This window comes from Urocitellus parryii, chromosome 12 (genome assembly GCF_045843805.1).
Source record: "Urocitellus parryii isolate mUroPar1 chromosome 12, mUroPar1.hap1, whole genome shotgun sequence".
Taxonomy (NCBI): domain Eukaryota; kingdom Metazoa; phylum Chordata; class Mammalia; order Rodentia; family Sciuridae; genus Urocitellus; species Urocitellus parryii.
The window spans coordinates 37,761,742-37,832,534 of NC_135542.1; the positions used below are offsets into that span (position 1 = coordinate 37,761,742).

Here is a 70,793-nt window from a genome sequence, read left to right on the forward strand (position 1 = left end):
CAGTAGAACTGGGCTACAACCTGGGTCTGTCACTCAATCTGCAAACCATACTGCCCCATTGTCTATGTCTAGTGTCTACCATGGGGTCTCCAGGAAAAGGCAGGTTCAAAATTAGTTCCTTACTCTAAAGCTCATAACTTGGGAAACTACTGTCAAAGATCCTGCCTCTTTAAAAAAAAAAAAAATACTATCCCAAGCCTGATTCAGTGGCACATACCTGTAAGCTGGGGGTATAGCTCGGTGGTAGAGCGTTCCTGGGTTCAATCCACAGTATTACAAACGAGAAAAACACGGCCCTAGCTGGGTGTGGTGTTTTGTGCCTTTAGTCCCAGGTACTGGCAGATGCTGAGGCAGCAGGAATGCTTGATCCTATGAGTTTGGGGCCAGTCTGGGCAACATAGCAAGACCCTGTCTCAAAATGTTAAAATAAAAACCAAAACGCACACACACACACACACACACACAAAGTAACTCTTCCCCATCCTTCAGCTTAAAAAGTTTTGCCAAACAAATCAAAAGATGCTAAATCTCACTGGTAACTTTTAAAAATGCAAATCAAAACAATGAAGTACTATTTATCACCTAGTAGACTAGCAAACCAAACGTTGGTAATGCCCATGGTGGGTGAGGGTGGGCACAGTAGGGGGTCTGACCTTCCCCTGGTAGGAGTCTAAGTAGGCAGATTGTTGGAAAACAGTCTGGAGGGATCTGTATAAGTTGCAATTGTGCATACCTCCCCACCCCCCAACAATTCCAACTCTAGAAACATCCTATGGCTTCACTTAGAAAGTGTACAGAAATGCACTAAGTGGAATGTTCACGGTGACTGTTGGTAAGTGCTCACTAATATAGCCTAATCGTCACACATCCGTACAAAGAAATACTATGCAGCCTTTTCTAAAGTACATATTTCTATGTGTCGATGTGGAAACTGTTTAAAATATAAAAAGTGAAAACAAGCTATGGAGAATTTGCAGTGTGAGTCCCATTTGTGTAAGAAAGGAAATTATATGTGTGCTTCTACATATTTAGAAAATATCTGTAAACACACAAAAACTGTTAATAGTGGTTATCTGGGGAAGAGGGACTAGAGATGGTGAATGGAGGAAACCATATTCTACTCCTCTATATCACTTACATGTCTCTTTTTATCTTTCCTTATATATTTCCTTTGTTTTTTGCTTCTTTTAAACAATGAGCATTCATTTTTTATGATTAAGTAATCATTTATAATTCTTTTTATAATTGAAAATTTTAAAAATGGAGGTATCATCAATAGCTTACAGATTTTAACTTAAGAACCATTAGAAATAAACCAAACAATCCTATATTCAAATTTACACATAAGACCCTTCCTGTTCTTGTTTTTATGGGCTGATATTCCTTCATTCCCCCCCTACTTAGTTGGTGCCTACCATGTACCAATTACTGAGTCTAAGGCACCAGGGTTCTCATCTTCTGAAACAGGGGAGTTATTTAAGTCTACCCAGATGTGGTCCTGAAGGAACCAGATTGAACCCATTCAGTAGATGCCTCCTGGATATTTTCTAGGCCCTGGGAACCGAACAACAAAAGTGGTACAACCCCTGTCCTCTTCAGAAAAGCTCACATTGCAGTGGAGACAGACACAAAGAGAAACTCACACAGGACAGAGCTGAGACCATGCAGAGCCACTGTGGGCCACGTGGGGTGCCTCACAGGGCCTAGGTGTTCAGGAAGGCCACCTGGAGGAATGGGGAGTGCTCCTGGGTGTGGGAGTGGAGCGGAGTTCACCAGGCAGGGAGAGCGGTGCCAGGGAAGTGGGGTGGGCGGGGGGCTGTGTGGACCAGCAGCAGGGGAGCAGCTGGGTTGAGGGCGGCTAGCTGTTCAGAGACATCTCACTAAGACGCTTGGACTTTCCCACGCGTGTGCTAGAATGACATGGAATTTGTGTTTTACAAAGGCCACTTTGGCTACACTATGAGGACAGAGGAGGGAGAAGAAAGGCCAGGTAGAGGGACTTTGTTTTCCTTGTCCATCACATCCACACTACTCTGATGATCTGAACCATGTCTACAGAGCACCTGTCCTACTCTTAATATTTTCTTAAATTAGCTCATATTAAAATTTTTGTTTAAATAGGAAACTATTTATAAGAAAGAAGTGGCTACATGGGTCCAGTGTCGTACCTAGGGCTGCAGGACAGACAGGATGGCCAAGAGAAGTGGGTCTGCGGTTGCTGACCTGGTCCCAGGGGTCTGGAGACCTGGCAACAGACAGTGATATGAGCAGATGAGGCCCAACTGGTATTGGACAAAAACATGTGCTTATGTGCTTGGTCCTTGGCAAGTGACCAGCTGACTTCTCCTTCCTCCTTGTTGCAGCTTCTTCCCCAGGTTTCCATATTTCCATTTCCCTCCTACCTCTGAATCTGCCTTCCTGTTAAAATCAGCTCTTCTCCTTTCTCCAGTGTTGGAGGCTCTGGGATCCAGGCAGGTCCCATCCTCTTTCCTTCCTTATTGCAATTCAGCTCATCGTAAGGACTTACATTCCAACTTTACCCTGTCGACATCCAGAATTTGAGCTTCAGCTCAAACTTCTCCAATGGATTCCAGTCTCATATCCAAGCATCTACCTGACACATCTATTTCAATTGTTAATAAATCCTGACCTTAGCGCATCTCAAACAGGACTCTTTTCCTCTCTCAAACTGTCTATGCCTGCTGCCCTCACATCTCAGCAGAGGCGAATCACTCCTTCCAGTTGCTCAACTGGAAATCCTGCAATCATCTTTGACTCTTTTAAAAGCACATTCTGTAACCAGTTTTGAGTAGGAAATCATGTTTGAATTCAGAATAGAGCTAGAATTCAAAACTCACCATTTTACTCTACCACCCTAGGCCTCTCCACTGTTAGCTTTTGCTTTTACTATCGCAATTGCCTCCTAATACTGGGCAGCCAGATGATTTTAAAACATAGGTGAGATCTGCCTACTCCAACTCTCCAGTGCTTTCCCATCCCAGAGTAAAGCCTAGAGTCTGTACAGAAGGCTATACAGTTTGCTCCCCTCCCCTCTTGTTATTGTCTGACCTCATGTCTCGACTTTCCTCCTCTGCCCCCTTCAGCCACACTCTTGTTCAGCTGTCCACTGAATACACGGAGAGTCCCCACTCCCACGCATGGCTGAGTCTCTGCCTGCACCCATCTTCCCCCAAATACCTTCCTGACTCACAACCTCACCTCCTTCAAGTCTTTGAAACCCCAACTACCTCTACCTGCAGAACTTGCCACTTCTTAACATAGGATATTATTTACCGTGATCCTATCTAGAATGTTCTAGGAAGAGAGGATTTTGTTCTGTTCCCTGTCCCATCCTAGTATCTACGACAGTGCCTGGCATATAGTAGGCCTCTCCTTGAATGTTTGTTGAGGAAGAGCACACCTCTGAAAAACAGGGAATTTCGGCTGGGCAAGGGCAATCTGTGTGTAGTGATGGAAGCGGGAATGTACAGGAGTGCATGTACTGAGCCCGAGGAAGGAGCGCTGAGGAGGGAGCGCTGGGGGAGGTTGAAGCCCAGATGTGTATCTGAGAGGGCCAAGCGAAGTAGAGATGAGAAACTGAAGGCTGGTGGGAACGAGGAGGGGGAGGTTGGGCACTTGGGAAGGAGGCTCAAGTAAGGCTCCCATGACCACTCCACAGGGACCCACGTTGCCACTCACTGGCAGACAATGTGAAACAATGGTTAGGTTAGCTGATTTCCAGTGACTGTCACAGAATGGTCAATCTGAGATGGATGAGTCGGGCACTCTAAAACCGGACCCCTGCGGTGGGCAAAGAGAGGAAGAGAAATTTCGAAGATATTTCTTCTTAAGAAATTCAGGAAGGGCCCGGATGCGAGAACTGGGAGATAAAAAGGGCCCGAGGAAGGCGGCGATGCCCTTGCCAGGCAAGCGCAGTGGCACCGCGGGGCACCGCAGACGGGAAGAGCGGAGGGCGTGGGCGAGTGGGCGAGCAAGGGGGCGGCTCCGGCCGCCAGGCCGATCTCGGAGGGTTGGAAAGGGCTGCGGGGCGGGTGGGCACAGCAGAGCTCTCTGGGTGAGCACGCGGAGGTCTGCCGAGGGCTGCAGGTGCGCGCCGAAGCTGCGGGGAGCCGGCGCCAGCCTGGGCGGGCGCCGTCAGCCGAGAGCGGGTCGCGCCACCCCAAGCCCAGTGCACGGAGCCCCGCCCCCGCCGCTCCGTCCTGTGGGCCCCGCCCCCGCGACCTGCCCATCGGCCAATCAGGCAGCGCGGCTGGCCTCCCGGCCCCCGAGGCCCCACCCCCTACCGGCGCGCCGCCAGCCAATGGGCGGCCGAGCCCCGCGCCCAGTGCGCGCAGCCCGCGCGGAGCCGGCTCAGAGCGAGAAAAGCGAACCCAACCCGTCGGGGCCGCCGCTCCGGACCCGCCAGCCGCCGCTGCCGCCTCCTCCCCCCGGATCGGGTGTACTGTCCCAACCCGAAAGTCCAGTTCTGCGGCCCGGCAGCGGCGAGCGAGCGCGATGACACAGGAGTACGACAAGTGAGTGAGGCGGGAGTCCGGCCGCCGCGGGGCGCCGGGCCGAGGGGCCGCCGCCGCCTGCTCCCTCCGGGCCCGCCGGCCGCACCTGCCGCGAGCGAGCCCGGCGCTGGCGCCGGCCCCGGGAGCCGGCGAGGCGCGGCGCGGCGAGGCCGGCGGGCGGGGGCGGCGGGCCCGGCCCCCGCACCCCTGCGCGCCCCTTTGTTCGGCCGGAGCCTCGGAGAAGACCCCTTCCCAGGGAAACCCGACACCGGCCGCGGCCTCGCTCCCCCGGGAGCGCGCGGGGAGCACCGGCGACCCGCCGGCCCGTGGCGCAGACCCCGCGCGCCCCGGGACCGCTGCCCAGGTGGTCTGTGGATCTCTCCGCGCGGCGGGCCGGGTAGACCCCCGGGGACCGCTGTCCTGTCGTCCGCAGACTCGCTAGAGCTCCCCGAGGGAAATTCAGGGGAAGGTTGAAGGGCCCGGTGGCATTTTCTCTTCCCTGCTGGCCGAGTGAGTGAGAAAACTGCTGTGGGTGTTTACCACTTGCATCATTGATAGTAATTACAGATTTCTGTGTTCTTAATGCCCGGGAATATCAAGAGGGTGAAACTGAAATCAGAGTGATAAGCTGATTGATATGCCGTATAGAGTTTGTGACTTAGGTATGAGGGGTCCTGTAAGATGTGATGATGGGAGACATGAGGGATCTGGGTGAGGGATAGTTCTAAATTTTATTTGCAAAGTTTCTGTAAATATAAACTTGTTACAAAAAAAATCTTTAAACAAATTTTTTAAAGGAAATAATAGCAAGCCAGTCAGTCTATTTCAGATCAGTAAATCCAGGGCAGGTAGTTTTCTAATTACTTGTTAAGGATCGTTTTCGGTGTGCTCTTTTTTTTGGATGAAGAGATTAAGTATCATGTATAAAGCATCTAAAAGAAATTGATCTTATAGAGTGTGTAGTTAAGGGGCTGGGGTTGTAGCTTAGTGGTAGAGTGCTTGCCTATCACGCATGAGGCACTGGTTTCCAAACTCAGCTCTGCATATAAATAAAATAAAGGTCCTTTGACAACTAAGAAAATATTTTTTTTTTAAAAAAGAATATTCAGTTAAGTTATTGCTTGAACTATATTTCAGAAGCCTGAGAGGAAGAGTTTAAGGCTTACCCTGCAAACTAAGGAGTCTTAAGGGCCTAACCACAGCTTGATGGTGGAGAAGAACAGACTAAGAAAGGCAACTGCTTTTGTGTTTATTTCTTGGCTTACAGTTCAGATAAGACAAAATTTCCAAAGCTAACATTGTGGCCTTAGGCACACTTTGGGAATATAAAACACCTTCAGGGTGATAAGAGACATAAAGCCATTTGAAAAATATTTTCTGGTGCTTGTACAAATTTGGGTTGGGGGTGGGAGAAGAGAAGCTGGAAAACTAGCATTACAGGAATTGAATGAGCCAAGTGCTGTCATAGTCTGGAAGTAGCTATTAGGCTATTAATAATAGCTGAGAAGCACACCAGGCGGTCTCCTTAAGGTACCACTGGTTCAGTACCTGCTACACTCTGGATTTGATGGCTTAGGGAGTGCCACTCTCTATACTTCTTTATTTCCTTGAGATTTGTGAGGATAGTCTTCTCCATTTTCAAACAAACTGTCTACTCTGAACAACTCTTGGTGTTTGTTCTGTGTTAGAATAGTACACCACCTCCACACTTAATCTTACACTGCAAACGCCTAGGATTGTATCCCAGGTGTGAGTAATGATGTGGGCTCTGAAATAGCACTTCATTCTGTAAAGTAAGTTGCTGGTTTTTTCTTTCTCCTTCCAATGATGTTCTCCTTTTTCCAAATCTATATGTTTTTAAAGGGCCTGGGTTTCTGCCAAACACTGACCTTTGTTGATTACTTGAAAAGATAATCTTTCTACATTCACTTTTAGAACAGGTAGGTCACCTTAAGCCCTTTACATATTTCATTTGTGTGTTGCAATGAGAACTGATTGTTAATTTACTTGTCAGAATAGTGATAATTCAGAGTTCCAAACATTTACAATTTATTTTTTTTCCTAAAAAAATGTGCTTCATTTGCTAGAGTAATTGATCCATATTCTCTCTTTATTGACTTATTAAATAGTACCAACTGAACTGTTGTTGAGACTGTTTACATTTCAAGTTTTTGGAATCAGTAATGTTTGCTTTAATCTTTTAAATTAAATCTTCTATAAGGCTTCACTAAAATCATGATTGTTTTTTCTGAAATTTTCCCACCACAGTACAGTGTTAACATGAAACAATTCTTTCCCAGAGTGAAAACCAGTAAAGATTTTATTTATTGGGGGTGGGGTTTGAACCCATGCCCTCAAACATGCTAGGCACACATTTTACTGCTGAGCTACACCCCCTTTAGCCTCTAAAAACTAGTAAAGGTTTTGTTGTCATTGTTGCAGAATTGGAATGGAACCCAGCACCTGTACATGCCATGCAAGAGCTACTCCGCTGCCCCAGCCCACTTGGAAAGCCTTTTAGAAATAGATTTCCCCATCTTCTAAAAAAAAAATTTCTTTTTGTTTAGTGGCTTCATTTATTGTAGTTTCTTAAGTGTTTATCTCTAAGATAAACAGTTAACTCCCATGCCAGAAAATGATGCCTCTTTATTGATTTACAGTCCCCTTTGGCCACATTCCATGTTCAGTCTGCTGGTAATCAGTAGAATATTTTAACTTTCTCATATACCCCCAAGGATTACATGAAGTATCCTCCTTTCATTCTCCCCCTCCCTTACCCCTGTTTTTCGGAGATGTTTTTTAAGGCATGGCATCTGCAGGAGAAAGGGAAGCAACATGTAAGAGCATGATGCACACAGACGTGCTTGGGAAGAGGCGCAGTCCTGATGGTGTGTGTTCCCAGAGAGGGGATGTTCTTTTTGCCCGGGTCCTTGTTCTACTTATGTAGAATATTGGTATAGCTTGGTGTTTTGGGAGGGATTTTCCCCCTAACTGCAGGTTCCCTGGCTGCCTCCGTACCCTATATCTTCCTGAGGGACCCACTGGTCTGCATTAAGTGGTTTGCCTTCTGATCTTGTCTTCATTTGACTTAGCGGGTCACAGGTGAAACAATCAGGAATGTCAAGGAATTGGCTGTTTGGTTTTTAAAAGTTAGTTTGTGTGATGCCTTGAGGAGAAGAATATGATTTTTTTTTTTAATTTTTAATTTCTCTGAAGCAAACGGCCAGTGTTGGTTCTTCAGAATGAAGCACTTTATCCCCAGCGGCGCTCCTATACCAGCGAGGATGAAGCCTGGAAGTCTTTCCTGGAAAACCCGCTCACCGCGGCAACCAAAGCCATGATGAGCATCAATGGAGACGAGGACAGTGCCGCGGCGCTGGGCTTGCTCTACGACTACTACAAGGTAGGCTGCTGCGCTTTAAAGCCCTTGCCACAGTCTCAGAGGCACTTGATTCAGCAGCATATAAAACAGCCATTTGCTGGTGGAGTGTGGGGCTGGTTGCTTTTGTAGTGACTGTAAATAGTTTAATGAGTACTTTGACTTACCCTGGTTCAAAGCTGAACATCCACAGTCATAGACTCAAAGGGCTGTTTTTAGAACGTGTGAAGTAGCCAGCTATTCTGCTCTCTTTGTAAGGGGGTGCTCCCATTAAAGCAGATGGCAGATGTGTCTCACTGGGTCGAGCGGTGTACCAAAGAGGGTTCTTAGTGCCACGAGAAGAGGGCAGTGCTAATGCACTGTGCTCTTGCCTCTGTTTCTCTCTGGTCAAGGTGCTTGCCTTTTTCTGTAAATGTTATTATGGAGCCTTTTGATTCAGTTTGATTATAGGATTCATGGCGAGGACACAGTTTTTACTCTGGGAGCCTCTAGTTTTAAGATCAGGACATATTTTGTTGCTTGTTTCTAGAGATTTAAATTAGTGTTAAATAGAATCTATAATTCATATGGACTTCCACATGGTTTTCCTTCTCTGGAAAGGACACCACTGTCTGTCTCCTTATCTTTATTGTTGTCCTACTAATGCAGCTCCCACTCACTGATGACCTGTTAATGCTGGCCATGTTACCAGCGTGCATGTGTTGCTTCTCACTCTCGGGTCCTGCAGGTGGGGCTTCCGCACTGGTCTGGGCCAGTTGAGGAGACAGCCTGCTGTCTGCTAAGGGATTTGATTCTTCTTAGTTCCCCTTGCCATTCTTCTTTCCGACCAAAGCAGATGTTTGGGGATGGCTATTAAGAGTCTAGGACACAGGGCGTGACAGACATCCAGGGAGGCTGGCAATGTTGTAATTCTCTTCTTGACAGTGGTTACATAGATTTGTTCACTCTGTGATAATTCAACAGGCTTTATACTGATAATTTATGTACTGTTGTTCTCTGTAAATACTATATATAAATAAAAATTTACTTAAAATTTAAAAAAAAGAGTTTAGGTCACAGTTTAAAGGGTATACTAAGTCAAAGTACATCTTGCTATGTGAACTTTGTCTCATTGCCACGTGTGTCTTATGTACAATCATTGTGCTGTTACCACTTCTGTGTGTGTGTGTGTGTGTGTGTGTGTGTGTATGCACACGCATGTGGTTCTGGGAATCGAACTCAAAGCCACACATGCAAGGCAAGCACTCCACTGTAGAGCCACATCCTCAGCCCTAAGAAGTGTTCCAATGACAGGGTCTCCTTACAGATATGTGTGGGCATATGTATGTATATATGTGTGTATATTACAGTCTATATTTTACCACCTTTTTGTTGTGGGGACTTTCAGGCCTACAAATAATGAAATCATCAAATCCTGAATACATTTACCTAGGTTCACCAGTCACTTGCTTTTCTGTTATATTCTGACTCTGTGTTCTATTCTGTATATGAGAAAAACAAAGAAGAAAAAAAAAAAAGCAAAGAAGATAATTGGATTACCAAAATTAGGGTGGGAACTGAACAAAATATTTAATTGTTTCCTGGTATAAGGTCATGTGTCCGATTTGTAGTGTTTGGTGAATTGCAGTAAAGATTTTGGTCTTTGAATATGAGCAGGAACTTGTATAATAACTAAAGATGCTAAAAAGTGTAGCCATGAGGGTTCCTTTGAAGTAGAAATTATTATGTATCTGATCCTATGGCTTATTGATTCAATCTGTATAAAAATTTTTCTAAGATATTAATTATGAAACTACATTTTTAACTGAAACGTTTGAGAAAGGGAGAAATTCAATAGTTTAGTGCCAGAAAGACTAATGTAGTAACGTTAGTGCTGATGGTTTAAATCATGAAAGTATTTTACATCTCAGGAGTAAAGAACTTCTCATATCTGTCCTAATATTAATTGTAACAATTTCTTAGTGGTAATTACTCATCAGGGTCTTTGTGATAAAATGTGAAATTCTTTTCTTTTTTTTTTTTCCTTGATGCTGTGGATTGGACCCAGGGCCTCACACAGGCCAGGCAAGATATCTACCACTGAGCCACATCCCCAACCCTAATAATTGCTTTTTACCCATCAAAATGGGGGCCCGTAGTAAACTCCTTGAGGCCAGAAGCTGCCTTGTTTGTTGTGTCCCCAGAGCCTGCTGCCTGATAGGCTGTCAGGGGACAAGTGAATGACTGAGTTTGGTGGAAACTGAAAGGCTCTTTCTTTGGGTGAACCATCTTCACTGGGTGAGGGCTGATTTTTTTCTCATTTGTGTTAATGTTTAAGGTTCCAAGAGAGAGACGATCATCAACAGCCAAGCCAGAAGTTGAGCATGCGGAGCCAGATCACAGCAAAAGGTGATATTTAATATTGAACAGTCCACTCAAAAGATGCCACATTTCTGTAAAAATAAAATGGGAATTTGTCTAAATGAATAAACACTAGAGAAAGAGATGGGTAAATTTACCTGTGTTGCTCTGTGAAGTTTCTTTAGACAGTTGCCTTTTCTAGAAAATGAAAGTGTTAACTTTTTGCTCCTCTAAAGGGATGTTTTCAGCGATAACTTAAAGTGTTTGCTTATTTGCTTTGAGACCCTCTTAAGGAGGGTGTGGCAAGAGGGAGGGGGGGTCTTTAAAAAAAAGACTGTCTATTCACTGTCTGTTGAATAACTGCCTGAGTTAAACTCAATAAAATAAAGTAAATGGTATCCAGACTCCTTTAAAAAATATTTTTGAAGTATTTTAGCTTAAAATTTCCAGAAAATTAAGGTTTAAATTTATGGGCATGAGATGCTTTTTAAAAAAGACCTATTAAATGCTCTCATGTTTTATTAGTAATAAAGAATAAAACATTTAAAGAATGAGTGCTCACTTAGAATCCTGCTGTCCTGAAGATTATTTATTTATTTTGGCATATGCATACACTGATGTGGAGGTGGTTGTAGTCATAGACAGCATTTGATAATATGCTTTATTCTACCTGGTTCTTTCATAAATACTTTCCATTTTGCTGTTTTAGTCTTCACAATTATCCTTTGGAGAAGTGCTTGTTTATGGCTTTTATTGTTTATTATGCACATTTTCAATCAAAATAGGAGAAGAATAGAATAAACCCACTTGTATTTATTACTACCTTCAGCACTTATCAATACAAGTTCTTCAATTTAAGCTGCTCCTCCCCATAACAAGCTGTAGTGAAAAACTTTCTATGTTGTTCCTCATGCCCTTTGCCTCTTTCTTTGAGACAAATTCCTGTGAGAGAATTTATGGTTCAGGGTTTGAACAGTTTTATTGATCTTGAAAGGCATAAAATTGCCAACTTGCTTTTTTCCTTAGTTTTCAGGAGGTTTTAAAAATGCATTCATCTCACCCACTAGGAATCATCAACTATTGCCCAGGATATTTATTAAAGCAAATTTAATTTTATGCAAAACATCCCACTGGTGCAGTTTGATACTAGCTTTTCCTTTGGTGAAGAAGAAAACCAGATGGCATCAGTATTGGGAAAGGCAGGGATTGAGCAATGCTAGGTTTCTCTTCTTGAGCATCTGTGGGCCAGGGGCCATTCCGTGTACTTCAGGGGACATCTTATTCCATCCTTGGCCACGTAAGAGGATAGACTCTGTTGTTATCCCCATTTCACAGATGAAGATGTTACTGAGCTGTGAAGTAACTTGTCCAGGATGACACAGAATTCGAACCCAGGCAGTCTGACTCAACTAATAGGGTACACTTACAGCTTCAGGCTTATAGTAAAATATAAGAACTTTGTTAAGGTTTTTGAAAATAAAGTATATAAGAAGAAAGCTGTTAGTTGTCAGTATTTCAAATGAAACAATGCTTTTGGATTTAACTTGGACTAGAACTGTGAAGAACTTTTTCCTTCTCTAGTAATGTTGATGGTGCCATTTTCTGTTTAGCTGATCTCTGTCAAGTGTATTATTACTGCATGGGACTTATTATTTTTTTAAATGTTTATTTTTTAGTTGTAGTTGGACACAATACGTGTGTTTTACTTATTTTTATGTGGTACTGAGGATTGAGCCCAGGGCCTTGCATGTGACAGGTGAGCATTCTACTGCTGAGCCACAACCCCAGCCTGGGACTTGAATTAATTAGGGACTGGGGATATGACTCGGTGGTGGAGCAGTTATCTAGCATGTTTGAAGCCCAGGCTCCATCCCCAGCATCACAAAAAATAAAAGAAGAAAAAAGAAAGAAAAAGTCAAGAACTATATCAGTGCTGAGATTGAAAACACAGATTTTTTTTTCCTTTCTTAAAGAAATAACATACCAAACGTAACAGATCAGCCTCTCATTTCTGCTGGAGAAAACAGAGTGCAAGTACTGAAAAATGTGCCCTTTAACATCGTCCTTCCCCATGGCAACCAACTGGGCATTGATAAGAGAGGCCATCTGACAGCTCCTGATACAACAGTCACTGTCTCCATAGCAACAATGCCTACCCACTCTATCAAGACCGAAATCCAGCCTCATGGCTTTGCCGTGGGGATCCCCCCAGCCGGGTATCATCCTGAGCCCACAGAGCGTGTGGTGATTTTCGACCGGAATCTCAACACTGACCAGTTCAGCTCTGGGGCTCAGCCCCCCAATGCTCAGCGGCGGACCCCAGACTCCACCTTCTCTGAGACCTTCAAGGAGGGTGTTCAGGAGGTACAGGAAACAAAAACATCTTCCTGACACGCTGTGTGTTTGTTTAAGTATTGGGTTCCACCTTTTCCTTGTTATGTAAGCTTGAAACTCAGCCGAAAATGAATGGATTAGGAATAAAAGATTTTTTTTTTTTTTTTAGCAGAAAAGGCCCATGGGTATAATTTGTAAGCTAAACCTATAAATCCAGAAATTATTATCAAGGGCACATGGCTAATCTTACCAGCAGCTGAGTTAACAATTATGATTACAACTAAGTGGTTTTGCTGGAGGGAGAGAGAAAGAAACCCAGTGCATAATTGTCCCTCGACCACAGATGTTCGCATACTCTGTTTTCAGCTTTTATCATAGACCCAAGCAGGATCCCTGCAAGTGGCCTTAATGTGAATGATTTATCAAGTGTGTGCTGAGTGTTTCTTGGTTGGTAGTACAGCCACGGAGGTAGGCAGGTTACAAATGCATCGTGTGAAACTTACAAATTAATCCCAGAGAGTTGTGAGGGTTCATGATCATGCACATCTCACTCACGTTAAAGGGATATGTAATGATTTTTAGTGTCCCAGTGGGGAAAATGGCATCTACCTCTGCTTGTGGGTTAGGGGCAGAATATAACCTTTCCCAAGAAGGCACCAAACTCATCTAGCTGGGGTGCAAATTGAGCTCCTAGAGCTCGCAACATTTGGCTGCAGATTCTAGAGTTCAACAGAATTGGGATGCGTGGGAAGGAAAAGGGGGATAATGGAATCAAGTAATTTACTTGAGTGGTATATAAAAGTGGATTTTTAAAATATTTTTCTTTTTTTAAATTTAAAGGTGTTGTTTTTTTTTAAATAGATTTATGGCTTTTACTTTAAAATGAATGTTGAACAGGTAGTGGGTTTCTGTGAGCCACACACTGTGTGCTGTACCAGACCTTCACCTTAGTAACCATAACAGTTACATGGTTGTGGCTTATTACATTGATATTTCAGGTTTTCTTCCCCTCGGATCTCAGTCTGCGGATGCCTGGCATGAATTCAGAGGACTATGTGTTTGACAGTGTTTCTGGGTAATAGTTGTCTTTTAATTTGGTTTTTAATTTTCAGCATTTATGATCTCTTCCCTTTCTGTTACCTTCATACTGACAAATCAGAGGTGGCTTTGGCGGGCTTTCTCCTTCATCTGACTCTGCCGACTGTGGCCTTATCTTGGGTAGAGGACATTTGATTGGGGACTCTTGAAATTGTTTCCGGTTTCCTCAGCTCCTGGTGTTGGTGCTTTGGCTTCTTTCTGTGATGTGGTAGGAGGGAACCTGGAAGGAGAAGTGGGGGTTACCCTAAATCAGTGAGGCCCTTCTGTTTCCAGAAATGTATAACTAGCCAAGAATTTAGGAGAAACATCAAGTGGACAAAGGCCTTCATTTTTTTTTTTAATCAGCCTTACTAATGATAAAATAATTAAAGGCAACTTTTTTCTGACCTGCTTTTTTTTTTGTTACTCAGTGGTTAAGGGATACTTAACCACTGAGTCCGAGTCATGTCCCTGGGCCTTTTTCTTTTTGTTTTTTACTTGGAGACAGGATCTAAGTTGCTCAGGGCCTTGCTAAGTTGCTGAGGCTAGACTTGAACTTGTGATCTTCCTGCCTCTCTGGAGTCACAGTCATTCATCACCGCACCCAGCTCTAATTTGACTTCTTTTTAGCCTCACAGAATTGCATCCCACTCTGGGAATAGGAGTATTTCCAAGTTATTTAGGAACATACCTGCGGGATTTTTTGTTGTTGTTGTTGGAGTCTAGGATTTCCTTTTATTATTTTATGAGGGTTTTTTAAAAAAAAAGTTATGTTTTGTAATTTTTTTAAAAAGAGAACTTTTTAATATTTATTTTTTAGTTTTCAGTGGACACAACATCTTTTATTTTTATGTGGCGTTAAGGATCGAACCCAGCGCCCCGTGTATGCCAGGCGAGTGTGCTACTGCCTGAGCCACATCCCCAGCCCCATATGTTTTGTAATTTTAAAAAATAGTTTTTTAAAGTGTAGGGTTTTAAGAGAATTGAGACTTCCCTTATAGACCTGCCTCAAAGTGTAGGTGTCACAAACTCAGATGCCTTTAGGGTTTGGGATAGAGGTCTTCAACTGTTGTAATGGGTCAGATAGTAAATATTTGGGGCTTCGTGGGCCATACAGCCTCCATGGTTTTGTGACCCAGTTCTGCCCTTGTAGTGCAGAAGCGGCTGCAGATATAAACAAATGATATGGCTGAATTCTAATAAAGCTTTATTTACAAAGATAGATATAATTTGCCAACCTCTGGCCTAGGAAGGTTATTAAGGGGCACTTCTGAGGGGTGGTGTAAAGTGATAGGAAACATAGAGAATGTGGGGTGTCTCCTTAGACATGTTTTATGTTACAGGTAGAAACAATAACAAAGTGCTGGGCAGTGAGGTCACATTGGTTGCAGGGATTTCCAGCTGTCTCTTTGCAACCTTTGCTGGAAAAACACCACATTCACAGCTTGTCCTGTGAGGGTTCCTTCCCGGGGCCTTTTACTTACTGCTCCTCTCCTAGACTCAGCCTCCAGATGTTTGGTTATTGATGTCACATCATAGAACTTCTAGTAGGCATTTTTTAGTTCTCCATCTGACAGCAAGAGAATTTCTGGTCTCTAACTACTTGTGTTTTAAGATTCTGTTTATCATAGAAAGGTAGCAAATGCTCCTTAGATATGATATGGTCATCTGTTGGATGTTTGTTGGTGGTCTGCTGTCTCAGTACACCCACACTGAAGCATTTCAGCATGTACTAAAGCATACAGGAAGCTTCCAAGGGACTGAATTACAGATTTGTGACTTTTTGTTCTTTAGGAACAACTTTGAGTATACCCTCGAAGCTTCAAAATCACTTCGGCAGAAGCCAGGAGACAGCACTATGACATACCTGAACAAGGGCCAGTTCTATCCCGTCACCTTGAAGGAGGTGAGCAGCAGTGAAGGGATCCACCACCCCATCAGCAAAGTTCGAGTAAGTTCTGCTCATTTTTTCCCTTGGAGCTCATCAGCTGTCCCCTCGTCCTAATACTTCTGTGTCTGAGGCAGCTCTGAATGAAGGCCTGATAGTGTGTTTTTAAGAATTAACTATAAAGTCCCTCATCATGTCTTTTCCAAACTTGTCCTTCAGTGTCTTTATGTTGTGATGCATTCTTGTTCTCAGAGTGTGATTATGGTGGTTTTTGCTGAAGACAAGAGCAGGGAGGATCAGCTGAGGCACTGGAAGTATTGGCACTCCCGGCAGCACACTGCTAAACAAAGGTGCATTGACATAGGTAAGTAGCTCAGAAGCTTGCTTTTATTCCCAGAGGTGCAAGCACCCAGCTTTCTAAATCCAATTATTTTTGGCACTGGCCAGCTTCCTGCTGAAAACATTTGAATTTTTATGCCAACCACTGGTCTGTTCCAACCACTGTTCTGGGACTCCTGGAATCAGTATCTGCCTTTGCTTCCCTCACAAAGGCCTATGCCCAGGCAGTGGCTTTCCACATGATGCTGGTGCCAAGAGCTTTAGCCAGCTACCTTAGGAGTTAGCCTGTGTTAACTGTTCAGTCTGCATTTCTTCTCCCCTGTGGTGTTGGGGATGGAATTCAGGGCCTTGTGCATGCTAGGCAAGTCCTCTACCTCTGAGCTCAGTTTGCACAGTTTTTGAGGGGCAGTGTCTTTTTTAAGAGATGCTGACCATTTTTTTGGAGATTATGATAAGGAAGATAGAAAAGCCAAACGAATGAAAGGAAGCTCCACCACTGTGCAGTTGCCTATGGTCTTCCCCAGTTAGTGCCAGACCCTGATCTGTGTGTCTGTGCATAGCCCAGGGATCTGCCACCTGGAGTGCGGCAGCAGGTTGCACACACCGCGTTCCCTGAAGTAACTTTGTGATAGATGGCCATTAATCATAATGCTCTTTTTTCTTTAACCTTTGCAGTGCTCCTCTACTCTTTTCAGAAGAATCACAGGAACTTACTATAATTAGCTTGTTTTCACAGACTAGTTTAGTGACCTTGGGCCATTGTTTTAACTTTTGAGACCTAAATTTGATTTTTTTTTTTTTGGAACCAAGGATTGATGCCAGGGGCATTTTACAACTGAGCCACATCCCTGGTCCTTTTCATTTTTTCTTTTGAAATGGGGTGTCACTGAGTTCCTGAGACTGACCTTGAACTTGGGGTCCTCCTGCCTCAACCTCCCAAGTCTCTGAGATTATAAGCGTATCCCACCACTCCTGGCTTAAATTTCCTTATTTTGACAAAATGAGATTGAATCAAATACTTTCTAAACCTACTTCTGTTATAAAAAGTTCTGTTTTTCTTCATTTCTCTGAACTTCTTTCAGCCCAACAAAATGTTTATTTAAATTATGCAGAAATGGTAACGTGAAGAATTGAATGTTTCTCTAAAGCTACCATGATCTCATGTCAAAAGTAAAAATCATGAACTTCTTTTTCTTGTTCACCATTTCTCATAGCTGACTATAAAGAAAGCTTCAATACCATCAGTAACATTGAAGAGATTGCTTATAATGCCATATCCTTTACCTGGGATATTAACGACGAAGCAAAGGTGAGTCATCAAGTCCAGAGACACCTGTATTCCAGCTGTTTGAGAAGTAGGAGGAGCTTAATGATTTGACAGCAACATTTTTTTTTGTTTTGCAGTTTTACATGTTTTCATTCCCAGATGTTGTAAAAGTGTCCTCCTCTCGTTTTTGTCCTCCCCCATTGACTGAAGAAGATCCTTTTATTGACATTCTTCAGCACACAGAGTCTATAGATGGAACCTCAAGGGCCGAGCTGTTGTTTGCCACTGCTCCCTCTCTGTCCCCGGGCAGCTCCTCCTCCACTTCGCTTTACTTCCTCATTTACAGAGTGGAATTGACATCTATCCTCTCCTCCTGCCCATCAGGTGGAGTTTTTTGGAAAGAGGCTGAGACATTTGCTATCATTAGCAGTACTCATTTCATATGTGACCTTGTAAATACAACTCAGTGTTAAGATTCTTTTATTTTGGACTTTTGCAATTAAAAATGGACTCCAATTTAGATGGTCATTTGGATAATAGGAGTTTTTAGTACCCTTTTAAAAAAAAAGCATCATCTTAAGTCATTTCTGTTCTTCCCACTGTATGCTTCACTTGTAGTATAAGTCTTTCTCTTTACTAAATTATTAGAGTTCTGAGAGAGAGAGATAGATAGATAGATAGATAGATAGATAGATAGATAGATAGATAGAATTACCTTAAAATCTGGGAGCTTGAGAAAAAGTATGGAAAAGTCATCCTCAGCAACTTAGTGAGGCCATAAGCAACTTGGCAAGATGCAGTCTCAAAATTAAAAAGGCCAGGGATGTGGCTTAGTGGTTAAGCACCCCTGGGTTCAATCTCTGGTACCAAAAAAAAAAAAAAAAGAAGAAAAAAGAAAGAAACACAATAGAAGCATGTTTTGTTGAGGGGCCAGTTGTTGAAATAAGAGGCATCTGTAGTTTTTGTTACAGTATCAGGAATACTTTTCTCTCAGGGCCTGGGTACAAAGCGTGGCCATCTTCTGTCCTCTTTTTGCCCCTGCTTTCTGGGCTTTCTTCTGTTTCTGCAACAAGAAGTTTAGTAATTTACGGACTAAGACAGTGCATTAGAGGCTGCGTGTTTGGGTTTCAATTTACACTACCCTGAGATTGCTTTTAAAAATCAAATGATGCCGCTGGGTGAGGGGGCACATGCCTGTAATCACAGTGACTTCAGTAGCTGAGGCAGGAGAATCTCAAGTTTGAGACCAGCATCAGCAATCAGTGAGACCTGTCTCAAAATTAAAAATAAGAAAGGGCTGGGGATGTGGCTCAGTGCTAGAGTGCCCCTGGGTTCAATCCCTGGTACTGCAAACAAAACAAATCAAATGATGGGATTTTGGGGAGCCATGTTAGGTCTGTATTATAATTGCTTTTTGTCTTCTTATGGGTGTCACGTCTAAGGCATAAGAGCATCTGATATGGAGGAGATGGTCAGCCAGGAAGCTTAGGCGACTAATCACAGAGGTTTTCCTACTGACCCCCTTGATCAAGTACAGCTGCCAGTAGGCTGCTCCTTCCAGAGATGGACATAGGATTAAATATTTGATTTACCATCTAGAGAATGCTGGGGAAAAACAAACTTGCCACTTTCTAAAATTGTTGTTATAGTTATTTTAAAATTAAATACCATAATAAGACTCAGTGTGCAGTGGCTAAAAAGAGGTGGCTCGTGCCCTCTGGGTGCTGGAGAAATGCTTCCTGTTTGCCATCGGGACTGATTGGGAGATGTGGAGCAGGCAGTGAAGAACATACAAGTCCTGAGGTCACTTTTCTGACTTACGTGTGGCCTTGACTCTCAGTCCCTCAATTCACTGGTTTGGTTTTTGCTTCTTTGCTCTAGAAGAATCAAAAAGCTATATGGCCGGCTTCTCTCTCTTGGGTGTTGCCAAGATTAATAAGCATGATTGTCAAAGCCTCGAAGATCTTGGCCGGAAGGGCCTGCATATGAGCAGAGCACTTTGTTTGAGGTGTCACTCTCTGTAGTGGGAGTAATGACAACCGGGATGATTGGAATGGACAGTGGCTTGTTTACTTGAAGGCCTCCAGTGTATTTGTGCTGGAGAGAACCACCTGAGGAGGAGGCTCTTGGAGTTTCAGTGCATTGCTAACCAAAGAGGCAGCTTCCGTCTTGTTCCCCTCCAGCCCCCAGGTTGGTGCCAGTTTCCAGCCTTTGTGGCTCCTGGAAGGTGCAGTAATGTCTCTTAATGAGGCTGCTTCCTTTTGAAGCTGATATCAGGCAAGGCTTAGAGTGTGTGTTGGAATTCAGTATCTAGGTTTTTTCCTTTCCCTGGCCAAGATGATGTTTTCTGATTTTTTTTTTTTTAAGTAATTAATGCCTCAGGGCAGCTAGAGGGAGCAAATGCATGGACAGAATCCTGTAGAGTTGGGTGTTTTAACTACCTACTTTTTCTGAGAATATCTGCTTTATTTGCCCACTTTCTGTTTCTCATTTAGGATATATTGATTTTTGGGGGGGGGGCAGGAGACTACTGAGTATTGAACCCAGGGTTGCTTAACCACTGAGCCATATTTCCATCCCTTTTTGTTTGTTTGTATTTTGCGACAAGGTCTCAGTCCTTAGGGCCTTTTAAGTTGCTGAGCCTGATCTTGAACTTTCGGTCTTCCTGCCTTAGTCTCCCAAGTTATTGAGATTACAGGCATGTGCCACCACGCTTAAGAATATGTTGATTCTTGATTCCAGTTCCTTCTCCCCCACAAAATACAAGGTTTACTGAAGTTGTGTGGCGTTCCTCCTCAGACTTTTTAATGATCTCTGACATACCCCTTGGTCCTGGCAGAAAGAGAACCTGGTGTCAGCCTCTGAATCTGCCCCCTGAGCCTTTGCTTCTCATGTCAAGGTCACTGTGTTGAGGACTCACGAAGCTGGTTGTGAATGTCTTGGCTTCTGTTCACTTGGGGCAGCACTGCCTCAGCCAGGACTCACACTGCCCCTTGCACACTCATTCGTGTGTGGAAGACTGTGCCTGCTAGTACCAGGGAAGCTTTTTTTTTTTTTAAAGAGAGAGTGTGAGAGAGAGAGGGAGAAAGAGCCACATCCCCAGCCCCCCAGGGAAGCTTTAAGAGAAAAAGGCATTAATTTTCAAACTGTTGGGGAAGAAAGAAGTTTCTTTGAAGAGCAGAAATGTCTTAGAAACAGTCCCCAGAGTCATTTATCGGTTCTCACGCAGACCTGTTTTGTTGGTTATTGTCCTCCCTGAGAGCTAGGGAGGTTCACCTGGATAGTCAGGTGTCTTCTGATGACTCAGAAACCTCTGGACAGGTTGTAGTGCAGACCTTGACACTTCATTGGGAATCACTCACTCAGATGTACAGTGATATCAGCTGCTTCAGGAAGATCTGTCAGGGCGAGGCAGCAGCTACTTTTGAGCAGTAAAAGGTGGCATTGCAGTAGGGTGCTGAAGCTTATGGCTGCAGGGCATGACGGGAGGGGGGTGGGGAGGCCTGCAGGTGAAGGTGCATCCAGCAATGGGGGTGGGGACACAGGTTCCGCTGTGTCTGCCTTTCTCCAGCCCCAGTGGCTCCTTTCCCACTGCAGGAGTCAGAATGTCATCAACCAGTGCCTGATGCTGCTGGCCCCAGGCTCCCAGCCTCAGTTCTGTAGTTCTAGGACACTGACTAGTATTGTGGTTCAGGGAGGTGGTGGGTTAAATGAGATCTTGTGGATCATCTGAGACCCTGTCTGTAATATTACTTCTAAGGAAAAATTTGTAAATCACTTTACAAATGAACTCTGAGGACACAATTTGTAAATTGGGGCTCTCTGTCCTGCAGTATTTCCAGTATTCTCTAAACTGTATGGATAATTGTGGATTGTAAGCTGCCCATCTTGGCCTAGGAAGTGGGTTTTTTTTGGGGGGGGGGTTTGTTTGTTTTTGTTTTTTAAATATTTTTTTAATTGGAGGTGGACACAATACCTTTATTTTTTTTTTATTTGTTTTTATGTGGTACTGAGATCAAACCCAGTACCTCGCACATGCTAGGCCAGCCTCTACCGCTGAGCCACAACCCCAGCCCTAGAAGTTAGTTTTTTGTTTGCTGTTGTAAACCTGAAGAGTTTACAACAGCATTAAGATTTGTTTAGTGATATGAGTAAGGGCCTCTCAGAGCCTAAAAATCTAAAATAAATAGAGGAAAGAGAAGTCAGGGGGAGAGAGGGCTTCTTTGATGCCTGTTATCTCTGTTCTGTGCCAAGGTGCCTTGCCTTTGTCCCCAACTTGCTCAGCACCAAGAGGCAGTGCCTGGCCCTCACACCATTATGCATTTGCTGCTTGGTTGTAAGAAAGAAGCCTCTGCAGAGACAGGAATCTAGGTCCTGAAATGGGTGGGAAGCATTTTTGCCGGGAGGTATTTAAAAGTGTGAGTGCGTATCCACAGGCAGCAGCACTGTGGACCCACAGGCACAGGCTCCTCCAGCCGAAGAGCACTTCTGCTGCTCAGAAACAGACTTACATTGGGTGAGTGCTGGGTGGCTACAGAGGAGTGGAAACTAAACCAGGAAGCCCTGGGTCCACTGCACACAGGCAGCCAGCCTCACAGGTCCCGGGCAGCACCGAGCAGGACCACCAGGCAGCACAGGAACATCTCTGACCACAGTTAACTAAAGTGTGGCAAAGGGAAAGATGGAGACCCATGAGAGCACAGCTCACTTCAGAGCACAGTTCAGAGTGTGCTGTGAAGTTCTTTTTGGTCTGTATGTAGATATGATCTTCGTGAATATTAAGCAGATTTTTTAAGGATGTCATGAACCCCCAAATCTCTAAACAAATGTTTTTTTCTAGTGGTGACACCTAAATTCTTACCGTTCACATATTCCATTAAACGCTAAATACTAAAAGCCAGGAGCCCCCCGGCTTACAGGTGCCACACTCCCACTAGAGTGAAATGGTCAGCTGATTGGGCTCTGCTGCGGGCCGTGTGGTTGATGGCTTAAGACACTCTGATGCTGTGGCCCTTTCTCCAGCGGTGTGGTTGAGAGCACCAGGGTGCTCTTTTGCAAGTCTTCACCAAACCTTCAGGAGGAGAGGCCAGGTCTCAGTGTGGGCCCAGGCTGCTTGCACACTGAGAATCTGTACCTTTTGATGGCATGATCCTGCCTCTGGTGTGACAGCCAGGGGCCACACACTTTTCATCTGTTCCTGTCAGTCAAATAAGGAAGCTTTGTGTTTTTACACTTAATTTCAGCCTCTCACCCCTGAGAAGGAATTCTGAGGCGTTGGGAAGGGTTGTCCAGAGTCAAAAGTTTTGTGTCATGGAAAGGCTCATGTTACAAAAGGAGGAGGATTAAAGCAGAATTTGGAGCCCTGCTCAGTACCTACAAGCTTTAGCACCAGGCGCCTGTGTGGATGGAGGCCAGATCTTTCTCTTTTGTCTTCTTGTCTCAGCAGAAGTGTGCTGAGAGTCCTGGTGGGGGCTTGTTACTGAGGCTTACAGAATGCATTCTGTAAGAGAGGGGTGTAACCACTGTGGTAACTTGAACTTAAGACGTTTTGTGAGTGCTTGTGGGATGCAGGTTTATGAGTTTAATAGCAGTTTGTTGTTTTGTCTAAGCATAATATTTGGAATTCATTGTGAGAGTAATTTTTAATTTGTTTGAACTAAACATATTGCTTGCATTTATAGGGATTCCATTCTGGTGAAGCATCAATCAAGTGTGCCATTAAAGTAAGGTGTTGCCGTGTTTGGTTGTATTAAGCAGGGACAGGTTTGGTTTGTTTCTCAGCTTTAAAATTCTAGCGTGAATGGGAGGGCAGAGGGAGGAGAGGAGTGAGTCAGGTGTCATATTTGCAATTGCAATTAAATGATGGCAGGAGATTTTTAAAACTAAAGAATATGGGTAAAAATGGGAGTTCATAACTCACTTGAAACTAATGTCTGAAATATGATATGTCAAGAGCCGTGTAAGGTTTTGAACAACCAATAAAAAAAATAAAAATTAAAAAAAAAAACAAAACTAAAGAATATACTCCTAGGCCTGAATAGGGGAAGAAATCAGGAAGCACTGTTATTTAAAACAAAACATGATAGTCTTTTAGGCAAATCACAAAGCTAACCAGATTGAACTGGATTATTCATGGATTTCTTCTATCTGTAGAATCCAGGATCCTGAGAAAAATTTGAGGTAGCCTTTCTGGCTTCTGAATTGAGATGCATTCATTCATCTATAAGGATTTTCTTTCATGCAGTTTAGAAACATATTTATTAAAATTTAAAAAAAAATCACATGCTAGAAAGGGTCATTCCTTTATAAGGAAACAGGAATCTTTGCACTTGTACTTTGGTCAGTATTGGAAATAACAAGAAAATTTTCCTGGTTGGAAATCTGTGAATGCCTTTAATTAGCTGATACAGAATGAATTCTTTACTCGGCATTTGGAAATTTTGCTTTGAAGAAACTGTTCTGAGTATGATTATGAGGATGGTTTCCTCTCTGAATTTTTTCTTTTTTTGAGCTAGGTTTATTGGACTTTGCCTCAAAAGCATTTTAAGAAGTGTACTTTGTAGTGTCTAGGCAAGTGGTTCCATCCAGATATAAAATAAAATAAAATGAATCATGGCAGAACTTTAGAACTCACAAGTAACAATAGTGTGCACTTATTCCAGCACACGCCTGAGGGTAAGGCCAAGTGGAAGATGTCTCTGATTGGACAAGGGAGATACTTGGCAGCTGAAGAAAGCTTAGCTTGGTAGTCAAACTTGCATCTTGTGAAACGGGTTTCAAGCACTCGTGTTTGTTTAGCCACATTTGTGCTGTCACTTGAATTAGTGTTTCATTCTCAATTTTGGGGGGAGGGAGGAAACAAGTTCTTTTGCTTCCTCCACCCTGCCACTCTCAAGAAACAATAAGCTCCTCTATAGAACACTCTTTGATGGCTTTTCACCTTAACCCTCCTCCTTCTAGGTCCTTCCTGGAAATTCCATCTACGGTGGCTTTCTAACTCTGTCATTTCAACCAGTTTTGCTACTTATAAACAAAAGCAAAGAGCTTTGACTCTGACCTGATGTTATTGGTAGTGACTCAAGTTACCCTGAGTAGACTTTTCAAGCCGTGTGGAGGCCTTCAAGTTCAGGTTTCTTGCAATGGCAGCTCTCTACAATTAGTTAGTACAGTGGAATCTCCACGTTCATTATGCACTTTATCTTTAGCATTTTAATTTTAGTGGAAAAAATCTTTAATTATAAGTTTTGATTGGCAGCCAGCTTGCCTGCCAGTCTCCTTTATGACCCACTTACTCACCTGTCCTGTTCCGTACCCTGTGATGATGGAATGTGGTCTGTGTTTGCCTTGTGTCACACCTGCATCTAGTTCTGCATATTTCAGCACGTATTCAACTTATTTGGGACAACAGGTGCCAAATCACTGTACCTGCCAAGTGTCCTTAAGTTCACCAGGTCCTGTGCGTGGGATGGGACAGAGAGAAGAGCAGCACGCAGGTACCTCTGAATGTTTTCTTCTCGTCTCTCTTTTTATCTGTGTGACTTTTTCCCTGGCTCTCTGTGCTCTGCAGAAACCAAAACGCATGTGGGCGGTGTGGGAAGGCGGCTGTGGCAACAGCCAGGCTGCTGACTAGGGCCTTGTTTTCCCTGGGGAGCCGCCCGCTGAGCCGTGGGAAGAGGAGTGAGCAAGAGGAGTGAGCGCCTTCCTCCCCACCTCACGGGCAGTCCCGCCTGCCCCTGCCTGCCTCTTCCTTTCCTTTTTTCTTGGTGGTCATTTGATAGTCTGAGAAGTGCTAGCGGCTCAGTTGGTCTTTTGGTTCTCGGTGGCATTCTGTAGTGGGATATTTCAGTCACCTCCCCTCGTCAGAGGAGCGAGGAAGTGTGACGTGCTGGGATTATCTGACAATCAGTAGTGGAACTGGATTCGCTTCTGAGTCTGTGACTCAGTCTCTGATGCCTTCTCGGGCTTCACTCATTAATGAGCTCCGCCTGTGGCCTGGGCAGTAGGGGCTGCAAGGCTCAGCCAGGACTGAGCAGCAGGCTTGTCTGTTTGTTTGGGTTGGGTGTGGACAGCACTGTGCATTATGATTAAGTGTCTGCGTGTAATGCCCAATAAACGTTCCTGGCTAATGAGACCTCATCAGAGAATTGGATCTTGATTTCTTAGTAAAAACGGTTTCTCCCTCCATTGGCTTCAGTTCACATTTTTAACTTTATAAAGGTATTGGGAAAACATTGATTGTGTTCTCTTTAATTAGTGCTGTTGAAGTGGAGTGAGAAAAAACTACATTATTGACTTTACATCTTAATTTTGGTTGTCAGGAGATTTCTACCTATGAAGCAATACTTTGAATTGTCTTAGAGCCCATGTTTTAGACTGACTTTTAGAATTCAATTAAAATTATTCTAGGGCTTTTACATTTGATTTACAGATCTGTTGCATTGTAGGAACGGCGTTATGCACATTATATCTGTATTTGACTATGCTGAATTTTGACACATGAATGAATTAAAATGATAAAGACTCCCAGAAGCTCCTGGGACTGGCACAACTGCACCTGTGTCTCAGGGAGCCACGTGGTCATCACTGAGTCCTGTGACTTCAGTTGAAACGAGCAGGAAGCTTGGCACGGATTGGACGTTGGTTGAAACACAGGGACTTCAGTTTCAAGCCTTCTGCTCGGCCCTTTGGGAGTTACTTCCCTGCTGCTTCCCCTGGCTTGCCAAACAGTTTTTCCACAGGAGCTTCTCCAGCTCTGCACTCTCCCTGTGGCAGTGTGGTTTCCAGAAAAGGACAAGGAGGTTGGAGTCAGAAACATGGGTCCTGCAGGGCTCTTTCGTCTGATTAGTGTGCGTCTTTTCCGTCTGTCTTTGGAGCCCTGGGCCTTTGCCACAGCTTGGCTGCCCATCTCTAGTGAGGAGACGGTCAGAGCCAGGGCTTGGGAACAGGGTTTATGTAATGGCAACTTACTTTCCTTTTTCCTTTTCTCCCTCTAGCAGATCTGTATTTGTTATGTTTACCAGGCAGCTAGAGCTCAGTTCTGTGTGTCATAATGCACAAATGACACCCATCACCGGACGTAGGAAAGGAGGCATGCTCTCAGCTCTGAGACTTGAGCCTCTTCCATACGTCTGCTTTGTACAGTCTGAAGTGCAAGAGCAAAACATCATTCTCTCTCCAAGTTCTGTTGACCAGTTTGACTCATTTCTAACGTCCTTCCAGGGAATTCTGTGTGAGATAATCAATGTATGGCTGCTATGTGGAAGAACTGGCTTGAGATGTCGTGATGCAGAGAGCCAGCTTCCCTTCCTGTGTGTTCATTCATTCAGCAAATCATTCACTGTAGTTCTTCTTGCAAGCACTGGGAGGGAATGAAAAAGTGATTCAAATGTTAAGCCTGTCCTCAGGCAATTGCACTTTCTTTATAATCATACATGTCATCAGTGAGGTTAAAAATTGTAAAGAGTTAGGTTGGGTCAGGTGTAGTAGTGCACACTGTAATCCCAGCGACTTGGGAGGCTGAGGCAGGAGGATGCAAGTTCAAGGCCAGCCTGGACTAAGTGAGGCCCTAAGCAACTTAGCAAGACCCTGTCTCAAAATTTAAAAACAAGGGCTAGGGATTTACTCAGTGGTAAAGCACTCTTGGGTTCAATCCCCAGTATAAAAAACAAATAAAAATGAGGTTAGGGGCTGGGGTTGAGCTCAGTGGTAGTGTCCTTGCCTAGCACGTGTGAGGCACTGGGTTTGTTTCTCAACACCACATATAAAAAAAGATCCATTGACAACTAAAAAAATATTTTTAAAAAATGAGGTTAGGATTTTCAAGGGAAAAGTGTTTCAGCTAAACGAATCCCAGAAGATGTTACTGGAACTACAGCATATTTTTGTAAAGGATACTTGATTGGACCTTTTTCCTTTCTCCATCTTTTGCCCCCAGTATGTCTTGTGGTTTTAGGTGGGAGAGAGGCAATTGAAGAGGTTGGTCTAAAGAGAGGCTTTGACGTAGTGGGGTACAGCCCTTGCATAGGGCAGAAAGTAAGTTATGAACTTGTGTTCTGCAATATCAAGGCCACACTGGAACCTCGGGAGCTATAGACTTTACCCTGTAAATGTAACATGAAGCTCCAAACCAAGGGATAACTGATAGGTAATTATCAAATTAAAAATTGCTCACTAGGTACCTGAAGTTTCTTAACAAAAAGATGGTCACCAGAGATAGCATTTTAAAGTACAGAAGCAATATACATAGTAGGAAATTATGACCTGGCCCATGACGTGGATTTACACTTACCTTATGTATCTTAGCTTATTTCAGGGAGCCTCTTAATAGCCTGGTCTTTTCCAAAGTAACTCCCGGGGTATATGTAGTGAATATTTAATTATTCATTCAATAGATATTTATTTAATGTCATATATGCACAAAACTGCTTGGCATTCTGGGTTCTACAGAGATGACCCAGGAATTCAAATCCATTTAGAGGAGAGATTTGAATGTGAATAGCGTGTGATCCTGGGCAACAAGTTTATCTAGTCTCTGAGCCTTGGTTTTCTCATCTATAAATTGGGACCAGAATAGTTCCAATTTCAAAGGTTATTTTTGATACATTGTGAGAATGGAATGTGGCTCAGATACCTTAGTAGCATGTGATTTTGTGTGGCTGGAGTTTAGGAATTTGAGGGCATTTCATTCCATAAACATGTTGGCCAGGTCCTGCCATGGTGCTCGGAGGGTACAAAGATGGATCACATATGACCCAGTTCTCATGAAATCCAAAAATTGGAGGCAGGGGAGTTTGCCACCGTCGTAGGTTCGGTAAGTACAGTTCAGATGAATACAAAGGAGGGGGACCTCGCGTGGGACAGGAGAGTCAGCCAGGTTCCTCAGTCACACCTAAGGACAGTGATTGCCCGCCTGGCTTTGACGCTAGAGCTTTATCAGTCGGGAAGTGTCTACAGAGAGTGGAGTGGAGCTTATTTAAAATTGAGGGGCGGAGAAAATGAAGATCTCAAAGTGTTAAAGCACCTAAAAAGGAGATGAGAAGCCAGAGTGGGAGAGTGAGCTAGACTGTGGGGGGCCTTGAGGTTTGACAGCCGTTGGTGATACAGCATTGGTGGTGGCTTTTCTAACCACTTTAGTCTTCCTGGGCACAGGCAGGCCCCTGTGACATGGCACTTGTGCTCATGAGAACACGTTGTTACTCTGTTTTCATTGAAGAATTGGATCTCTTCAAAAGAAACCTTTATCCCTTAAAAAGAAAACCACATCTCCCTGTCATAAAGGTGGTTCATGTTGTTCTTAGTCTCCAGGTTCATGCTTTGAGAAATTCCTTTACTGCTTGTTTGAGCAACCACACTCGGAAAACCGTAAGGCAACACTGTCCCTTATGGTAGCAGCGTGGCATGCACGGCATCCGCCTAAAGCTCTCTCTGAGGAAGGGTTGAGACTGTGTCATTTAAGCATTGGGTTCTTTCTGTATGGGAATAATGACATAGAACTGGATGTTACTGTCACTGTGGTAAATTTTTTTAAAGGAACAACCTCCTTGCTAATTCATGAAAAATATCGTGGAATAGTGAACATGAATTAATCTGGTTCATCATTTAGCTTCTGACTTAACATCTTATAACTTTTATAACTTTTGACTGATGCATTCTAGGTGTTTTGTTGATGCTTTCTTTTCTGCAGATTAGGTGAGTGAAAAATATATCTTCAGTTTTCCCCCCACAGAGTAAATCCACTTATTAAAATTCACGTATCTGACCTCTCTTTACACAGTCAGCAAGTTCTTACTAGATTGGTGCCTTGGTTTGTAATGGTGAAACTTAAAAAGAAGGCCGGATATGGAGGCTCACGCCTATAATCCCAACAGTTTGGGAGGCTGAGGCAGGAGGATTGTGAGTTCAAAGCCAGCCTCAGCAACAGCGAGGCACTAAGCAACTCAGTGAGACCCTGTCTCTAAATAAAATACAAAATAGGGCTGGGAATGGGGCTCGGTGGCCTAGTGCCCCTGAGTTCAGTCCCCAGTACCAAAAAAAACAAGAACAACAACAACAAAAATACCCTAAAAAGAGTGTGTCACTCGGGGTTTCTCACACTTATTCTTCTTTATTCTTTGCTTCCACCTCACAGGTGGGCAGTGACCCTCGGGTCGCCCCTGGTGTGAGCAGCCTCTGCCTGTGGCTCCTCCCCTTCCTCCCCTTCAATGATGTGCAGCACTCATTTTGTTGTCTTCCTCTCACTTTCTAACTGAGGTTTGAGAACAAAATCAAATCTTCTGCAGTATCCTACGTGCATGAGTTCTCAGCCCAGAACGAGAACCGTCTCTGGGGTAAAGTGGGTGCTTCGAAGAGCCTTGCAGAGCGTCCCACTGTTAGTGGTTTATTTTGGGGGTTAGTTTTTTCCTGATCTAATAATTTTTGGGGGGTGGATGGGAACTTAAGTTGCTCTTGTTTTGAGATTGATGTTCTATTTGAATAACATCTTTTCCTTTTCCTCAAATTAAGTGGCAAGGAAGTGTGAGAACAGAGAAGGGGTCCGAGCTCCTTTCAGAGGTCTTTGTCTCCTTCTGAAGACAGGAGCAGCCGGGTGTGCTGTCATCTGTGCTCTCCGAGACGCCCCGGAGTTTTTCTGTCATGGTGGGGGTGGGCTGCACATTTGTATTTCTGGACGTGGGTGACCCGCCCCATCGTCTTACTTATTCAGGGTTCACCCAACGTGAAGTGTTTAAACTGTGAGGAGCAGAACATGCCTGTCTCGTCGCTTCCACAGGATCCCAGGAGAGCCCCACCTCACATTCCACACTAGCCTCTTGCCTGTACTGGGGCCACCAACTAAAGACTGCCACCTTTCTTGGGGTAAATGATCCCTAGAAGCTGAGCTTGTCCCTCCACACTTGCCCAGTCCCCTCCACGAGTGGAGCTTGCATTGACAGAGACAGTGTTCCTGTGGGTGATTGATGTGTGGCTGAGAAGCACACACCACCTGCCTTGTCAGAAAGTAGAAATACTGAATTATGAAAAGGCAGATCCTCTCCCTCCCTGCTTAACCACATCATGATGCACGGACAGGTCCAAGAAACCTAGAGAATGGTTGGGTCAGTGTCAGCAAATGACAGCTCCTGGTCACAGGCCGGCCAGTTTCGTGTTTGTGGAAATAAAGCGTTATTGAAAGCCCATCCATTTACTCCCTTTCTGTCTGTGGCTGCCTTTACACTGTTAGGCAGGGGATGAGTTGCACACGGCCCACAGCCTGGTCACTGCTGGGCCCCTTACAGAGACAGTCACCTCCTGGTTTAGATGAATGCATGGAAATGGATTTCCTCATCCATATCCATTCACTACTCCCTCTGCCTTTCTCCTTTAATTGAACTCGTATGTGCTAAGCATGTGCCATGTCCCAGGCACCAGGAACAGAGAAACGACTGGGGTATGATCTCATGGCAGTCACAGTGTGGTGAGGAGGGCACCACAAGTCACGCCTTGCTGTGGAGGTGAAAATTACAACAAAAACGTAAATCCCTGCTCATATAACAGGAGTCATAAAAGCAAGAAGTGGAGTTTTTATAGGGTTGGGTTTTTTTTGTTTTGTTTTGTTTTTTTTTTTTGGTGGTGTTTGTTTTTGCAGTGCTGGGGATCAAACCCAGGGCCTCACACGTGCCAGGCATGTGCTCTATCACTAAGCCACATCCCTAGCCCCAAGTTCTATAGGTCTTCAGTAGGTTTTTTTCTAATCAACGTGTTGTAAACTATGAGAATTCGCATGACTTTATTCTGTAGCATGGTTGAACAGAATCCTTCAATTCTTTGTATTTTGTCCTCCTAATTATTTATTTATTTAGGAGTGCTAGAGATCGAACCCAGGAGCATCCTACCTCTAAGCTACACCCCTAGCCCTTTTTATTTTACTTTGAGACAGGGTCTCACTAAGTTGCCCAGACTGTTCTTGAACTTGGGATCTTCCTGCCTCAGCCTCCCTGGTAACTAGCATTCCAGGCATGTACCACTATGCCCAGCTTATTTTCTAATTATTAAATAACATTTTTATTTGATAAGGTTCTGCCTCAGTAAAATTTTTTATTTTAAAAGTACCTGCTGGGGGGCTGGGGCCGTAGCTCAGTGTTTGAGCGCTTGCCTCGCATGCATGAGGCACTGGGTTCGAGCCTCAGCACCAATTTAAATAAATAAATAAATAAACAAAACGAAGATATTGTGTCCATCTACAACTAAAAACTATTTTTAAAAAAGAGAGTACCTGCTGGGATACATATAGATGCATGTAAAATTGTCTGAACTCTTTAAAGAAAGGGAATCATGTACTGAGACTTGTTTTAAGAATCTCAGTTTTACAGATATTCAAAAAACTTTAGTCAACAAGATGAAAAATGGCTGTGTTCTATTAAAAAATTGACAAATATTAGAGACTTTCAGTATGCTAAGTTCTGTGTAAGGCACTTACTACATTTTTAATTTAAAATGCTTCTGGACTATAAATTCAGCACTCTACATGTGAATGTATCTTTAAACTAAAGAAACTCAGTTTACTTGATTAACTATTATAAATGATAAAAAACTAATTTGCCATCATCAAGAGGGGCATAATTCTTTGCCACATTTAGAGATGTGCTTGCCCCCTAATATTTGGGCGATTTCTGTATTGCAAAACTAGATAATGCACTGATGAAGTATTGAACTGAAGTTTCTAGATCTTGTACCCAGAGAATATTTGAGAAAACTGTAGAATAAAATAAAATTTTAAAAATCTAAAAAAAAAAAAAAAAAGAATCTCAGTTTTAGGGCCAAAAGGAGAACTTTTTTAGAGTGAAGTGTTCAGAGAGAGGACACAGTGGTGGCTTTTGTCCTGGTTGATCACTGGAATTACCTGGGAGTACCAAAAAGTCAGTCCTAGTGTCTGGAACACCCTCCCACTGCCACTAAGGCCAGGAAGATCTGCTTCTCCGGCTGTGTGGCCAGGCTTCCAGGTGACACGGGGCCACCAGGATCCTGGTGCAGTCGGGTCACAAACACTATTTGACCCATGAGCTCCCCTGAAGAGCTCATGAGCTTCCCACCCTCGAGTTTCTGATTCAAGGGGTCTAGGCAGGCAGGGATTTGACATTTCTAGCAAGTTCTCGTGCTGTGTTGTGTGAGAATCTTCATTTCCCATAAGTTGTTACTCTCATTACTTTAAATGGCACCTTGCTTAGTGCCTTTAAAATAGTAGGATATACAGAGTTGACTGGCAGTAAGAGTCTGGAGTGGGAGGTGATCTAGGTCCTCTAGACGGGGCGGACCCCTGCCCAGCGTTGCGGGGCAGTGACTGGCAGAGCTGGGACTGAACTTCGCTGCCTTGGTCTGCTTACTTCTGCTTGTGCCGCTTCTGTCCCACATACCGCCTTCCGCTAGAAAACGCAGGGGCCCTTCTCCCTTGCCAGCCTTGGGCTGAGGCCCAGCCTGTCCCTCCTGGGTCCTGTGTGTCCTTGCCTTGGATCCTGCTGTGTGAGGCTTCGCCTCGTGAGCGCCATCCCGGTTTCCTTTTTGGGGTCTTCAGGCCACTGTCTTCCCCTCGTGGACTGGGCTTCGGCTTTACACCTTTGTCCTGTTTATTGGTATATTTGTGTATTTATCTACAATTTTTTTAAAATGCTGAGTTAGGAATGCTTTAAATTTTCTTCTATAAATTTAGAGGCCTGCTAAGTTTAGAAATAATTTTTACAAGTAGAAGGAAAATATGTATAAGTAAGAGATTGTGATTGGAAATACCTTTCTGAAGTCCGCATGTTTATACTTATCCTGGGATTTGACTCCTGCTTATTTCTGCTTTGCATAGAAATGTGGAACCAGGAGGCAAACGGAGGTGAGGCTGGGCAGGATGACCGCGAAATCCTCTGGTCAGGGAATGGCACTCAGGGTCAGAGGCTTCCTGGGATTGCTGAGTGTAACTTTCCCAGGTGTCTGTTTCTGACTTAGGAATCGAGCTACATGACCTAAGATGACAGAGAAAAGGGTAAATTTTCTACTTGATTGTAAAATGAAGTGTACAGTGGTTTGGAGACCTGATGTGCCCAGTTTACATCCCCTGGACTGCTTCCCCCGGTACTAGAGATTGAAACCAGGAGTGCTCTGTCACTGAGCTATACCCCAGTCCTTTTGTTTTTATGTCCATGTCACTTTTCACTTTTACAATTAGACCTAGGTCTTTTAAAAATTAATTTTGCTTTTTTTTTTTTTTTTACTGGAAATAAGTGGAAAGAAAAATCTTAGCAGGCAAGACACAGCAGTGCTAGAGAAGGCCTGTGCTGGGAACGTGGACCTGGCAGTATTCACAGTCTGTTCAGGGAAACGAAACACACATCCGAATGGCTTTTCATCGAAGGTCTTGAACCAAAGCCAGGGATTTGTCGGGGGGAAAAGTTGATTTGTAAAAAAAGAGAGCAAGCAGGTATGGAGGGGGAAGCCCTTGCTATAAATACACGTTCTTTGCTTTCTGCCTGGAATAGCTTTCAAAAGCACCCTGGTTCCGTCTGTGACAGGGCAGTACCCTCTCCCAGGCACAGTGACGGCTCAGTAGTGTCTGAAGAGCCCAGCACCCAAGGGGGTGGCCCTCCTGCTGCTGGCTCCCGGTCCTGACAGAAGTCTGTGTGGACAGAGCTCTGTGTGAGGTGGGAGCCAGCCTGACCTTGCAGAGTAAGCAGGTGGAGCTGTGGGTGGCCTGAGCAGACCAGAGAATCCGGGAAGGGCTGGGGAAGGACAGATGAGAGGTGACTTTTAAATCTGTTAATTTAGATATATTCTCTTTCTTTTTAGGATGTTCTGGTCTTACCCCACTCAGAAGCAGTACATAGACTAGAGTAAGGAAAACCCTCTTTCTGCATTTTGCCTCCTGTGCAGAGAGCGTTCTGTGTAATTATGGGTCCTTTCTCTGTAAATTTTCTTCCTGTCTTCCCTGTCACTTAATGTTCTCATAGGTGTTTCTCCCTTTTATAACTTAGTCATCCCCGCCTGTCTCAGTTCAGCCAGTGACACTGGGTGTTGCTTGTGGTTACCTGCTCTTTTTGTAAAAAAATTATTTATTTATTCTAATTTCTTATAAATGGTGGCAGAATGCAATCCATTTCATATTACACATATAGAGCACAATTTTTTCAAGTCACTGATTGTACACAAAGTATTTTTACACCATTCGTGTCTTCATACATGTACTTAGGGTAATGAAGTCTAACTCATTCCACACCCCTTGCCCCTCCTTTCCCCTGCCTCCCCTTTGTCCTATCTAAAGTTCCTCCATTCCTCCCATGCTCCCCCCCATCACCATTATCAATCAGCATCCTCATATCAAAGAAAAATTCAGCCTTTGGATTTTGGGGATTGGCTTGCTTCATTTCGAATTATAATCTCCAACTTTTCTTTTAATGCTGAATAATGTTCTATTGTGTACGTATACCCAAAGTTTCCCTATCCATTCATCTACTGAAGGGAATCTAGGTTGGTTCCATAATTTAGCCATTGTGAATTGTGCTGCTATAAACATTGATATGGCTGTGTCTCTGTAGTACACTGTTTTTAAGTCCTTGGGGTATAAACTGGGGAGTGGGATTGGTTACCTGCCCTTGACTGTTGAGGCTGAAGGGTTGACAGAATGGTCCTTCATAAATCTAGCTTCTTTGAAATGTAGCAGGTAGTTTTAAAGGCTGTGGTTCCCGGAATATCCACTACATGGCGCTCATGCGTTAGAAATAAATTCTAAAGCCAGTTGCTGGGGAGATGAAGAGCATTGTGACCATGTACAGACAGGTTAAGATCCAGAACCGCAAAAGAAGGAGGAAATCCGAGGTGTTCATTTGCACTGCAGACTCATCTGGCTTCCCTAACAACAGCCTCCAGTACCATGATGATAATATGTCAAAATTTGTTTTAAATTTTGAGACAATTTACTGGAAGATGAAAATATCTTAATTGATTGGTAAAAGGCATGTCCTCCTTAGACTTTCCTGTAAAGCTGGAAAGCTTCCCTCTAATCAGTGCCTGGGTGGGGTGCATGCCAGCTGCCACAGAGAAAACAGCTAACGCTAACCCTGTTGTCCTTGGAAACGCAGAAGCTGATGTGTGCAGGGCAGTGGATACGTGGGTGCTTGTGAGCCTCAGCGACAGCCTCAACACCGCAGTTTCCTCCAGAGTAGTTTTGTGACTGACTGCTGGAGCCGTGTCCAGTGCTTAGAGAATCAGGGTTTCTTTTTTTCTTATGGACATGGAGCCACCAGCATCACATCTTCCTGAGTTCTTGTCCCAGGATGTTCTGCCCACATCTTTGTGGAGCTCCCTTGACTAAGGAATGCTTTAGTGCGTGCTTTGTGATTCTTGGTCTTGGTGCTCACTAAGTTCTTGGTCTGTGAATATACTTTAACATTTTTGTCTTGGTTTTCATCTGGGCATGTAAAGGAAAATTATATTTTAAAAATGAAAGAGCCTCAAGCTGATGGTCACTCCCTGAAAGAAGATATGATAGATATTATTTTCTGAATGCCAGAACCAATAAGAACAACCTGGGGAAAAAGTAAGACATTTCTGTCTAGACAGGGATTGAGAGAACTTCATTGATACTTTATAATCATGGACGAGGAATCCTGATTTCAAAAGGCCCAGCGTATTAGGATGTGGGGTGCTGTAGGTTATGCCTCGGTGACATGGCCACCGTAAGTGATGGCCATACTCTTGTGTTTATCACAGCTGATACTGAAGAGCTGCTCTGGAAGGGAGGTGAACAGAGCTTTTGAGCTGCTCCTTTTCCCCCTCATTCGTGTGAGCAGAGGCAGTGTCCAAACGAACGCTTCGTGGCCTCTGGAAGGTTGGCACGGAGCTGAGCTTGGCTCTGCCTGTCTTACATGCTGCGCTGAGCTGGCTGTGGGCCAGCTGTTGACAGCCTTCTCTCCCTTCCCAGGTGTTTATCTCTGTGAACTGCCTGAGCACTGATTTCTCGTCCCAGAAGGGTGTGAAGGGATTGCCTCTTAACATCCAAATCGACACCTACAGCTACAACAACCGCAGCAACAAACCCGTGCACCGGGCCTACTGCCAGATCAAAGTCTTCTGTGACAAGGTGAGAGCAGGTCGGGGCTGGGGGTAGAGCATGGAGACAACTCTCCTCCTGGAAAAACTGCACTATGCACACAGCGCTGCCAGTGGAAATGGCTTCTCTTAAATGAGCAATTGTTGTTTGGGCCTTGCCATGAAGTGCTACCTAGTGACGAAGAGAACCTTATTCTAGCTAAAAAAAAAAATTGGAAGGTTTGCTCCACATCTTGTCCAGTGTGTCTGATAAAGTAAAGATGATGGTCAAAAGCCACGTCCAGTACAGCTCAGGACTGCTGCACTGGCCACCCTTTATCTGTCTGTCCTCTCTGCAGGACCTGGCAGGTGGCCAGCCACCTCAGGACAGCAGCAGAGGGTGGATTCAGGCTCTGCTCCACAGCACAGGGCGGTGCGAGACAAAGGAGAGGGCCCTAGGAGAGCTCAGAACCAATGCTTTTCTCTGACGTGGCCCCTTTTTTCCCAGTGAAGAGATCCTGCTTTTTCCAGATCCTGTTTAACCAGAGAGAATCTGACAGGGAGGTGTGCCTGGGGGAAGCAGCTGCAGAGGGTCCAATGGGCTCAGATCGAATAAGACTTGGCCTTTTCTAGTTCAAAAAATGTTGGACTGCATGGGTTTTTTTTTTTTTTTGCCAGTTCCTCTCTTCCTAACCTGTTTAAAAAAAAAAATTCTTACATTATGATTTTTAGAGGGTCTAGGTCTAGATAACTTAAGGTATATTTGCTGTGGAGGCCTGGTCTGTCATCCCATCTGACCACAGGAGGGCGCCTGGGACCTTCCAGTTCAGAGCATCCACACACTGAGACTGCGGGAGACTGCGGGACCTGCTGCGCTCCTGACAGCTGGTTAGGACGCACTAGCCTTCTTTTGTCGTCGTTAACAAATTACCAAAAACATAGTAGCTTAGAACAGTACAAATGTCTTATGCAGGTCTCACTGGACTAAAATTAAGGTGTGGACAGGACTGTGCCACTTTCCAGGGGATCTCTGGGAGAAGCACTCTGTGCCTGTTCCATGTGCTGGAGGCACCTGCATTCCTTGGCGCATGGCTGCTGTGGTCTTCGGAGCCCTCTGTGGCTAGTCACACCTCACGTCCCATCGTTCTGACGCTTTGTCCATCACCACATCTTCTTCCATGACCCTTCTGCCTTCCTTTTCTGCTTTTTAGGGCTCCCCCAGATGGCCTAGGAGAGTGTCCCTCTCTTGCAGGCAGCCAGCTAACAGCCTGAACCCCAGCTGTCAGCTGGCCTGTTCCCAGGCCCTGAATGAGGCTCTGGGCATCACTGGGCACAGATGTTTCTGGTGGGCTGCATCTGACAGAAGCTGGGTCACAGCTGGTGAGCTCGGGATCTCTGAGCCTAAGGCAGTTTCTTCCCCTTTGTGCCACATTCCTCTTTGGAGCCTAAAGAAAATATGAAGGGGAAATATCAGGATATTCATGTTCTTTTTCTAAAACTCTAGGAAAAAAATTTAGTTTTATTGGTTCGATTAAAATATTTTTTTTCACATTTAATGTTTCTGAAAAACTTCCCTGATAATTTTTAAAATTTTTTTCAGTTGTGGGTGGACACAATGCCTTTATTTATTTATTTTTATGCGGTATTGAGGGTTGAACCCAGTGCCTCACCCGCGATAGGTGAGCACTGTACTGCTGAGCACAACCCTAGCCCCCTGTCTGATAATTTTCTTTGACATTCTTGAGAATTCTTGATTTCCTATGAAATGCTTATTTTCCTGTGCTAACAGAGAGGTAAACACAGTAGAGCCTTGGCCAGCGCCCCCGCAGGGTTCCCGCTGTGGGAGCCCACGTCAGAGGTGGCTCCATCAGAAGAGGCAAGAGGTCATGTCCTGCATCAAGGTCTTTCCTCAGAGTTCAGCACTGTGGTCACTTAGAGCAGTGTCTCCATGGGCATCTGTTATGCCTTCTGCTACCATAAAATACAATAAATACTCAGATGAATTGCCAGAAGAGAATGAAATGGTGCAGAAAAACAAAGTCATGTAAACTACAAGCTCCAACTTTTATATTTCATTCAGGAGACATAAACTGTTCCATCATAATTGCTCCCCAAATGCTTACTCAGTTTCTGGCCCTGCTGTCCTGGGACCGGTGGCAGCCATCCCTCAGGTTACACTGAACGTTGTCTTGTCAGTAAATAAGCACGAGTCAGTAGGAGTGGCAGTTTTCCATGGCAGATGATGAAACTTGTATATGCGGTTTTGAAAAGAAGGAATGTATAGATAGGTGCTCTTAAACAAATTTAGTTTCAGTAAAGACTTTTCTTAGGAGCCTTCTGCATTGGTAGCTGATTTAGAAAATGAAACACAGGGCAGGTTTGTGAATTGTCCAAAGTTACTTTATCAATCAGTGATTGTACAAAGTGTAGAAACCAGTTCTCTCTGCTGTGGGAGGGCTTTGAGACCATGCACTGGTGTGCTCTGAAGCAGAGTGCCTCTCTTCGGGTTGCAGAATTGAATGTGTCTTGAAACAGTGCGTGACTGCTCTTGCTGATGTTTCTGTTGCCTGCTGATCTGTGGATCACCCACACTGGGAACACGCTATCTAAGGTTGGGTAGCAGGTCGGATGTGCAGTTGGTCCCTGATTTTCCATTACTTGTGTGTTCAAAGGATGTCACACAAAGCCATGATGAGAGAAGTGGGCGTCCTGCTCCCAGTGTGCTTTGTGGATTCATCAGTGGATACTCAGATGCCCTTGGCCTCCATGGGTCATCACCTTCTTTGTGAGGCCTTTAAAAATATCCATTACTATTTTTCTCCACCTGCTAGAGTATGTATCCTTGAGATCTGCATAGAGATGAAAGTGGTTGGTCTGCTCTCCCATTATCTCCCATTTTCTGCCCTTATAGCATAAGGAAGCCTGTGTGTTGTATAGTATTGCAGGACATTTAGGGACATAGAAGGTAAAATTATACACTATTTTCCAACACTGTTTTAATCTCAGAGCTGTTTTAGGTTGACATAAAGTACGTGAGAAGGAACTGTATTGTGTGTGCTCTGTGTAACGGATGTTCTAAGGTGGATCTTTTGACTATTTGGAGTCCCACGTGACCTCACCCCTACTCATGACCTGATGCACCTGTCTGCGACCTTTCTGCCATCCTGCTATGACTGATAGTCACTTCAAGTTTAGGTCTGCCTTGCCCTGTCTCTGCTCTGGACCATTCCCTCTGCCTCCCCAAGTCTGTCCTTTCCAAGGTCTGACTCACCTGTTATTGACCTCTGCCCTTCACTTCCCCTCTGCCGATTCTTAAAACTCTCTCATTTTATGACTCAAGAAGTAAGAGATCTTTTGGCATCCTTCAGAGGTATTATTTTTCTCTCCTGAGGGAAAAAATTATATCAGCACTATTATGAGTTGCTTAACTCACTTGATAAATGGAATTTTCTGTTATTTCAGAAGCAGCAGCAACTTAGCACTTTATCAGAGGAACTGGAAACAGAAATTGAGTCTGTAACCATGGAAATTTGGCAATTTCTCTTTCTGTGAGCTGTGGATGTCTCTGGTCCATCCAAGAAGAGAAGAATCTCGTTGACACTGTTTCCCACAGAAACCATTTTCTTCTTCATCAGCTGCGCCTGAGGACAGGATTAACTTTTGTTAATGTTATGGACTCACTTCTTGGGGCAAACCTAATATGATTTCCCCAAGATCAGTCTCATTACTTGTTGACTCAGAGAAATAATCTGAACACCCGAAGTTATGAAATGCTTTCCCATAATGTCCTAGAACTTCCTTCAACGTGTCCTGCAGTGTGTGCCGACTGAGTGAATTCTTCCAGCCGTTCTGTGTCTGAGAAGTGTTTCTTTTTTTCTTTTCTTTTTTTTTTGTTCTCAAACATGAATTTCTCAGATTCATGATTTATTAGGAAAATTTTATTAGCATTAATTTTTTTCCGTTTTTTAATTTGTTTTAATTAGTTATACATGACAGTGCAATGACTTTGATATTTCATACATTTGAATCAGATGGGATATAATTTCTCATTTTTCTGCGTGTACAGGTTGCAGAACCATATTGGTCATGCAGTCACATATATACCCACAGTAATAATAATGCTGTGTCGTTCTACTATCCTTCCTATCCCTCCTCCCCTCCCATCACTTCCCTCTACCTAATCTAAGGTAGCGCTGTTCTTTATTTTTGTTTTCCTCACATCTTCATACATGTATTTTGTATAACGATGAGGGTCTCCTTCCACCAGTGTTTATTTCATCTTGTATTCTGAAGACTCTTCCTGCTGGGTATAAAAGTCCAGGTTGACTGCTTTCCCACCCGTGCTCCTAAGAGGCTGCTCCGCTGTCTTCCGTCTGATGCGGTTTCTGATGACAAGCGCGGTCCTCCATGTCTTTGTTCTGTACATAATGTCTTCTCTCTTGGGAATGTCTTCAAGATTTTATCACTGTTTTTGAGCGGTTTGGTTATGATTTGTTCATGTTTCTTGTGCTTGAAATTCGTTGAGCTTCTTGAATTTGTTGAAAATCATTAACTTTGGAAATTTTTCAACAGTTGTTTCTTCCAGCTCATGTGCTGCTCTTCCTCTGTTGTGGTCTCCACTTAGACATTTGTAGGGTACTTGAGGTTCCCTCAGAGTTCACTGATGACCTTTTCTTTTGAAGGGACTATTGTTTCTCTGTTTCATTTTGGATGTTTGTCTTGTTGCCTCAAGTTCATGGTTTTTTTTGCCAGGTCTAAATTGCCGTAAATCCCAGCCAGCGTATTTTTTGTGTCAGACGAGGTAGTATTCCTCTCTAGAAGTTCAAGTTGGATCTTCTAGATTTAGTTTTTTCCACTGGCTTTTTGAACATATGGGGTGCTGTTACAATAACTTGTAGTATCCTTGTCTAACATTAGTGTCAGTTGTGGGTGGCTTTGGAGGTTGGATTGTCCTATTCCAGCCGTGTTTTCCTGCTTCTCTGCATGCCTGACAGTTCCACTGGATATTCCCCCTTGTGAGTTTTGTGTGGTACTGGTCATTTTTGTATTCCTGTGACTTTTCTTGAACTAGACCTTGTTAACTTCTTGGAAACAGCCTTATCCTTTCAGATCTTCTTTTTATGATCTGTTAGGTGGGTCTGGAGCCTGGCTCAGTGTCAGGCTAATTATTCTGCACCCCTGGGTGAGATTTTCAAGCAGATCCTATTCAACATGCTGTGAGTTGTGAGTTTCCCCAGTTTATTGGGAACAAGCACTATTTTTGGTCCTGTGTGAGTTTCAGGTGCTATTTCACTAATATTTTCAGGTGTGCCCCCCCCTTCCCCGGGGCATTGGGTAATTTCCTTGCCCTTGTGTGCCTGCAGAACTTGCCGAATACCCCGGGGCCTCTGTGGATCCCTGGGGCTCTCGTAGCTCCTTCCTCTTTGGTCTCTTTCCATCCTGCTCCTCCTGTCAGGGCCTGCAAGCTGAAGGCAAGAAGGGCTCACCTTGTTTGTGAAACAATCCTTGTTTCATGCATTTTACCTGGTTTTTGCCATTGTTCCAGGGTGGAGAATAAATCTGGTCTGTCACTCCATTTTGGATAGAAGTAGCAGTTCCTTAGCATTCTCTACGGATTCATCTGATAAAGAAGGAGGAATATCCTCGTTTGTAAAACCACCTTTTAGGACGTACACTTTATCATTGAAATGAAGTTATTGTTAGACTCTTAGAAGGGACTGTTGTGCAGACCAACACCATACAGTAATGGCTGGGAGACTGGGGACATTGACCTGCTTTTCAATGTCAGGGAGGTAATGTCTGTCTTATTGGGTAGCAATTGTTATAAGCAGGTGATTATAAAATGTTTACCAGCAGCATGTTAGGATATCAGTACCCTCTCGAGTAAGCAGAAGTGACTTTGTGTTGTAGGTATTTTTGTATGTAATAATGCCAAGATCACTGTGAAGATTTTTATTTCCTATCTTTAGCCAACTTAACTGTAAAACTGTGTTAAAAAAAATCTGTGTCATGCAGAAATACACAGCAATAAATCAAGCAAGATGACTAAATGTTATGTTTTTGTTATATCTAATCACTTAATTTCAGTTCATGTTTATTAATATAGTTCATTCTAAAATTTTTGTGGATTCCGTTGTATGGCACTGTCACTCTTTGTATAATTGATGTACATAGTACAAATGCGTTCTTTTTATAGAATTCAGAATACACTTGTTCTCGTAAGTGATCATGCAGATTTGTAATTTCGTCTTTGCTTTTGTGAATCACAGCTGGTTGCATCTGTCACTCAGTGGAGGCCCAGTTCTTGGACAGAATCTAGCTCTCAACAGTTGCATGGCTCACATAGGAGAGTGCATTTGAAAAGAAGATCAACCTATTTTTCCTTTGGTTTTCTTTTCCTCCTGGACAGTGGGAAAAGGCACTCACATCCCTGCAGTCAGCGTGTGCATTAGCCGATTTTCTCAGCTTTTCATTTAGCCTGTTTATGTCTATTACTGAAAGAAGTTTTGTTTTATTTCTTTTTGAAATGTTGATTATTTATGATGTTATAATATGAATATGATTCAGTGTAATCAATTTCACATAGTTAAAAGCAATTTTAAGATCAGGCTTTTTAGAGAAAATGACTATGAGAAGCCCCATGAATATAGTAAGTAACAGAGTTCACTTCCAGAGAGGAGAGAGCCCGTTGATCAGGATAAGAACTAAATATTTCAGAATCAGATTCATGGAATCCCATCTTTTCTCCTTTTGACCTGCAGGGAGCTGAGCGGAAAATCAGGGATGAAGAACGAAAGCAGAGCAAAAGAAAAGGCAAGTGTCCTGACCCCAGCTCCCAGGGCAACTCCTGTAAGTAGAGACGTTCCAGGCTGCGCCCGCCTGTGCGACTGAGCTGTGGTGGAGGGTGGTGGTGGGCGTGGGAGGCTGGGATGCACTAGCGAGGCTGCCTGCAGCAGATGCAGCGGAGAGGAGTGGCTGGACCTGAAGAGCTGCATGTGGGGGCTTCTAGGATTTTCCAGAGCTCGGGCTCTTTAAAAAAAAAAAATATATATATATATTAGTTGTAGGTGGACATAATACCTTTACTTATTTATTTTTAAAAATATTTTGTTTTCGTTGTTGTTGGACACAGTAAACCCATTTTTAATTTTTAGGTGGCGCTAAGGATCGAACCCAGCACCTCACATGTGAGGGGCAAGCGCTCCACCGCTGAGCCACAACTCCAGCCCCGAGCTCAGGCTCATTTAGCTATCAGTTTGGGTTCAGGTTCGGTTTCAGTTCTGAAAAATAACACATGTTGCCCATGAGCAGCTGCTGAAGTTGGGGCTTGTTTCCATTCGTAAAAATAGTAATACCTCCTGAGATTCGGGGTGTCTGGATTCCAAATGAGAACCACTTCACACGTGTAATCTAACATTTGCAGCATCTACAGGGCTTCCCTCGGACCTTCCACCTGGAAAGCATTTGTTTTCTCTCTCTCTCTCATGTTTTAAGTGAGATTAATATGCATATTTACAAACTCCTGTCTGTAAGAGGCTAAAAAGGGAAAAGTGCTGCTCTGTGCTTAGGGGTGTTTATCTGTGATATGGGCTTCTAGACGTTCTGTCAGCCCTACACCACGTGGATGAGATTCTCCTACTGGCACCAAAGTGCAGCCTCCAAGTGCCACTTGGGAGAGCAGCTAATGAACTAGGAAACTTCGCAACTGAGTTCATCAGGACCAGATGATGGGGAGGATGGAGTCCATAATTACTAAATTAAAAACTAGTCAAATTCACTCTTAAGCTCAGTGCTGATTCTCTTGATATGTTCCAAAGTCAAAGGGTGTGTTGCTATTAGAATGTAAATTGCTAATAAGGATGACTAAAGTAGAATTACTTCCAAATTGTTCATATGGTAAGTTTTAGCCTTTCAGATAAAAACTACATATGCTTTACCCCTCCCTGTTCCAGTTCTTCTGTATTCATGTGTCTCTGTTTTCAAAGATATCTTTTTCTGGTGGTCTTGATAAGATGTTCAGTGGTTGTATTATAAGTACAGATAACAAATTCGCTTACATAAGCAGTGACTCTCCTAGTGCATCTCCTACGGGGCTTTGATGTCACTGCTCAAACTTGGAAGGAGCTGCTCTATGGCCTGCTTCCAGCTGGCAGATGCCATCTACTGATGTCACTTTCCTCATTTTGTTTCTTTCAGTTTCTGATGCCAAAGTGCCACTGCTTCCCTCACACAAGCGGATGGACATCACGGTGTTCAAGCCCTTTCTTGACCTGGATACTCAGCCTGTCCTCTTTATTCCTGATGTGCACTTTGCCAACCTGCAGCGGGGCACTCATGTAGGTAGCCACTGTCCCGGGACGCTGCAAAGCATGGCAAAAAGATTTTGGGGGGCATTGTTCATGGTAAATAGGAGCCAGACTTCAGCAAGCTTGACTTGTTCACCAGCTGCACGGACCGTCAGCTGTGGTGACGTGATGCCCATGCAGTAAAACGTGTGAAGCTCTGTTGACTTGAACATGCAGGACGAGACCTGTCAGCTTCCTTGTGCATGCATTCACTCCCTCTCTCACTCACCCAGGTCATTTGAAGGATTGTAGAATAGCAACATAATCAGACCTGCGGTCTATTCTGTGAGTTTCCCTAGGGAGGCACCTATGCCAGGTGGCCTGGCTAGCATGAAGAACACCCGAGGCTCTTCTCATGGTTGTTGGCACATGCAGGGTGGTCATGTCGTGGCACTTAATGCTGAATTTTTTAAATGGTCACACCCTGCTTTGTGGCAGAAGCTTACCGGAGAGACAGAAACTTCAGTAGAGTGGCACTTGCTTTTTATGCTGAGCTCAGATAAATATCACCAAGACACCCGTCCGTGCATATCACAGGTAGATCTGTGAGGACTACAAGGACTTTTCAGAATTCTTGAGAATCCATTGCCAACATATTCCATTTCTAATGGAAAGCTTTGGGGTAAGCAGGGGCTAGCAAACTTTTGTAAAGAGTGAAATGGTGGTCAAAATTTTAGGCTTTTGGTCCACGCTGTTTCTGCTGTGCTGTTCAGCTCTGCCATTCGAATGTAGAAATGAATAGGTGGTTTTGTTTCTGTAGCTACTTATATAAGCAAGCTTTGGACCCAGATTTGGCCCACAGGCCACAGTGTGCCAACCCCTGAGTTAGAGAAGTTCAAGGTGTCTGTAAGAATCTGGGCATTGAAAAATAAAACTTAAAGGACTTAATATTTTTTTAAAAAAGGATTTGATGTTAGGGTCAAATTCAAAATTATTCTTGTTTTAGGAATAATTCATTTATGGTCTGAAACGTCTACACATCTGTTTGACACGCAATCTGTGTTTTGGTCTTAGGTTCTTCCCATTGCCTCAGAGGAATTGGAGGGTGAAGGGTAAGATTTATATTTTGTTTTGCTTTAATAAACTTGGTTGTTTTGAAACAATCTCTGCAAGGACAGTACAATGAAGAACTCGTTTTTCCTTGAGTCATTTGAGAATAAGTTGCTGACCCAATGGCCGTCATTCCTAAGTCCTGTGATGTGTGCGTCCTTCAAACAAGGCCGTCTGCATGTCCCAGACAGCCAGGGTATTCACCCTCACTCAGACCCAGGAATCCTTCACCACAGGAGAGGAGCCCGTCCAGGACCACGTTGTCGGGGAGGTCGTGAGTGTCCAGTTGCCTTTGGTCTGGAACAGTTCTGGCCCTTCCTCAACTCTCCTGGGGGGATGCTTTTGTGGACTGGAAACCAGTTGTTTTGTGGAGTGTCTTCAATGGGCCTCGGGTCAGATTGAGGCTGGGCACCTTGGTGAGACCCTCCTAGTGGCGACAGTGTCCTCGGGCATCCTGCCAGAGGCACTCCGCTCACCCCAGTGCTCACTACCAGTGCTCACTGTAACCCCACAGCAAAGTGTGGCGTCTGCCAGGCTCTTACTGTGACAGGTCCTTCTCCTTTTGTAGTGGGTGCTTTGGGATAAGGTACATTGTACCTCTGTAAATATCTCATTCCCTGCCAAATTTTAGATTTATTCACCAATTTATTTGTGTCAGTATGGACTCTTAAAGTTTCCCACTTTAAGTTGTAATGCATTACTGCCATGTGCCTGGACATCTGGTTGCCCAGAGTTGGGCAGTGGGGCCCAATACCCTCCTGGCGCACTCAGGTGTTTCCCTCCAGCTGCAGCAGCCTCTGCTCCAAGAGTCTCTGGTTGTCACTGGTGGAGAAGGCGTTTAGAGTCAGGATGGGACCTGGATGTGCCTTTGAGGCTTGCTGCCCACCCCCAGACCACCCTTCCCTGGTGGGCGCCCTGCTGGGGTTCAGACCCCTGCATCAGGAAGCCCCATGCAGAGGAGCCCATGCAACCCCTCCTGTCTGTGCATGCCCCTTGTCCTTCCTGGTGGCTCTAGGACTGAATTTTCAAGAAGGGAAAGGTTCTGTTTTGGTGTTTCAGTTTCCCCTTTTGTCTTAATACAGAAAAGTGCAAGTGACAGACAGAGCCTAGGGCAGACAGCATCTGCTCCTCAGCCTCCCTCCCTTCCTTTTGGGGCCACTCCCAGGACTCCACCTGTCCTCTCGGGGACCCTCCCAGCCCCACACACGTGCCAACTCTGCCTCCTCTCCAGAGTCCAGTCCTGCCCTGCTTCCGCTGCTCTTGGTGTTTGCTCTTGGCAGGCAGCTACCTTCTCTGGATGCCTGTTGTGCGCTAGGAACTGAGAGACACAGCATTTTTAAGCCCCACTCCCCCAGTTCCCGAGCTGATTGTCCTGTCAAAACCAAGCACACACTTTCCTGTTCTTCAGCTCTTTGAATGTTTTCCCCCTCACCCTCAGGCCCTCCCCATCGGGCTTTGGCAGGGGTCAGGGAGACCTGTGCACGCCCTTCCCCGCACTCTCCTATCCATTCTTCCCCTTTCTTCCCCTGAGCACCACGACACTGTGTTAGCCCTGAAGATGCACTCTGGTGATCACCGTCTCCTCTCGGGCTAGCCTTCCTAGAGTCCTCTGCAGTGTGACCACACACCTTGGCCACAGCCTGTCTCAGCAAACTTAAGAAGCTTCCCTCTTCCCTTGATGCAGATTGACTCCTTCCGGCTGACCGGTGAGCCGGCCTCCCTCCTAGCTGGCCTCCCTGGTGTTCTGTCCGGGCCCGCCTGGCTTTGCCTTTTCCTGCTCAGCTTTCACTCTTTCCAGATGCCCTCTCACCCGTTATCCCAGATCCTGTCTGTCTCCACCCTTGAGTAGGCAGCTGGTCTTGTGAAGAGCAGCAGGATGTCAAGCAGGTGGCCCCGAGATGCCGTCCAGTGACCGGGAGTCCTGGCTCTGTGGTTATCTTGCCCTGGGCCTCAGTATTTTTTCATCCACAAAACAAAGACGCTGAGCCCATGAAATTCAGTGATATTCACTAAAACTCTTTGTTTATGCAGGTAATGGAGGTGGAAGTCACTAACTCTGCACTGTTGATTGCCCACAGATCTGCCTTGAAAAGGGGCCCGTATGGAACAGAAGATGACTTTGTTGTCCCCACTCCTGCTAAGCTGCCCCGGATAGAAGAACCAAAGAGAGGTGTGTTGGCGTCTGTGGCTTAGTGGGGGTCTAATCAGCAGTGAGCTCCGATCTGTCAGAAGCACAAATTGCACAAAAACATCTTTTCCACTTGAATTCCTTGAGTGTTCTTCTGTCAGACTTGACACTTGACTTGAGCCTGGACAGGCATAGAGTTCAGAGCGAAGGCTGCAGCCTGTGACCTTGGGACGGTGTCACCTTGTTCACGTTTGCTGCCTTGGCTGCGGGTGTGTCTTTTTATCTTAACTGGTGCCCATTGTCTGCTTTCATATTTTGTTCCTGTGAATTAATCACATACTTCATTCTCTTCTCTACCTCCTTGTTCTGGCTGGGGCTAGTGCTTCTCTACGTTCGAAAGGAATCCGAAGAAGTCTTTGATGCCCTGATGCTCAAGACCCCATCTTTGAAGGGCTTAATGGAGGCTGTAAGTAGGACACGTGGTGGGATCCCTGTTAAGCATGAAGCAAGCACAACATAGAATTCCATCCAAGCAATTTGTCACCACCCAGGCGTTTCCATGTGCTAGGACCTATGTCCCCCTTTCCAGATCTCACTTTGTACCTGTCATGTGGCCACATTGTACAGCTTTAGGGTGTCCGCTTTTGTTTGCAGATCTGTCTTGTCCACGTGGGGTTCTCACCCATGTGCCTGGCCTTGGGTCGTAGGTGAATCGCCCGGCCTTGAGTGTTCTACTGAATGGGACGCATCTGTGAGGGCCTACAAAATAGTTTACTTTTTATATACTTAGTTAAAGGGAGACTGCCATGTAGCAAATGCTCTAGAGGCTAAAATATTATTTTTAATCAGTAAAACCTTAAAAATAAGATACATAAAAATAGTGGAAGTCATCACAATGGCACAACCCTGTAATCCCCACAACTTGGGAGGCTGAGGCAGAAGGATCACAAGTTTAAGGCCAGCCTCAGCAATTTAGCGAGACCCTGTATCAAAATAAAAAGGTCTATGGATGGGGCTCAGTGGTAGAGCAGCCCTTGCTTGGTTTAATCTCCAGTACCAAAAAGAAACCCCCAGTAGCTCCTGAGTTGGCCTTTGCTCCTGATCCTTGCTGAGCTGTGCAAGACTTTGGAGATATTTGAGAGCATGTGAAGGTGCAGCCAATAATGACCAGAAATCCTATTCTGGACCGATCAGTGAGATCCACTGACCCCAGTATCCCTGGGGATGTCAGTGAGAGAGGGGCATGGAAGGGAGGGTGTTGACTTCATTTGACAGATCTTTATAGGGGCTGCTTTGTGCCAGGTGCTGCTCTAGTCAGTGGAGTCACAGGAAGGAGGGACATAGTGCCAAATGAGGCCTGCCATCCACTTAAGACAGAGACGATGAGATAAGCAAGAAAATTAACATGTAACTTTTTAGGCACAGAAAGCACAATGAAGATGTGGGTGAGGGGCAGGGTGTCAGGGAGCTCACAGGTCCCTTAGTGTCCCTTCCTGCTGCACCCCCTTTCCCACAGTCATTTCCTGCTTCCTGCATTTTCTCCCTTCTTTTTCTTCCTTGTCCTGTCTGTGACCGTCTTTTACCATTTCTTAAGGATGCTGCATTCCCTAAACTATAGGGAGAGGTGAAATGAAAGGGGTGGAGCCTGGCTGTCTGGTGTAACTCACAGATCCCAAGGGGTTCCCGAGGGGCAGTGGCTCGTGTTCCTTGGGGCTGGGCTTTCATCAGGAGGTGGAGCCTTGCTGCCTAGTGCTGCGGAGGGAAGAGGGCTGGTTTGTATGGTGAGCCCTGTGCGTGGATGCAGGCTGAGGGGCGTCTCAGTGCTGCCCCAGCAGAGCCTCACCCCAGCCCCAGCATGGTGGGCAGCACTTCTGAGGAAGGTATTCGATCTTGAGTCAGCAGTGTGTCCTCACCCCAAGGTCTGATCACCTTTATACCCCAAATATGGCACAGGAGCAGTGCGACAGCAGGGCAGGGCATCGCTGCTCAGGTGAACGGTGGGCTTGGGTGCGGACTCCGGAGACAGCCCAGATGCAGCAGCCATGGGCCGTGTGCACGTGCAGAGGATGCGCAGGAACTCTGCTTTCTGCTCCTTTTTCCTAAAAGCCTTAAACTGCTCTATGAAAATAAAGCCTAAGAAAGAACCAACCATGACCCTGTAATTCACCAACCTTGTCCTGGGTGTACGTTTCCCCCTCAGTTGGCCTGTTGACGTCTGTGTGAATTAGGGGGATACCACGGACCCTCACTACAGCGCCCACTCCTCTCCCCGAGGACCTGGTTGGGTCTTCTCCACGTAGTTGAATTGCTTTTTTGGCCTTTTGGCTAAAATCAAGTGAAAAAAAGGAAATTGAGTGACTGGGTGTGTGTGTGTGTGTGTGTGTGTGTGTGTGTGTGTGGTGGATTTTTGTTTGTTTTTTAAAGTCGTGAAAACATTGTGTAATTATTTTTCTCTGCTCTTTTAGATCTCAGACAAATATGATGTTCCCCAGGACAAGATTGGGAAAATATTCAAGAAGTGCAAGAAAGGGTGAGCAGTGGGGCCCTGTGCACGCCTCTCCCTCACACACTTACTGGTTCCCTTCAGAAACAGCCAGAAACACTAATGCGCAGGGTGGTTTTCTCACCAAATTATTTTACTTAAAGTTGATCTACCTTCAGGCTGGGGTTGTGGCTCAGTGGTAGAGCACTTGCCTAGCACGTGGGAGGCCTTGGGTATGATCCTCAGCACCACATATAAATAAATAAAACAAAGGTATCGTGTCCAACTAAACTAAAAATATATATATTAAAAAAAATTGATGTACCTTGAAGTCCACTTTTGTGGATTGTTTTTCAAGTAGAATTTGTATCTACTATTCCCACACGTAGCAGCTGAGAGCCACAAGGAAGTTGGCTAAGGATGTCAAACGCAGCTCCTCCGTTCCCTGCACGCCGTCGTGAGGGAGCCAGGCACAGAGTGGGCACTCATGTGCTGCTGCATCTGGTTTTCAGTGTCTTTCTGAATGGTGTCATTACCTGCGGCCCTAGACTAGGCACCTCGGGCTCAGAGGGCGTGAGAGCTGTGGCCAGAATCACGCAGCTTGGTGGCAGTGCAGCCACGACTCAGCCCAGATTCCGCTGGCTGCAGAGCCTTTGTCTGCCCTTTGTCTTGAGCACCCTGCCCCAGGTCTCATTTTCTTCTAGGTCCAGAAATTGACATTTGTAGTTTAGGATAACTTGCCAGGGAGGACAGGTTGTCTGGGAGCTGGGGCTTCGGGTTGTGGAGATGAGTTTTACCGATGTGTGTTCTGAAGCTGGACCACTGAGTGCCGCTCTGCAGGCCTGTTCTGTGTACTAGGTGCCATGGATTGAATGAGTGCCCCTGGCAGGAGGCAGTAATCCACAGGCCTCTTCCTGTCTCCACCCATGTGCTTGCATCCAGCAAGGGCTTACTTGATTCCCTCCTTGTTCCTTCTCAACACAGCTGTCACAGTGGGCCGTGATCGTCAGTGAGGCAGTTGAGGCATGGGGTAGTTTAATAGTCATGCTTGTGTCACAGCTAGCGAGTGCCATTAAACCCAGGTCTCCCTCCAGAGCCAGGAACGCTGACACAGATTGGTCTCCTCCCCAGGATCCTGGTGAATATGGATGACAACATTGTGAAGCACTACTCCAATGAAGACACCTTCCAGCTGCAGATTGAGGAAGCCGGGGGATCATACAAACTCACTCTGACGGAGATCTAAGGCCTGGGCCTGCAGCCCCTGGGAGGTCGATGGAGATGTTACGTAGATGTGTGGCCCACTGCAGGGGCCTGGACACCCACCTTGCAAACGCAGGTGGCTGTCAGGGGACGGGATTGCTTTTGAGTTGGCAGTGGACCTGCATTTAATGTATTACGTTGACATTTTTCAGTTGACAGAAAAATCCATGTATCATGATGTTTGAATTTCTGAAATACTTAGGACTAAAAGTGAAAATTTTATTCTAGGATTTAACAGATTCTGGAAGCCTTTAGGGTGCCTGCTACCTTCTTATTTATCAAAATACTGAGATCTCTGCCTTGTCTACTCTACAGTAGTAGTGGTTCTGTGCACTAGTGGGGTCAGGAACAGCAGTATGCGTGGCTTGAGGATTTTGTGCTCTTGCCTGACCTCAGTTGAACTCCAGCTGCCCTGAGCAGTAAAGGGGTGCACCCCTCCCTCAGCCTCTCGTCCCCCATTAAATGTTTACTAACTAGGGCACGTTACTGGAATCTTACTTTGCAACTTCCTTGGACATATCAGCTGCCTGTCTTAGGAAGAACCTAAATGGGTCACAGTGTGAAATGCATTAAGATAAAGCTGCATTGTATATAAGTGCAATATCTTTTTGAAGGTGTGTGTCTGTAAATGTGTATATACGTGTCTGATATAAATATATAATATATAAATAATGGTATCTGTGTACAGATGGTGAAGATACACAGTAAGATCTACCTTAGAGAGTTTCATAGACAACAGGTTAAGTTATTTTTGATAACGTGGACTAAGCAGAGGGAACGCTGTGTTTTCCCAGACACATGCACCGCTCCCCAGCCTAGCAAGATCTTCTCAAATGAAGAAAGTCCCTGTCTGCCATTGAGAACCTTGCTCTGTGGGTGTGTGCACTGTTCAGAAGTGAAGTTAAAAGCGACCGCGACTGCTGTGTGGGCGGGTGTCGGGGTGTTCCTGGGCAGTGAGCACAGTTACAGCCACATGCCGCGATCACTGTGAAGCTAGCAGGGTAGCTCCAAGTGGATTTCTTCTTCCTCTTCCTGTTACAAGAAATGGTTCTTACCATGTTTCAGAGCCTTTAAGCTTTGATTATCTTGTATGTTAACTACTTTTAGAAAGCATTCATGAATTTATGAAATTATACTACTGTGGCAGGGGAGCATTTTGTACACCTGTTTAAATACACAGAAGTACTTAAAATGTAATTTTATAACAAATCACGGGTATCTTTAGGTTCAGGGAACTAGAATAGGTTATTGTATGAGTAGGATTGATAGTTACCTTCAGAGGTTCAAATATTCTAATGAAGTATGTAAACTAAATTGCTGGTTTTCTAAGATATCATGGGACACGGGTCACATAACAATATTTTATATTTTGTTTTATGAAATGAAATCGATTGTGTCTTATTTTTAATTTTGTCATTGCAAATGTGTTTTAAACCAAAGGGATTAAATTTTATATGTCTATTTCGTAATATGTCATTTCCTGTTATTCGGCTTAACTTTATCCTTTCATTGGTTTGAAAATCTACCAATAATGTTTTAATTCATGAGAATTTCTTAAACAACTGTCCTGAGCAGGTCATCCAGGGCCTAAATGTGAGAGACACTAAAACATATTTTTAATGAACATAGTCCCATCAATGAAGTCCATTCCCTGGTAGACCGCCCGTCACATCTGTGAGTTTTCATTCTATTCTTTGGGCCAGAAGCCCAGCCTCTGCCTGCAGCCTCGGCTTCTGATCTGTCAGTGGCTGCAGAGTCCAACTTAGCACAGGGAACTCTGACCCTGGCAGCAGCTGGTCTGTGGGACCACTCTTTCCTGGCCTGGGTCCTGTCTCTGACCTCTGCATAGCCACCTTTGCCCTGGAGGTGGTGACCTCCCTGACTCCCCAGGGGTTACCCTCTTCCTTGGCTGAGGCTCCCTCTGAGCTGTCCCTGCTTAGGATCATGATGGGACACCTGCCTGTCCTCCCCAGCCTCAGATGGAGGTCAGATGGATGTCTTTGTCACCTGTGGATTTCGTAACACCCAACCTGATAGTCATGTAGTAGGTCCTCAGGAAACCACTCTGTAATGTTGAAGTGAGTGACACATAACCCAGTCACTTGCAAGAGACTTTGTAGAAGTGACAAGCTCAGAAGTTCATCTGGGTGGATGTTGGACCAATAGTCCACAGAGTAGGGCTGGTAGGTAGAAATTGCCTGTCTGGTCCCAAAGAGATAGTGGCTCATAGAAAGGTGGCTCAAGGGACAACAAGCTCTGGTGAGTAGGCATCGAGGGGGCAGGCTGAGCAGAGTCCCTGCAGGGCAGGGCAAACTGGACTGTACCTCGGTATCAGTGCTGGCCAGATGTGCTGTGTTCCTTCCCATCGCTCCAGTCCCCTTGTGAAGAAAGCAGTGTCTCACTGGCTTCCCGTGTCAGCAACATCTGAACCCCACCTGAGGTCACAGTCAGTGGTCTAGCCTGGCTTGGGACCTGACTTCTGCCTCCTGATCCCTCCCTGGTGCCCAGACCTCCTGGCTCTTGGAGCAGCACCTGGACAGCTCCTCTCATGATGAACTCTCTTCTTTCTTAAATGCAAACACACTCTTGGTCCTGAACCCCTTAGTTACCACCCGCTTCACATTTCCTTTGAACCAGATTTTATTTCATTATAAATAAACTAAGAAAAAAGAACCACAAGCATTCCATTAGAATGAAAGTTACAGCTCCATGAGAAGAGTTTTCTGAGAAAGAAATTCCTACCTCCCCAGTCCTACTCAGAGATGAGCACTGAGAATTTCCCAGAGGGGGGAGGTTTGTGGAATTGGCTAATTGGATTAGATTTAAAGATGCTAATGACTCCTTTTCCAGTAGTAAAGAGAACACTGGAGTCCATGGCACAAGCTATTTGTAGAGAAATGCAAAATATGACCATTGGATACTCCTAACTAACCGCTGGTAAGAACGAAGAGCTAAGTGACTGTATGAGACTTTCAAATATTTTTGGAAAAGCAAGAAATATAATGATGGTTGGTTGGTTCTCATGTTGCTGGACAAAGTACTCAAAGCCAAAGGTGTGCTCAGGGATTCAGATTCCTGGGTCTAGTGCCACATGAAAGCCTGAGCGTCTAGGAGTGCCCTGAAGGAGAGCTGTAGCTGCAGACTGGAAGGGCTGGAACCACGCAGAACCTCGTGGTACAACCCAGGTTGGACTCAGCCTTGCACAGTGTCTGCCATCAATGTGAGAGTGCTGACAGAAGAAATGGGGTTCTCTAAGTTGGAATGAAGACTCAGCCCCTAAATGCTGATGAGTTTGCCAGTGGAAAAGGTCTCTCCACCCCAATGGAACTGACTTCCCGCCCTTAACGGTGGTGACTTCCAACAGCAGTATCAGCCCTTCTACCTCCCTTGAGCAAAATGGTCATAAGGGCAGGAATGGAGGTTTTGCATAGGCTGAGCAACATGGCCTTCTACTGACCTGGCTATGGCCACTGCCCAATCTATAGAAGCAGAGACAAACACTGAGTCCCTGACACAGCACCATTTCCTGGGGTGATCAGCCAGCAACATGGCAGGTTGATTGCATTGGACTCCTCCCATCATGGAAGAAGCAATGTCTTTTCCTCTCTGGGACAATCAGGATTTGATTTGTCTTGCCTGCGTGCAATGCTTCTGCCAAAAGTAGCATCCATGGACCTGACAAGTGCCTCATCAAGGAACTCACTTCATAGCCAAAGTTGTTTAGCAGAGAGCACATGCTTGTGGAATTCTCTGGTCTTGCAACTTTCCTTACCCTCCTGAAGCAGGCTTGGTGGAACTGTGGAATGTTCCACCAAGACTGTAGAAGACTCAGTTAGAATGCAACTAGCTGGCAACACCTTGTAGGGGCTCCTCCAGGAAGCTGTGCGTGCTGTGAGCCAGCATCCAACATAGGCTGCAAGGTCCAGGAGTCAAGGGGTGGGGACGGACACTGCTCACTGTTACCCCCAGTGACCTACTGAAAAATTTTGCTTCCTATTCCTATGTCTTCATGCTCTGCTAGCCTAGTTGTCTTAGTTCCAGAGGGAGGAGAGCCTCTTCCAGGAGACACATCATTGATTCCATTGAACTGGAAGTTTGAACTGGCTCCAAGCCGCTTTGGGCTCCTCGTGCCTCTGAGTCAACAGGCTGAGCTACGGTGTTGTCTGGGGGCATCGGTTCAGGCTGCAGCAGGGAGGTGGGAGTATGTCTGAATACAGGAGGTCACTGTGCCCTATGCCCAGGATATGATGAAGGTCGATGGGAAACCACCCAATCCAGGTAGGACCCTAGGTGGCCAGGCGCCCTGCCCCCCCCCAGGCCTTCCGGGAGGTGCGTGGCCTGGAGGCACTTGCTGAAGGCAGCAGGAATACAGAATGGGTAGAAGAAGGAGCTAAACACCAGCCGCGGTCATAGGACCAGGCAGGAGAATGAGCACGATTGCCATGTTTCCTCCTTGTTATGAAGACATTGCATCTTTTCACATATGAAGCAAGTTTTGTTTTAGTTTTTTCTTTCTTGTTTCATGTAATGTAACTCTGTTGACTTTCTAACAGTACTGAAGTATTGTTAATTTGGTTTCTCGGTGCTACAGGTTATCAGAATAGAAAAGACTGAAACCTTTCCTTGGGGGTAGGGATTAGTGGTTGGGCTGTATGAGAATAGGTGTATCCTTTAGGTAATGAGGAGGGGTGGTAAAGTGACAGGGTAGACGAGGACTAAAGGATGCCCAGGTAGCTGGTAAAACGTTGTTTCAGGCTGTGTCTGTGAGGATGTTTCTGGCAGAGACTAGCATTAGAATCTGCAGGAATAAGACAGACCCCCTCGCCAGTGCACACCACCATCCTCTGAGGGCCTGAGTAGAGCAAGAAGGCAAAGAAGGGCGCCTTCACCTCCCTTGAGCTGCGACACCCTTTTCCTGCCCTCAGACATGCGTGCCCCTGGTTCTCAGGCCTTCGAACCCCAGACCAACACCCCAGGGAGAAAAAGGAGATTTTCCCTCCCTCCATTTCTCAGGTCTTCAGACTCAGGCTAAATTAGCTCCTTAGGTCTTCAGTGAGCAGGTGGGAAATTGTGGGACCTCTCTCCCTCCCTAATTGAGTGAGCCAAACCTCCTTCACCACCTAGCTCTATTTCAGATAGAGAGATGACAGGTGGATGGATAAATGGATGGATGGATGGATGGATAGATAGAGTTATTTTCCTATTATTTCTGTTTCTCTGGAGCACCCAGACCAATACACCCACAGTCATAGGTTGCTGATTTTGGGGGTGAGCAGGCTATCTTCCCCACTCCCTATCTTAGTAGTGTCTGGTAGGTGCTATGAGCAGTAGGTGCTATGAGTGGTCAGTTTGCCCAGCTGTGAGAGAAGGGAGAGCCCTGCTGGCCACAGCCCTTGCCTGGCCCTGGGCCCCAGGCCCTCTCTCTGCCGTGGTTCCTAACTCCCAGGAGGCTGAATTTCCCCTGGCCTCACCCTCCCACTTCTGTCAGGCCAGGCTAACTGAGCAGGACAGTGGACTTCTTGCCCTGTCAGTGCAGATGGAGCACAAGGTGTGCCCAGCAGCCAGCACAGATGGCCCTGTTACCAGGTGCCCTCACGGGGCACTTCATCTCTGTTTGCAGGGCTGGGATGTTGATAAGAGTGAGCAAACACCCTGAGGCCATCTGCGCTGGGGCCGAGGCTAGGGCAAGAGTACCCCCAGCACCTCTCCAGGCAGCCGCTGAGGGAGGGCGGGGCAAAGCTGGGCAGGGTCTTTGCTACACTTCCAAGCGCCTAGGGCTTAGGGGCCTGGTGACTCGCACACCCCCACAGGCACAGCCAGCTTCTCACACTGTCCCACACGGCCTGCATGGTAGGGGCTGTGTGCAGACAGAGGGCCTCTCTTGGATTCCACCCGCTCCCACCTGACCCTTCTTCCACTTTATTCTTTTGAAGTCCATCCTCCAGCAGCAGGTCCCCAGGCCAAGACTTCTATCAGGGCCGCCCTCTGTCTGAAGTAGCCGCTTCCTCAGAGGCCCAGCTGACTGGCAGCTTTGCCCAGCTCCCTCTGGGTGGGGCTGGGTGGTTGAGGGACTCCTGATGGTCCCCTATGCCTGACTCCAATCTGGCTGCCGCATCTAGCAGCTTCCAGTGCCTGGGATGAGGAGGAGGAGGGCCGGAGGCTCTGGGCAGGCTGAGATATGTTTCTCACATTTCCAGTTCTTTAGGGACATTTTCATTGCGTTCTTTTAAATACTTAAATGTCTGTCCAGTAGCCCATGTCTGGCATTTCCCCAACCTGTACGTGGGCCATACTTTCTCATTTCTTTGAATGTCTTGTAATTTTCAGTTGAAAACTGGACATTCTGAATAACATGGAATGGCTATGGCTACTCTGGAAATCAGAATTCTTCCCTTTTCTAGGTCTGTATTGCTGTTCACAAGTGGCTTTTCTGAACGAATTTATATTCCATGTATACTGGATCCCAAAGTCTTGCTCAGTTAGCTTGGTGGTGGCTAATGATGGCACAGACATCTGTAAACACTCAAGTCCCCCAGTGTGGGAGCGGGCCCTGGGGGGCTGCCACACTTTTAACAGGCCAGTGAAACACTCTGCCTTAGGCTCCACTTCCTCCCTGCTCAGAGCCTCAGGGTCCACAGAGGGGGATCTTAAGGCCATCTCACGCCTTTGCTGAGCACGGTCAGAGCCCTGTGACTGCATGGCCTTCAGGGTTCCTAGGGTATGGTGGGGCCTCCCAAAGAACCTGTGCACCTCTCGTTGCCTAGTTTTTTCTTTCAGCCCCTGGGCTGGCCTAGTTCCTGCCCAGGTGTCGAACCTCCTCAGGCAGCCCCAGAGGTGGGCACCATTTCTGCCAAACAGTCGACAGATCCCTTGGAGACTGCAGGGTGACCCCCAGTCCGTTAAACAAAGGCAGCCTTACCAGCCGGGAGCAGAGAGCCAGGCGACAGGTCAAGTTTCAACAGCTCTGGACTGAGGCTTCCAGGGCACTCCGCCCCCTGCCCGCTTTGGCCGTTGGTTTTCATCATGGCTGTGGGCTTTTGGCTTTCAGAGGCCCCTGGGGAGCTGGAGAAGGGGGTGGACTCAGCAGTCCAGGAAGGAACGTTGGACACCACAAAAACCACAGGCTGGACCTCAAAATAAGTATGCCGAGCTCAAGAGGCCAGCATAGCTCTGAACCTAGGTCTGTATTGAACACACCTCACGTAAATCCCCGGAAGACAAACAGCCAGCTCCCGAGACAGAGATCCGTGGTGGCCAGGGCAGGAGGGAGGTTATAAAGGGGCACGGGGAGTCCCGGGGAGCCAGGGAGATGTCCTGGGGAGCCAGGGAGATGGTCATGACTCTAGTTTCTGGTGTAGATGAAGCTCACCAAAAGTTACCAAATTGCCTACCTTAGGTAGGAGCAGTTTGTTGTGCATAATTATACCTCAGTTCAGCTGTTTAGAAAGCTTGATCTACTCACCTGAACACGGCTGTCTCCCTCCCACTCATCACTCGCTCCAGCCCACCTGCGTCCAAAGTTGACACTATCCTTTCTCCAAGATTCAGCCTCCTCCAGTCCCCACCGTCACAATTCTGCCCTTGCCTGCCTCTGGACTTCTGACCCGCAGCCCATCTGGCCACTGCCCTCCCTCTGGCTCTCTCCCTTCTCTTTCCCTGACTGCGCTCTCACTCCTTGCTTGGCTAGTGGGGGGCCAGGCCCCACCCTGTGCTCCCTCCAGGCCCCTCTCCTGCTTCCCCACTCCTGCCTCCCTACTCGGCCTGAGCCTCCCTACTCGGCCTGAGCCTCCCTACTCTGCCTGAGCCTCCCTACTCTGCATGTGCCTCCCATCTGTCCCAGGCAGGTGGGCTCAGCCGGGGTACAGGGCCGAGGTTTTCCATTCTCTCCTAGGCACCGGGGCTGGGAAGCGTTTCTCAGGACCCCATGTAAGCATGTGCTTGGCAAGTCTAGAAACAGGTCTAAGTGCCCCACAGGGAGGGCCCGAGGCTGGGCCTCGACAGCAGTCAGGAGGACGGGGCACCTCAGCTGAGGTGGAACAAAAGGGCACATGCCGGGACAGGCGAGCCAGGTGATCTATTCCCCTTTGGCAGATGCCCTCTGGACACACCTCCAAGGCCCCTGGCTGCAGCCTGACTTGCACGGGCCAGGGGAGGAAAAGGCCATCTGCATCTCTTCTTTCTGCCTCTGCCTCTCAGAGAACGTGAGCCCAGTGTGGAGGGCCAGACTCCCTGTCCACCCAGGTCCTCCGCTCTGGCTCTCTGTACCCAGCAGCAGCTCTAGAAACACCCCTGTTAGGAACCCCAGGGCTGGGACCTGGAGAAGTCCCAGTCAGGCAGAAGCAGGGAGCGCTGTGGTGGACCTGAGTGCCGGGAGATGGGGCTGGCCAGGCCTGGCTGTAGGTATGTGCAGCCTTCCTGGGTGGTGTCTGGCCCAGCTGGCCAGCCACTGCTTTGTTCTTGCTGGCCTTGGCGCCCAGCCCCACAGCTGGCAGACACTGTGACCTTTCCCCGACTTCCAGCTCTGGCTTCCAGATGATTCCAGGCCTCTGAAGTTTACAGGAGTCACATGTCGCTGGCACAGAGACCTCCTGCCCCATTCCCTCTCCTTGCTCTGGGCAGCAGGGGCTGGGGGCTCCGCTCTAAGCAAGGCCCAGCTGCAGGACCAGAGTGTGAGCCAGAGACAGGCAGGGTTGACCCAGGCCAGAGCCAGGCCCTCAACAGGAAGACCACCCTCAATAGGACCTCAGAAGTCCACAGCCCCAGTCCCTACCCTGGCAGTCCGGGCTCTCCACCACTAAGCACCCTTGGCGTGAGAAAAGAACCACAAACAGCATTACTCAGAAGGTCAGGGGCTGCCCCTGTACAGGGCCTGCCCCTGTACAGGGCCAGGTTGTCTTTGGACTCCAGCCTGAGACTCTAGCTCTGCTGTCCTCCTCGGTTCCCATGACTACTGTCCCCAACCCTGCCTCCATCACCCCGCAGGCCCTGGTGGTGACAGGAAGCAGAAGGAAGAACAGTCATGGGTGGAAACCACTCCATCCAAATGGAAGTCTGCAGAGACTCCCCTGCTGCGCAAGGGCAGTGTGCGATGGCATGATGGGACAGGGGCGTGGCGATGGCATGCAATGGCATGATGGGACAGGGGCGTGGCAATGGCATGTGATGGCATGATGGAATAGGGGCATGGTGATGGCATGCGATGGCATGATGGGACAGGGGCGTGGCATTGGGTGAGACCCCAGAGCTCAGGGGAATTAAGTGCCTTGCTAGGAGGGTGGGAGTCACCCGGAGTCTAGGGGGCTGGGCTGCCTGGATGGTGCCTTCCAGCTGGGTGGCAGGCCAGTTCTGTCCCGCTCCTGAGCTCTGGTTTCTGAGGTTTGAAAGCCAGTGCTAGGTAGAAGATGTCTGCGCCCACCAGAGCGCCTAGCCGGCCACCCAGCCTGCTGGTAGAGCTTCGCGCATCAGCCTCCAGCTTTGACTAAGAATGACGCCATTTCTTTCCCTCCCCCAAAATCCCATCCAAAACTTTTAGGTGAGGCATTGCCCCGAGGTTCCACGGCCTTTGGCTGGCGTGGGCTCACCTTGTCCGGCTCCTGCATGAGCTCTCCTTCCCTCTCCATCTTGGTTGGGGTCACAGCAGCCTAGAGTGGGGTGTTGGAGCACAGCAGAGGAGGGAGGGCATCTGGGAGGCCTCCCACCCAGGAGCTTGGGCGGCCAACCAAAAGGAGGGGGAGGGGGACCATGCAGGGGACAGGGGACAGACTGGTACTGGTGTCAGAGCCTGAGAAGTGAGGCAGGACAAGCTGGCAGGGTGTCAGATCCAACAGGGTGAAGGGTGTATGTCCTGGGGGAACACCACGTGGCATGGAAGCTGAGTGTGGGGGAGGGGTGCCGAGTGTGTGGCAGGAGCCCGGCACCAGCTGCCAGAGTCTGAACACGTGAAGCAGTTTTGGGGGAGCAGCACTCTGAGCAGCAGCTGAGATGGGGTGCCGTGTGGGGGCAGACATGGCATGGCCCACGGGGGCTCAGGGCAGGGTAGCGCACTGTCGAGGACACTTCTAGCAATACTGTTGGATTCCCGGGCTCACTTGGCCGATTCCAGGTCAGGCCCGGGACAGTACTCAGGGGTCAGGAGCATGTTTTGAAGCCAGGAAGCAAAGACAGGCTCAAGGAGCAATGGGAGCCTGTCAGGGGACTAAGATCGGGCTTGAAGGGGCTCTGACCGAGTGCTGGGGTGTGGCTGAGCGCAGAGCTGTCACCTAGCATACATGAGGCCCTGGTCCAACCCCCTGCACCGCAACAGAGTAAAGGAACAGACAAAACAAAATGGTCTGTAACAAGGGAAGCTGATTCCTACCTCCTCAGGAGCTGACGCCCTCAGGCCTGGTGAAGGGCCCCTTTTGGATTGTGGACTGCAGCTTCTTGCTGTGTGCTGACGGGATGGAAAGGCCAGCTCTCTGGCCTCCTCTTGCAGGCCCTGGATCCCACTCATGAGAGCTCCACCTTCATGACCCAATCACCCCCAAAAGCCTCGCCTCCTAACAGCATCCCCTGAAGGTTAAGATTTCAGCACATGGATTTTGTGGGGACACAAGCATTCAAATGATAGGCTAAGGCTAGGACAATTGGAGCCTCAAAACAAATAAATGATTGTCACGTATCACTCACTGAACAAAACAGACGACCACTGCTCCATACTGACACACATTAATACATGAAATTTTGATGAGGAATTTTAGTAATTTCAAAGTACTCCCTTCTAAACACTTACAAATCACAAAGTGAAAAAGAGCAACTGCAGGGCTGGGCTGTGGCTCGGGGGTGGAGCACTTACCTAGCATGTGTGAAGCACTGGGTTCAATTCTCAGCACCACATAAAAAATAAATAAATAAAGATATTGTGTCCATCTACAGCGAAAAAATATTAAGAAAAAAAAAATCAACTTCACAGTGGGGACACCTGGCAGGCAGCACCTTACAGTTGACCAGAATGAATGTTGCTAGTAAAGAGGAAAATCAGCAAGAGACCCAGCTGGTGAGGTTACCCGCCAGGCCCACTCCTCCTGCTGCACAACGTGCCAATCACCGAAGCAAGAAGGAGGCCAACCATAGAGCAGAGACCCAAGTCCCAATCTACTTCCCCCAGGATGGGGTTTGGGGATACGTATCAGATAAAGAAGTGGGTGGTCTGACTGGGGCGGGGGGGGGGGGAAGGTGCTGCAGGCGAAGTCACCAGTGGTCTCTGTGTGTAATCCAACTCCTTACGGGACCTGTGCTCAGGAAATGTCAGGTTAGCATGATCTCGAGGTGGAGATTTTGGCCTCCTGGCATCAAAACATCACCCCTCAAACACCCACACAAGCCCAAGTGAAGAGTTGGTGGTTTTGACAAAAATGGACGTCAGGTCCCTGGAAAACAACCCAGGCAACCATTTCCACCTTAACACATCCCAGGTGTGTGGAGACGCACAGTTCCCAGCCCAGGTGTGTGGCCTCCAGAATTAGCCCTTTTTAAAGCCACCTAAGTAAAAGCAAGCAAGGGCGTACAGGGACTCAGGGTCGGAGAAGTAGGAAGTACTCGGAGTTGTCCCGTGCCTAGGAGACCAGGCCAGCTGTGTTGGTTGGTTGGCAGCCTGCCTCCCTGCTTCACAGAATTATCAGATTCTGTCCTCCCACGTCTGGAGACCGAGGTCTTATTCTATGGACAGTTACGTTCTTGAGAATAGCTCCCAGGTCCTTGAGAAACACCTCTGAGCTGCAAAAGGCACAACATGACACTGGTGTGATCCAACTGAAGGTGGCCCTATGACTGGGGTGCTCGATCTCGGACAGCCTGGCAGCGCCCCGGCCATCGGTGCTGTGAGAGGCTTGCACTGTGCAGGACAGAGGCACCTGTGGCCACCAAGACCTGTGTGTTTGAGGAGCAGCAGTGGCAGGTGTATGAGTGACCTTGCACACGTGTATCTGTGCATAGGGTCACATGTATGTGCCCACATGTGCATGGTGCATGCAAAAGCTAGAGCTGGGTGAGCCTGACTGGCGTGCCAGAGGCTTGGCGCTAACTTTGCTGACTGTGCTAGAGCGTCTCCCTGAAAGAACGGACCCTTCTCTGCTATGCCTACATCTTGGGGCATTTTTAGTTGTTCTTATCACAAGGGAATTTGCCATCAGGTGGGTGGAGCAGCCTGGAGCCAGAGGAATGCATTCCAAGGGAAAAGAGGAAGGGACTGGGCCGATCTCCCTGGCCTTCACCCTGCTCTGTGCATTGCACTGGGTGCTGGGGGTGCAGCTGATTTATCCCTCCACTTATGTGGGTCAAGGTTCTTGGTTGCAAGCAACAGAAAACTCTGGCTAACCTAGGCAGAAAGCAGCTCTAAAAATTTTTAGGAACCCTGAGAAACGGGCAGAAGTACAGCCAAGGTCACAAGTCAGGAACAGGGGACAGGAACTGCCCAGGACTGCCCCCTACCTGCTGGTGGATGTGGGACTCCCCCTCCCTGTGGCCGCTCCTGGGGAATCACTCAGGGCAGAAGCAAACGCCCATCTGCCTGGCCTCCGTCACACAATCCTGAAAGAGAGGAGTCCCCCCCACAACAGGCCTGGGTCATGGAAAACAGCCTGCCTCCCTGCTGCACAGTCAGAGCTTCCTGGAGCCAGGAAGGGGAGGGCGGAGGTGGCCATAAAGGACACAAGTCCCTGCGCTGCCCCAGGACTCTCTGAGAGGTGGTGGAGTTGGGCAATAGAAATATCTGGAGTGGAAGGAGCCAGAAGGGAGGAGTCCAGGTGCAGAGGGTGACTCCGGGTGGGAGGGACAGGCTGTGCTGGGACCAGGACCCCTGGAGAGCCAGAGAGAGAGGCTGTGACAGAGCCACTCCTCCTCCCCCTCCAGGGCCTCCTCCACAGGAGCAGGGCGCCTGGCCACCCCTCTGCACAGGTCCACTTCCTGAAACACCTGCAGGATCGCCCGGAGGAAGCCGGGGTGCAGCCTGCCATCTGTCTGCGCTCCTCCCTGGGAGCCAGACGTGTCTGGAACGGGTTGTTGGGAAGGCGGGTGGCTCTAGGCCAGCTCTGGGCCAGCTCTGGCTATGACTAGAAAATGGGTAAGAGACAGCAAAGGGGGACAGAAATCCAGAGGGCGGGGCAGGGAGAGGGGCTCTCCAAGAGCCAGTGAGGTAAGGAATGGGTCCAATTGGTGCCGATGGGGGGGCAGCTTTACAAAGTAAACCTTCTGGTGAGAGGGAAGGCAGCGCGACTTCAGGCCACCCCAAACTGGGACCTTTGACCTGTCCTGGCACCACCCGCTCCCATCACAGGACATGGCTTCCACCAGGGCAGCAGGCTCAGAGCCACAGTGCTTCCTGGAAGGAGCCTCTGATTTCCAGGAAGACCAGGCTGCAAACACACAGCCTCTCTGTGCTGGCCTCAGGGCCAGGGCCTTTGCTCTGGAGGTAAGGCTGTGTCCACAGCCGTCCCGTGAGCAGGCTCACCTGGCCTCCCCAGCAGCCGGCAGGACTCAGGGCCAGAGCTCAGGGCGGGAGAGTGAGGGGATCTGAGATTTGGTGGCCTCCCCTCAGGGCTGTGTCTGAGACAGGGATTCTGGGCTATTGGCCCAAGAACACCAGGGCTGGGAGGCTCTGCCGAGCACTTCGGCACCATCTGCAGCCTAGTGAACCGTGTGGGGCGTGTGTGTGTGTGTGTGTGTGTGTGTGTGTGTGTGCGTGCATGCACAGGCACAGGTGTGTGTACGTGTGCTACTTCATTCTTGACTCGTGTTCATGAAAGCGTCCCAGGCCTGAAGCGAAGGGGCAGCATGCAGCAGGCAGGGTGGGGCTGCCCCATGAGCCCCGCAGCCTACGTGGAGTTGCCCAGGTGGCCTACGAGGGTGCCCAGGGAGAGGCAGGAGCACCAGTGCTCAAGCCCAGCCTAAGGGCAGGAAGGCTTCTGGGAGAATAAGGTTGAGGGTAAGAGCTGGGAGCTGTCCCGTTCCAGAAACCAGGGCTGAGCAGGGACCTGACGGCTTCTGAGCAGAGGGTTTCTGGGGGTGGCCTGCAGCGGAGCATCAGCTGCTGTGGGCTGGCGGGGCGAAGCCCCCACTGAACATTCTGCCAGGGCCCTGGATTCTGCCGTAGAGGGTGACACTTACCAGACTCAACCTTCCCGCAGCTAAACAACGGAAGCGGGTGGTTTTCAGGATCACGTCGCGGCTGTGACCTTAGAGAAAGACGCTGAGGGAAGCCTCAGCTCCGCTCCAGCTTTCTCCCTGGAGGCCGTCTCCAGTCTCTGAACCACAGCACAGGGAGTAGAGGCCAGAGAGCAGCGTCTCGAGGTGCAGAGAAAACAGACCGAAGCCCAGGGGCACGGAGGTCGCTGCGATGTGTGCCGTGAGAGACTGCAGCCGTCAGGGAAGAGCTCTGGGGGGCTGCGAGCTGATCACAGGCTCCCGAGGCCGTCCAGGCGTGGAGTCCGGCCTCAGCGGGGCCCTCAGGAAAGCCACCCTCACTGGGGAGGCAGCTCGCCGTAGAGTGCTTGCCTAGCATGTGCCAGGCCCTGGGGCCCATCCCCAGAACAGAGAGGACAGGAGTAGAATTCCTATCAGCAACCCCCAGATCCCCAGTGCCCTTCAACTGTGGGTTCCTCTGTGATCACCACTCTGACCTCCGTCCTCGGGACGGCCCGCACTAGGTGTAGAACTCCACAGCCTCAGAGTAAGGGCCGCCCTGGACCGTGTCCAAAACAAGACCCAACAGGACAAGACGAATGTGGCAACAGCTTAGCTGCAGGCCCAAGCAAAACTCAGTGGACTTTAAAGGAAGACAGCAAAATCCAGACTCCCAACAATGTTCTGTTGTACTGTCCAACCTCCAGAGAAACATTATTAGACATGATAAAGCTGAATCACTTGAATCGTAACCAGGAGAAAATTAGCCAATAAGGAGCCCCGCTGAATTTCCGGGGCAAAGAGAGAGTGCCTTCTGTCATTGGGTATTTCCCCATCGATGTGCCCAGTTACCATGAAGAAATGCAGAGCCGCCATTTGAAAGGGGTCACTGGAAGCCCGGAAGAAAGCCCAGGTGGAGGCAGCCTCAGCCCATGGAGCGCTGTGGGCTTCACAGTGTGGACAGGCCCGGGGCCAGGTGCTACACAGCCACTGCCCTGAGAGGGCCATTCTGCAGGAAGACGGACACGACCCAGCTCAGATGGCAGAGGCCAGGAGAGGGGCACAGCAGGTGTGAGAAGTGCGAGTCCTTCTGCCGGGGATTGTGGAAGCCTTCGCGGAGGAGAGTCCTGTTGTGCTGGGCTTAAAAGATTGGTGGGAAGAGGATGCTTTTCACCCATAAAACCATAGAACACCCACAGGTGATCCTGTTGGTGAGTTTCTTCTCTGTGAATTCTCTTTCTCTGTTTTCCTAGATGGAATTCAAAACATGTCCCCTCAACTCTGCGTTTTTTGGCTAATGTTATTTCAAAAAGCGTTTTCTGAGATCCTTCGTAACGTGGATCTTGGGTGGCTGTGAAGTATTTCAGTAAGTCTCTGTGACATGGTCTAACCGACAGGTTCTCTGTGGCTGGGGACTTAGGTCATTCCATCTGCTGGAAGCACCTTGTCCTCCCCCTTTCCAGTCGCGGGCGTCCCAGGATCGGGGTGTTGGCTCCAGAGACACAAACGTGTTCCTGATGCAAGTGGCCAAATGGCTGTGGTAGAAGGTTCAAACTCCCTGGACACTCACTCTGGGGTTGTAATGAGTGTTTACGTGCCTTCTCCCCCACAAATCAGGCCCCGTCCGCCCACCCCTTCCAGAGCCAGCAGGGCAGGAGCCAAGGACGCCCCTTGCATCATTTGTGACCACACTTTTTCAAAGGAGAAGGATTATTCAAGGTCAGGGACAAAGCCCTGAGACACTCCAGAAACCAGGACTCGGCCACGTGTGGGTGGGCATGGGGTCTCTGGGCTCTCTCTAGGGCACTGCCATGGAGATGGGGTGGCTCTCGGAGACCTGTAAGTTTGTCGTCCTCGTTTGGAGATAGAGAAATGGACCCAGGTGAGACGAGCGGCCTTCACAGAGCACAGTGCGCCCAGGTCAGCCGAGGCCTGATGGTTGGGGTCGGGGCCCCAGGGTGTGGATGACTGAGCCAGGCTGCTTCTGCCTCAGGCTTCTCGAGGGCCCCACACTGCCAGAAACCTCCACCCCAGGCTGACGTCTGGGCCAAGTCGGCCTCACCGGAGTCCCTCACCCCCATATGGGGGCAGACCAGAGCTGGGACCAGACGAACAAGAGGAGGACAGGCCAGGAGTGACGCTGGCCAGCAGGCCTCGCTCTCCCTGTCTTCAGCCAGAGTTTCCTCTTCTCAGGTATCAGGAGCCCTTCCCTCCAGCTGATAGTCACGCCCTTCAGAGACCCAGCGTCCCTGACCACAGCAGCCTTGGCGAGGGGCGCCTAGAACAGGAAGCCCCTTCCTGGGCCTCGCAGACCACCGGCAGCCTCCCAGAGCTGTGGGGCCTTGAGCAAGGGTCTTTTTTGTTTGTTTCTTTTTGTTTTCTCGCTGATGACACCAAACAAGGAGTTTATTAATAAGCGATTGGGGGTCACAAAATTGTAGCAAGCCTGGGAAACGGGGCTCATGTCCAAAAGCAATGCCCATGCCAGTACTGCACAAGGGCCCGCTCCCCCCCACCCCCGCATGCCACCTCTGGGTCAGGAAGCTGACTGTCCAGCTACCATCAACTGCACAGAAGACAGGGGTGTTCCTGGGCAGCAGGACATGACAAATGTCCACTCGAGCCTCTTGCCCAGACTGTTCACCAAAAAGACACCCAGCCTCTTGCCAGTCCTGTGAACTCCTGGCAGAGATGCCCCAGACTGTAAAACCTCCCTGTGACCCTGGCACACCACATCGACCGAGGGGTGAGGTGCCCCCATACCCAGGATCAAGTGTCATCTCCCGCTGGCAGGAGACGTGAGGAGGAGGGGTCTCTTGAGCAATTGTCCTAAATGTCCCCTGTCTTCCTCATGGGTTCGTTCCCACACACATGGAATCCCGCTGGGGCCGAGTCTGCCTTCCTCATCTCCCGTGACTGCTGTGTCCGTGGCCCCCAGGGGACCCCTCACCACTCACAGTCTGTATCCCCTCCCAGCTGAATCTGGACAGGTCTTGGGACTTGCTGCACCAGGGGAACATGGCAGAAATGCGGCTGCACCAGTGTCTTCAGAGGCCCGGAAGCTTCCCGCTCTCTTGGAACCCGGAGGCCATCTGCGAGGAAGTCAGACCCTCCTCTGGGCCGTGTGCACAGCTGCGAGAGTGGTCCCGACCAGTCATGCAGCAGCCCACCCTAGGGAGCCCCCAGAACCAGGAGAAATCGTGATCGTGAGTGTCGAGGCGGCTTATTCCTCAGTAACAGGTAACGGAACCCCGCTCCAGCATCCCGGCCCCTTTCTCTCGGTCTCCTCCAGCTGGTGTTTCCCCAGCAGCTCTCTGCCAGGGGCGGGTTGAGGGGGCAGCCAGCTGCAGCATCTGCCCATTTCTTGGTGTAAACATTCCCGTCACGGATGACTTCAAGCCAGCCGCAGACAGGCAGAAACATGGAAATGGGAAGGAATATGGCCATCCCCATGGGGAGATGGGGAGCAGGTCCAGTGCCCTGCCGGCTCTCCCTCCAGCACAGCCAGCCCTACATAGAAGGAGGTCAGCGGTCACAGACGGTTCGTAAGCTCCAGCAGGTAAGGTGGTGGTCACAAGCTTGGCTTCTGACGGTCACAGAGCTGTTCTGGGTGGAAAGAACTGAATCCTGCTCCAAGCCCCAGATCCCCAGAGCCTCTTCTCTTTTCTTCCTATAAAGTGGTGGAGACGGGCTCCTCGGCTGCAGAATGGACGCAGTCTACCTCGCACCCATGAGAAGGCTGGGAGGTGGTGGCCAGGCTCCAGGTGCAGGGCAGCCAGGGCATCGTCCTAAGGCCAGAGCAAGGGAAGAGGGGGTTCCAGGAGCCCCTCCATCAGCTCAGCCCTGGGCTTCCTGAGGGAATATTGACCAGAGTCCTGTATGGAACAGGATGCCCACGTCCTGGGCCGGGAGGGAACAGTGCCCACACCATCTGTGTGAAATGGCTGGGGATGTGGCTCAGGGGTTAAGTGCCTTGGGTTCAATCTCTGGTACCAAAACAAACAAACAAACAAAAAACCCAAAACAAAAACAAACAAACAAACAAAGTTTTTATTTTGAGACAGGGTTTCCCTAAGTTGCTGAGAGCCTCATTAAGTTGCTGAGGCTGGCCTCAAACTTGTGATCCTCCTGCCTCAGCCTCCCAAGTCACTGGGATTACAGGCATGTTCCACAATGCCCAGCCGTAGAGCATATCTTACTTATTAAAGGTGTTTGTAAAACACAGTGGCTGAAGAGCATGGGAACAGCCTCCACTTTCTTAATGAGTGTCCCCACCTTGTGCTGGGGTGGGGGGCCACCCTCTTTGTCACTTGCCAGCTGTAGCCCTTGGGGAAGTGACAACAGAGACAGGTTGGAGTCCAGCTCCTCTGCCCTGGCCAGGCCTCAGGGATGGACACTGGGAAATGAAAGCACTTTCACCCGGACACTTTGACAGTGGTGAGGGTCAGAAGGCCCAAGTCATCTAAAGAAAAAAAAAAAAAAAGTTTGAAAATGAGAGAAGGGGTCTGCTCGTGCTGTTGGGGAGCCCATGGCTGAGGGCCTGGCTGCGACCAGGGGCTTGAAGGAGCCATTGGGCCACCCATCTCTGCTTCGCCCTCTGTTATGCCACGGGTCTCTCCTGCTGCTGACAGACTCTCCCGGTGGCCAGACCTGTGGTCCTGGCAGGCAGGGAGTCCCTCCAGCTCATCAGTCCTGCCAGCCCCAGCAGAAGTCCTTGGAGGAAACTGGGCGTGGTGGTGCCCACCTGGGATCCCACTGACTCTGGAGGCTGAGGTAGGAGGATGAGAGCAAATTCAAGGCCAGCCTCAGCAATTTAGTGAGACCATATTTTAAAATAAAAATTAGAAAGGACCAGGGGTATTCCTCACTGGTAGAGTGCCCCTGAGTTCAATAATCCCCAGTACCACTGGGGGTGGGAGTGGGGGACAGAAGTCCCAGAGTCTGGCTTCTGGCCAGGTCCACCCTCAACCACTCACTGAGCCAGGAGGGAAGAATTATGTCTGTCTGGCTTGGGCCACCTGGTGGGAGGAGGGCCCAGTGGGGCCAGTCCTGGGCCTCTGGTGAGCCTTTCTGGACACAGACAGATACCTGGGGAAGAGCCTGGCGCAGCTTCCCTGCGGCCTCCTAATCCCCCAGCTCCAAGCCTGGGCCCACCAGCGCTCCCCTGGTGCGTGGGCTTGTGTATAAGACCT

The 70,793-nt window shown here is 47.4% G+C and overlaps 1 protein-coding gene across 1 annotated transcript; it reads left to right on the forward strand.

The window, feature by feature from the left end:
* The first annotated feature begins 4,406 nt into the window (after positions 1–4,406).
* On the forward strand, positions 4,407–52,022 carry Grhl1 (grainyhead like transcription factor 1). Its single transcript, XM_026396340.2, has 16 exons — positions 4,407–4,535; positions 7,731–7,917; positions 10,211–10,281; positions 12,207–12,597; positions 13,566–13,642; positions 15,439–15,595; positions 15,785–15,896; positions 17,086–17,180; positions 36,070–36,228; positions 42,938–42,989; positions 44,373–44,512; positions 45,536–45,573; positions 47,650–47,741; positions 48,080–48,165; positions 50,165–50,229; positions 51,313–52,022. Exons 1-16 carry the CDS (start codon positions 4,516–4,518, stop codon positions 51,425–51,427), a joined length of 1,857 nt encoding a protein of 618 aa, XP_026252125.1. The 5' UTR covers positions 4,407–4,515; the 3' UTR covers positions 51,428–52,022.
* Positions 52,023–70,793: the final 18,771 nt, after the last annotated feature.

Bases quoted from the DNA above. Each gene is read 5' to 3' on its own strand.
- Grhl1 (XM_026396340.2), top strand. From the start codon at position 4,516: ATGACACAGGAGTACGACAA. The intron at 7,918-10,210 runs GTAGGCTGCTGC...TTAATGTTTAAG, and splicing joins TGCTCTACGACTACTACAAG to GTTCCAAGAGAGAGACGATC. The intron at 15,897-17,085 runs GTAAGTAGCTCA...CATTTCTCATAG, and splicing joins ACAAAGGTGCATTGACATAG to CTGACTATAAAGAAAGCTTC.